Source organism: Thermobia domestica, chromosome 11 (genome assembly GCF_964235325.1).
Source record: "Thermobia domestica chromosome 11, izTheDome1.hap1.1, whole genome shotgun sequence".
Lineage (NCBI taxonomy): Eukaryota > Metazoa > Arthropoda > Insecta > Zygentoma > Lepismatidae > Thermobia > Thermobia domestica.
In genome coordinates, this window is record NC_137464.1 from 26,223,839 (window position 1) to 26,295,927 (window position 72,089).

Consider the following 72,089-nt stretch of genomic DNA (forward strand, 5'->3'; position numbering starts at 1 on the left):
AAAACGATCTATACGCATTTTAGGGGCGTAGTAAGACATTTTTACGGTGGGGTGACTGGTATATTTGTATTTTATACATGTAAATGACATTTAATAGATTTACGTCCCAAGAATACACATGTTGAGCTATTTTATCGTAGTTTTCTTTATGATGAGTGAAATGGTGGAATGAGAAACGGGAGGAGAACGATATCAAGACAAGTTTGTAACATATTTTGTATGAACTTTTGATATGAATCCGTTATTTGAGGGTATTTGATTACGTTTTTGGTTTATGACCATATATATTGTTTGTATATGTGTATATATGTATATATGTACGTGCCCACAACTGTTTATATGTATATATGTTTATATGTAGGAATCTATTTACAAGTATATCTGCCTGTTGCTTGTTTGTGCGTTGATAGACATCCGTCCTTTCTTTCTCTTTCTCTCACTCTCTCTTTCTTTCTCTGCATGTATGTATGTATGTATGTATCTGTGTGTGTGTGTGTGTGTGTGTGTGTATGTATGTATGTGTCTCATGCTGCATTATCATGCTTGTACAAATGCATGCCTTTGTAGGTCTTGGTAGGCTCCCGTTTTGTATTTGCTGTTGTAGTATTGTGGCTTTGCTTATGTATGAGGTATGTGTGGTGCGGCATTGCCGTGCATGTACATAGGTTACCTCTGTAGGTCTTGGTAGCCTTCCGTTTTGTGTTTCCTGATGTATTATTGAGACATTTTGTGTGTAGGTGATGTGTGTGGTGGAACATTGCAATGCATGTACATAGGTTTACCTCTGTAGGTCTTGGTAGGCTCCCGTTTTGTATTTGCTGTTGTAGTATTGTGGCTTTGCCTATGTATGAGGTATGTGTGGTGCGGCATTGCCGTGCACGTACATAGGTTGCCTCTGTTTGCCTTGCTAGGCTTTTGTTTTGTGTTTGATGTTGTATTATTGAGACAATCTGTGTGTAGGTGATGTGTGTGGTGGAGCTTTGCCATGCATGTACATAGGTTTACCTCTGTAGGTCTTGGTAGGCTTCCCTTTGTGTTTCCTGCTGTAGTATTGTGGCTTTGCCTATGTATGAGGTATGTGTGGTGCGGCATTGCCGTGCATGTACATAGGTTGCCTCTGTTTGCCTTGCTAGGCTTTTTTTTTGTGTTTGATGTTGTATTATTGAGACATTCCGTGTGTAGGTGATGTGTGTGGTGGAGCATTGTCATGCATGTACATAGGTTTACCTCTGTAGACCTTGGTAGCCTTCCGTTTTGTGTTTCCTGCTGTAGTATTGTGGTTTTCCCTATGTATGTGATGTGTGTGGAGGAGCATTGCCGTGCATGTACATAGGTTTAACTCTGTAGGCCTTGGTAGGATTCCCTTTTGTGTTTCCTGTTGTATTATTGAGACATTTTGTGTGTAGGTGATGTGTGTGGTGGAGCATTGCCGTGCATGTACATAGGTTTGCCTCTGTAGGCCTTGGTAGCCTTCTGTTTTGTGTTTCCAGTTGTATTATTGCTGCTTGCCTATGTATGTGATGTGTGTGTGGTGACATATTAACATGCACGTGTGTACATATGTGTGTTTGTATGTGTGTTTGTACATTATCCTTTTCGATAGTAGACAGCCTTTTACTTGTATGTGGTGAAGCATTAGGGTGTGTGTACATGTGTATGTCTGTATGTGTGGATGTGTATTGTAGCTTTTCGTATGTATGACTTTGTACGGTTGTGCTGTTGCACTGTTTTGTGTCATGCATTGGTACACATGATTTTATATGTGGTATTGTTTTGTATGTATTATACCTATACACAATTTCAATTTTAATATCATTTGAATATAAAAAACAATTTGTCACTTACCTAATGGCTTCTGCATAAACATATTTGCTTGCACAAGTAGGAAACTGTCTTAGATGTGAATACGTAATCATTAACATCCGGTTGCGGCAACGCGGGTGCCCGGTAGCGGAAAACGCGGCGCGGCGCGGGCTACGCGAATGGAAAACGCGTCCGAACCCCGACGCGAATGCGAAAACGAACATTATAATGTAACGTGCGCGGATAGGTACGTGTTACGCGAAGATCAGTAATGCTTAGACAACGTATGGTATCTATACACACCGCTCCCGTACGCAAGAGATCCATAGTAGTTTTTTATATAGGTACGATATGTAATATTTGTTGTTTTTGTACGCAACACATTCAGTAAATTATAATACAGGCTAGATTTGTGTAAGTCACTATTCAGGTGCACGTGTACATTTCCCGCCATGCACATATTTGTTCATTTTCTGCGCGAGGGGTACCAGTGCGTGATATGGTTGCGCAGTAGGTGCATTACATGATAGCTAGTAGCCAATGATAAGATGACCGTGTACATTTCCCGCCATGCACATATTTGTTCATTTTTGCGCGAGGGTACCAGTGCGTGATATGGTTGCGCAGCAGGTATATTATATGTTAGTAAACAACCAATATTAAGATGACCATGTACATTTCCCGCCATGCACAAAATCATTTATTTTTCTGCGCGACGGCTACCAGTGCATGATATGGATGCGCAGTAGATACATTACATGTTAGCTAGTAGCCAATGTTAAGATGGACATGTTCACTTTTCCCTTTTCTTCATTTTATGTTTCTCCAATCTCCTGACCTCCCTATGGTGATTTTCACTATAGTGATTAAATATTATTATTCTTGATGTCCAAACGGACATGTTCACTTTTCCCTTTTCTTCATTTTATGTTTTTCCAATCTCCTGACCTCCCTATGGTGATTTTTACTATAGTGATTAAATATTTTTATTCCTAATGTCCAAACGGACATGTTCACTTTTCCTTTTCTTCATTTTATGTTTTTCCAATGTCCTGGTGTCCCTATGTTGATTTTCACTATACTATTTAAATATTTTTATTTCTAATGTCCAAACGGACATGTTCACTTTTTCTTTTCATTACTTTTGTTTGTTTTTTCTAACTTTTGGAGTTCTTATATTAATTTCAGCATATTAATTTATTATTTTTACTAACATTCAAGAAAGATGTTTATGTAACGCAACCCTTATAATTTCACTGTAGGATACATGACTTTCATTTTCCCTCCCACAACTTATTTACTCTCTCGTTTCCTTTCGAAACTTGTTCTTATTTAAATTCTCCTAATAAATTAGTCGGAACACTTTGTGTAAACTGAAATAATTTGATTTCTTTTACCACTCAGTCGGCATTCCTTTGATTTTCCCTTTCACTCAGTCGGCACTCCTTTGATTTCCTCTCCCACTGTAGGCGGCATGGCTTTGATTTCCTCTCCCACTCAGTCGGCATTCCTTTGATTTCCTCTCCCACTCAGTCGGCATTCCTTTGATTTCCTTTCCCACTGTAGGCGGCATTGCTTTGATTTCCTCTCCCACCGTAGGCGGCATGGCTTTGATTTCCTCCCCTTTCATATCTTTTGCAGTATCGTTTGCACTGCAAACTCCAAGGAAAATTGCAAAACATGTTGAAACTTGTTATTTATATTTGTGTGACGTCATACTTTGTATTGTATATATACCGTATTGTTGTACAATTATAATCATTTGAATGCTGACGGCGATACCTGCATGACATAATTTTATTACATCTTCAAATTTAAATTTATTGTATATTATTAGTCAAGTTAAAAATTGGATATAAGAAGAAATTATTGTGTTAAGGAAAAACAAAACAAGACAAAACAAATAGATATATTGAAGTTCAAGTGACTGTATTAACAGACATACAGAAACATCAAATTATTATTATTATATTTATATTAAGAAGAAACTCAATTCCTGATTACAGATGGAGTTCTTCAACTTGGAGTTTAATGTCGTGGATGAAACCCTCTTCCAGGAAGAGTTGAAGGGGTTGCATAATGCTGAAAGAGTCCTGGCGGCTTGGCAGAAAATTGTACAATTACAGAAGGATGGCCATAGAGGGAGTGAAAGGTGTGAGTATTTGCTTTCATTATTACATCAGTATTTTGCTTCTGATGAACACGCAGTTTTGAATACATGTCTTTCCTCTGCAGATGTGTTAGATCTTTTTTCTGCAGGATTTTTCAGAGGGGAGAACATGTATCATTTAGCGCACGAGAGGTTTATTCATTATTTTAATAGGGGAGAAGGACAACTTGATAGAGTGAATGATAGAGAGGTATCCCAATTTTATCAGTATGGCTCGCGTTTTGTTTTGGCCCAACGTAATGTTCTAGCATCATCATGTAATAATTCCATAGTCAATACCCCTCAAGGAAATTCAAACTTGGGTAATATGATGGATAATAGAATGATTGTTGATGATGCTGAACAACAAGAATATAATCAAAATTCCGTAGATAATAATGATGATTATATGGAGATACTGGGTAAGTTTTTAGAAGAAGAGTTGGGTATCGATGCAGTTTCATCTGCTCAAATGACCCAAGGGACAAATCCTGTAAACAATGTTCATCCAGATGTGCAATGTTCACGGGATACTATTGGCTATGGATCAGTATCTCCACAAGCAGGACCATCTCATGGAAATGTGTCGCATAGGCGCGACCAAGTTGGTCACAAACAATTTAAAAAATCAGATGATGGTAACTTCGAAATCGTAAGAGACAGCACAAAAGATTTCACGAATTTTAATCTTCGTGGAAGAGAAATCGCTGTTCGTCCTTCTGGTGAAAACAATATTGAAAATCCGGAAGGATATATTAAGAAATTAGTTACCTTTGCGTTAGACGAGGTTCTCGCTGACGCCCGAGCAGAGGATTACGTTGGTCTCTGTATCGATAGCTCGAACAGTAGAAACAAAAAACCAGCGTATATTCCTTGGAGAAAAAAGAGCGATTTAAGTGCTGAGGTCATTTTAACTTCATTGGAAAATATACTAAATTCCAATGAAGAATTTTTGCTCGGAAATGAACTCCAATTTCGATTCCATATAGTTAAAAACGTAAGCGGGCAAGGTATTAGGAAAGATTGTAATGCCGCCCGTTATGAAGACATGGAAAAAGTGCTTAACCGTCACATTGTTTATATAAACGGATCTGATATGCTCTGTCTGCCAAAGAGTATTGTTTGGTATTTGGAGAAACTAAATGGAAACAAAGATAGTTTATATAATCTAAAAAGAGACAATGATAAAATTTGGAAAAGTAAAGCAGACCGACTTTGTAGAGATGCAAATGTTAATGTTAAAGCCAAGAATGGTTGCGATCTAAGCGATGTTGATACTTTTCAGAAATATTTTTCAGGAAAGTATCAAATTGTTGTTTATATAAGAGATGAATCCGTTAATGAACGTAAATATAAGGTACTTGTCCCTGGAACTCCTGCACCAAAGCAAATGTATATTTATTACGAAAGAGGTAATACAGTTGGCCATTTCGCACCAATTAAATGCATTACATCTTTTTTAGAAAATAGAAAGTATTGCACCAAATGTTTGGAAGCATACGATGAACGTCGGCATAAACACAAGTGTGAAATTAGATGTTTAGCTTGCAATAAGGAACATTACCAAAACCCAACATTAAGAAAAATCAAGTGTGATGCATGTAATAGAAAGTTTTCTGAGGGTGAATGTTTTAATAATCATTTGGCATGTAATAAAGCTGGGTTTAGTGAGTGTCATTATGTAAAGGTTTGTCCCGATTGTGATCGCATGACTGATAGTAGACTTCGAAAAGTTGCACATAAGTGTGGTGAACATTTTTGTGCCACGTGTAAGGTTCACGTAGAACCTAACCATCAATGCTTTGTGCAAAAATTGAAGCCTACACATATCAAAAGGTTTATGTACATTGCATATGATATAGAAACGATGTTAATGCCTGAAAATGAGAATGGTGAAAGGAAACATGAAGTCGCCCTGATTTGTAGCAGACATACATGTTCACACTGTATAAGCAAATCTCTGGATGATCCCTGCAACTTTTGCGGTGATAAAAATGGAAATCGATCGTTTTCTTTTAAAACAATGGATGACTTCATTAAACACGTGTTAATGGCTCGTCCAGTGTTTCAACGTATAGTAATTTTGGCTCATAATTCTGGACGTTTTGATGGTATCTTCTGCTTAAGAAATCTAATTGAGAAGCAACATATTATTCCTGATGTTCTGATACAGGGTCAAAAGATATTTTGTATGAATATTGCAAATAGATTCTTCTTCCGTGACACGTATTTGTTCCTTGGAATTAAATTATCCAAAATTCCGAAAACGTTAGGTCTATCTGGAAATTTGAAAAAGGGAGATTTCCCATACTTATTTAATACTTTGGAAAATCAAAATTATGTAGGTCCGGTTCCCGCTATTGAATATTTTGATCCTGATTCGCGATCCACGGAAGAAAGACAGCAACTAATCGCCTGGCACCAAGAACGTGCTGCAAGTGGCGAGGAGTATGATCTCCAAAAGGAAATGTTGGCTTACTGTGAAAATGATGTTAGAATTCTTACAGAAGCTATCATCAAATTTAGCAACATCATAGAAGAGAAGACGAATGGTCTCCAATGTTTTATTGCTTGTTCCACGGTTGCAGGGTTAAGTATGAAAACGTACCGTACTCTGTACTTACCGGAGAATACCATTGCTGTAATTCCACCAAAGGGATTTCAACATAATGAGCGACAAAGTGCAAAAGCACTCTTGTGGTTAAAATATGTTGAGCATCAACTTGGTAGGAATATCCAGTACTGTGGTACTGGTCCGGAGGTACGCTTCGGTAAATACAGGGTTGATGGATACGATCCAAGTACAAAAACAGTGTATGAATTTTATGGATGCAATTTCCACGGGTGTGTTTCATGTGTTCCTAATAACCGTGATGAAATCATTCATGGTTCTCAGGATCCTTGCGATACGTATGCAAGACGGTACGAACAAACCATGAGACGCCGAGAATACATTCAAAATCTTGGTGTAAAGTTACACGAGATCTGGGAATGTACTTGGGACAATAAGGTGAAGACAGATAAAGATTTACAAAAGTTCATTAAAGAACATTGTACTCATCTAGCGGATCCTATTGTTCCAAGAATGGCTTATCAAGGTGGACGTACTGAAGTCTTCAGATCATACGTTAATTGCAAGGATAATGAGACAATTCAATATTATGATATTACGTCTCTATATCCTTGGGTAATGGCACGTAGACCAATGCCGATTGGAATGCCTAAGATTCACAGGGGGCCGGATTTTCCAGAAGTGGAAAATACTCATGGGTTAGTGAAATGTACCATTATGCCTCCTAAAAACATGTATTTTCCTATTCTCCCATATGTGGCAGGTGGACGCTTACTTTTTGGCTTGTGCCGGACATGTATGGAAGAAGAGGGAAATGAAGTTGTAGGGGAATGTACACATGAGGGAATGGAGCGTGCAATAACAAGTACATTTTGTACTCCAGAGCTACACCTTGCTCTTAAAAAAGGTTATAAGATCATCGATATTCACGAAATTTGGGAGTTCGAACTCATGGACCCAGAAGAAGGGAATTCAGGTGGTCTGTTCGGGAATTACGTGAACTCCTTTCTTCAAATGAAACAGGAAGCCTCAGGTTTTCCTGCTTCTTGCAAAACCGAAGAAGACAAAAAGAAATACATCGATGAATATTATGCCCATGAAGGCATTAAATTAAATTATAATAATATAAGGAAGAACCCGGGATTGCGCGCAACAGCGAAATTATACCTTAATTCGCTGTATGGGAAATGGGGTCAACGCCCGGACACGATGAAGTGTGCAATCCTCAACAACTCAGAAGAGTTTCTTAGGTACCTTTCATTGGCAAGATATGAAGTTCATTCAGTGATTCCAGTCGGTGATAGGCATTTACTAATGAACTACAAGGACTTGGAAAATGATAACACCCCGTTAGGATTTTCCAATGTCGTCTTAGCAGCATTTATTACTTCGTGGGCCAGACTTAAACTTTATGACCTTTTGACTGCTGTAGGACCTGAACGAGCACTTTACTGTGATACGGACAGTATTATGTTTTTACAACGGAAAGATGAGGAACCCGTGTTACAGTTGGGTAATTATCTTGGGGATTTAACTGATGAAATAGATGAAGGGTGGGAATTTATCACTCTCATAGCTTTAGGGCCCAAAAACTATTGTATGCGGCTTAGAAATGCTGCAGGGGAATTTCGGCACATTTACAAAATTCGGGGGATAACACTGAACCATAGAACCTCTGAAAAAATTAATTTTGAGAGCTTCTATGCGTTAGTGCGAGAAGAAATTGATTCTGTAATAATAGAAAATCCTACAAGTATTATCCGCAAACGTGGGTTCCAAATCTTTTCAAGACGTGAGACCAAAACACACCGTATGGTTAACAAAAAACGTAAACGTATTGATGACGAAGACGATATTCTTTTACATGACGTACACAAGACTAGGACATTACCATACGGTTACCAAGAGACTTAACGTTTGATCCACGAACGCCAAATGTGTTTGAGTGTGTGCGTGCTATTTTGTTTGCTATGCAAACTCTTTGTCAAAATTCATATTGAAGCTCTATTTATTTATTTATTTATTTAGTTATTTATTTATTTATTGACTCTTATTGATTGTGATTATATTAAGAACATGCTTTAATATTCTAGTCATTTTAAATATTCTAGTCATTTTAATATTCTAGTCATTTTAAATATTCTAGTCATTTTAAATAGTTAGTCATTTTAATAGTCTAGTCATTTTTAATTTTGTTGAGTAAGAGTGTGTGTGCGAATGTATAAAAAGGTGAGCTTTCTATTCCATGCAATCATTTGATAACGAGATGTTAAAGTTTAATCATCCCTCTACGATTTTAATTGCTGGTCCATCAAGGGCTGGTAAAACTTGTTTTGTAAATCGTTTACTTAATGAACGTGAACATATGTTTACTACAACATTTCGTGAAATTGTATGGTGTTACGGTGCAGTAATACCACACTTGGATTCTCATGCAAATATTCGTTTCGTAGAGGGAATTCCAGATATGAATACTTTTCACATTGAAGAAAATTCATTATTAATATTAGATGATTTAATGTCTGAAACCAATGGTGATGTCGCAAATTTATTTACAAAATATGCACATCATAAAAAATTAACTGTAATATTTATAGTACAAAATTTGTTTCCAAAAGGAAAATATGCACGTGATATTAGTTTAAATGCACATTATATTATAGTATTTAAAAATCCACGTGATAAATTACAAATTCAATATTTAGCTAGACAAATTATGCCACGACAAAGTAAACATATCGTTGATGTATTTGATGAAGTAACACGTTCGCCTCATACTTATTTATTATTTGATTTAACACAAAAAACAAATGATGCATTACGAATTCGTACAAACATATTTCCCGATGAAACAATGTACGTGTACACAAGCGTAAAAGACGATGAAATGGTAGTTTATGTTTAGTTGTTATCAAGATGTTGAAGGTGAAACAACACTTTAGCACACTCCGTGCTCTGTGTAAATGTAAAGCAGCAAAACGTAAACATATTTTGAAAAATGCTTCAGGTGATTTAATACGAACCATTTCACAAGTTGCTAAAAATACAATAAAAGGGAACATTCCTTTAAATTCTCGTCAGAAGCAACGATTACGTAGACATAAAAAGATCTTGCGAGTTCTTTCTCAACAACGTACAGCATTAAACAAGAAAAGGAAGATATTACTTCAGAAAGGCGGTGCGTTCTTACCAATGTTACTAGGTCCAATTCTAGGAGCTGTAGCAAGTAGTATTTTTGGAAGATAAAAATCATGTCAGGCTTACGTAAAATGATTTTAGTTCCGGAGAATGCAATGCATCAATTTCAATCAAATGCTAAGACTATAGATACACATCAATCACGATTAGATGAAGAAATGAGTAATATTTTACAACGTCGTGATCTTAGTGTTGAAGAAAAATGGAAAATGTACCAGCAAGCATTACATCAATATTTACAGTATTCATCTACACAAAAACCTGTTACATTACCTATTGTTGAAAAAGAAATTCAAGGATCAACATCATCTGAAGAAAAGAATCATTCTATTTTACCCGTTGTATCGGACATTTTACAATCAGTACCAAAAACACATCGAAGGAAAACAGATCTATTAATTAAACAATTAATAAATTCGAATAAAATAGATTGGGATCAATCAGGAACAGTAAAGATACATGGAAAACAAATTCCAGGTTCAAATATTATAGATTTAGTGAATGATGTTGTTCGTATGCGAAAATATTCAAGACAACCAGTAGGAATTCAAGAGTTTAAAATTTTGTTAGAAGAACTTAATGTTCCTAAAGAATTTATTTCTACTCCTGTGAGTACACCGAAAGTTATTAGTAGTAAAATTCGTAAAACAGATTTTTTAAAAGGTTGGAAAGAATATAAAATGTAATAAAAATGACAAAGTTATCAAAAATATATTATGATTATTCAAATCCTGCTTCTTTATCTAGTATTAAAACATTGCAACGTAAAACTAAATTATCACAAAAGAAAATAAAAGAATGGTTAGCATCACAAGATGCGTATACATTGCATGCACCAGCACGAAAAGTCTTCGAGCGAAAGAAATATTATGTTAGTGCACCGAATGAAACATTACAAATGGATTTAGCAGATATGCAAAATATTGCAAAGTATAATAATAATTATAAATATATTTTATGTTGTATTGACATTTTCTCACGGTATGCGTATTGCGTTCCATTAAAAACAAAAAAGGGTCCTGAAATGGTTAAAGCAATCACAAAAATTTTTAAACAGTTAAAATTACCCGTGTTTCATGTACAAACAGATTTAGGTGGTGAATTTTATAATCAACATGTAAAACGTTTATTTCAAGAAAATGAAATCAATCATTATAGTGTGCATTCGGAAATTAAATGTGCAATAGCAGAGCGTTTTATACGAACATTAAAAGAAAGATTGTATCGATACTTTACAGCAAAGAATACCTATCGTTATATTGATGTTCTCGATAAAATTGTACATAACTATAATCATTCGTATCACAAAAGTATTAAAATGGCACCTGCAGAAGTAAATGATTCAAACATTAATCAAGTATGGAACACATTATATGGAACATCAACCGCGAAAAAGAAATTAACATGTAAATTTCATCCGGGTGATTATGTACGTGTCAGTAAATATAAACACAAGTTAGAGAAAGGATATTTACCAAAATGGTCGCAAGAAATATTTGTTGTAGATCGATGTATTAAATCAAATCCAGTAACTTATAAATTAAAAGATTGGAATGGTGATGAAATTAAAGGAATATTTTATGCACAAGAATTACAAAAAGTAATAATTAATTCAAATAAAAATTATTTAATTGAAAAAGTACTTAAACGAAAAAAGGGGTGGATTTATGTAAAGTGGTTAGGATATCCGTCAAGTATGAATTCATGGATTAAAGCGAAATCTGTTCAGTCTTCAACATGAATTCAACATTTAAACACGACTTTTACGTTACTCTTCCTTCAAATGCAAGTAGTAAACTTTTTGATAATACAACAGCATCGTATAGAATAAAACTTGCACAACCTATTGATTTAAGGGATGGTGAATGGGGTGTTGCATTAACACAAATTAATATTCCTTGGAGTTTTTATAATGTAGGTGAAAACGAAAAAATTACCATAAATACTGTAATTGATGGTAAACATGAACGTCACGAAATTAATATCATACCGGGATATTATTCTTCTATAAAAAGTATTTTAGATATGTTACCTGAAAATGTACGTATGATAAGATATCATAAAAATAAAAATCAAGTATTTATATCACATATTTTAAAATCATCCGATCAATGTATGATTGGTATAACAAAAGGATTACAACACATTTTAGGTTTTATTAATGAACATTCAACAGATTTTTCTCCTGTTGTATACTTAAAACCACCAAACACACAAGAAAGAATACTACCACGTGGAAAATTCCCGTGCAATTTAGATTATAATATTCCAACTGAAGTAAATGTTTGTGTTGATGTTGTAAAGCAACAACAAGATGTTGGACCTTTACTTCGAAAACTGAATGTTTATGATGAAGAGCATGCACGCATCAAATGTTTTCTATTTCACACACCACACTATGTTAAAGTAGAGAAAAAGTATTTTGACACGATAGAAGTAAACTTAAAAGATGAACACGGGCAAAAACTACCATTTCAATTTGGAACTTCAAACTTAACACTACACTTTAAGCAAAAATGATTTCTGATAGTATTGATGATAGTTTTTACATTACACTCGTTTCAAATGCTAGTACTGATGTATATCCTAAAAATAGTCCGTCACATTTTATTAATCAATTAAATAATACTATTCGATTATCTGAATCCGATTGGTGTGTTGGTTTAAGTGAAATACACATTCCGCTAACATGTCATAATGTTATCGATGGTGAAAATGTTGTTTGGTTTACATTAAAAGATGGGGAACCTCAGAAAAGTAAAATTACACCGGGATATTATTCAACCGTGTACCATTTAATCGAAGAATTAAATAAAGTTTCCAAATTCATAAGATTTAATGTGTCAAATACAGTATTCGTAGAATGTGATCAACGTGTTAAATCACTTACATTGTCACCAACATTGTCTTTACAATTAGGATTTCCCGAAAATAAAGATCTTGTTTTACATAAACGTGGATTTAAACAACCTTACGTTGATATTGGTTATCCACATCAAATTTTTGTGTATAGTGATATTGTACAATATCAATATTTAGGTGATACCAAGGCACCATTATTACGTATTGCAACAATTTGCAATGTAAAATACGGAAAAGTGCAAACAATTACATTTCAAGATATTCATTATTTACCAGTTTCAAAATTTTGTTTTAACAATATCGAAGTACTACTAAAGGACCATGCAGGGCGAAATTTGCCATTTCGTTCCGGGACATTGACGGTAACACTTCATTTTAAACGCGCTGCTCCTAAATAAAAGAAATGAAATCTAGACGTATATGTTATCAACGTGGTCGTGGAATACCTTATTTTTCAGGACCAGTTTATCAACGTGGACACGGTATCGGTAGTTTCTTTAAAGGTTTAGCACGTATTGCATTACCATTCCTTAAACAAGGTGCCAAAGCATTAGGTCGCCAAGCATTACAAACAGGTATACAAGTTGCAGGCGATGTATTAGAAAATCGTCCAATAAAAGAATCCGTTCGCGCACGTGTAAAAGAGGCTGGTGAAACATTAAAGACAAAAGCTGTTAATAAAGTTGGTCAGTTACTATCTGGTAGCGGTAAGAGACGGCCACGAAAACGTAAAGCTCCTGTAATACGAATTGGACCACCAATCAAACGTAAACGTTCTCGTACTGTTAAACGTAAGACAAAAAGAAGGAAGACTAAAGATATATTTTCATAATGGCTTTACTTAATTCAAATAGCCATGAGTGTTGTACTTCAGAATTTGACTTATTTTCTGTTCCAATGACACAAACTGCTATAGAAGCAACTTCTCATGTGGAATATCGTCCTATTTCTACACTAACTTCAGAAGGACCTATTGAATTTGTTATTCCTGGTGAAACAGGTGAATTTATTCATCCTGCTTATCTTTATCTTTATGTACGTTGTAAAATTACAAAATCAAACGGTAATAATTTAGATGCAAACGATGTAGTTGCACCAGTAAATAACTTTTTACATTCATTATTTAGTCAAGTTGATATTTCATTAAATGATAAATTAATTAGTTCATCATCTGGATCTTATCCTTATCGTGCATATATTGAAACCTTGTTAAATTATTCAAATGATGCTTCGCAAACTCATCTTACATCTTCTTTATGGTACAAAGATACCGCAAAACAATTTAATTCATTAGATGAAACAAATACAGGGTTTAATAAACGTGCTGCTTTTGTTAAGAATAGTACACCATTTGAAATGTACGGACGTATTCATGTTGATATTGCAAGTTTAGGTCGTGTGCTTCCAAACAAAGTTGGTCTTCGTATTAAATTACACCGAACAAAAGATATGTTTTGTTTAATGCACGCTCCAAATACGTCTTATAAAGTAGTGCTTCAAGAAGTTACGATGTATGCACGACGTGTTGACACATCTGCACATGTTGGTATGGAAATAAATTCAGGTATGGTGCATGAAACGGCCAAATTACCTCTTACAAGAGTTGAAACTCGATCATATACAATACCTCAACAAGTAAATTCCTACAATCTTGATAATCTGTTCCTTGGAAATGTACCTAAAGCAATCGTTATCGGATTTGTCTCTAACGCAGCCTTTAATGGGAAATCAGAAATTAATCCTTTTGAATTCCAAAACTTTAACGTTAACAAGTTGCAACTACAAGTTGGTTCAAAATCATTTCCTCCCAATCCCCTCACCCCTGATTTTTCAAATAATTTATACGTTCTAAGTTACCAGACTCTGTTCTCCGGTACAGGAATATTTTATAAAGATGATGGCCATACTGTTACCTATGATGAATATCCACATGGATACACTCTTTATGCATTTATTCTATCCCCTACTGCTACATTGGATGATACTACTTGGGATGTTGTACGCGATGCTCCCGTTAATTTAAAAGTATCATTCAAAGAGTCATTAACACAACCCATCACTTGTATTGTGTACGCACAATTTGACTCACTCATACAAATAGATAAAGATAGGAATGTATATAGTGATAATTCATTTTAAATTTAAATCAGTTGAGTAGCATGAGGGTTGTTGTTCACTTCTCCGCTTATCGTGGGGAGGACGACGATGAACTTATTGTTAAAGAGTTAGCAATAGCTAATCCAGATATACCATTCATACAAAGCTGGATATTTAAACCTCCGTGCGTTAATACAGAACTGTGTGAAACAATAATAGAAGCAAACAAATACTTGTGTGATAATTTTTATGGAATCCAATGGCATGAAGGAGATGTCGAATACTCACACCTTAAAGAAATTCTTCGCAAATATTGTACAAATATTTCATCTGTTTACACTTTCGGCAAAGCTCGTCAGGACTTTCTGCAGGAAATTCTTCAACGTGATATTATCAATCTCGAGGATTTGGACTGTCCACGGTACACATCTCTAGGATTTCATGTGTCAAAGTGTGCACATTATAATCATCGCTTTGGACATTACAAGTGCAGTGTGCATGAAGCTTTATTATACAGTGAATATGTAAAAGTGTATGACTATGTTTTGTTTGTGAACAATACCAGTGATAAATATGTTCCTACTCCGTTAAAGAAATAAACAAAAATCATGTATACAGACGAAATTTTAAAAGTGCTTCTCAGTGATAAACAAACTGGATCGTATGTGAACGGAATTTATTCCATTGATACAATTCCACAAACAGTGCAAACTCCTGTTGGACTAATCATTAATCTTGATACATCAGATTCCACAGGAAGTCATTGGGTTGGACTATACATAAACAAAAATCATGAAGGATTTTATTTCGATAGTTTACGAATGCCTGTGCCAAAAGAAATTCATTCATTCTTATGTAAAAATAGTAAAGTTTATTATGTAAATAGTCAACCATACCAACACGAAGAATCTGTGCTGTGTGGATATTTCGTATTATTTTTCATGTATCATATAGTACGCAATAATTCATTTGAAAAAACTTTAAGTTTATTTCATAAGACAAAATTAAAAAAGAATGATAAAATTGTATATAACCACGTAAATAAATTTTTAAAAAGAAAACAAAATATTTATCTGAAATAATAATTTTATTGTTTGTATATATTATGTACATAAATATATAAATCAAAAAAAAAAGATTTTTTCTAAAAATAAAAGTTTCAAATTTTACTTCTTGTGTTTCATTTCACAAACATAAAATATTAAAAAGTAAAGTTACATCATTGAAAACATGTTAGTTAATGCTGTTGATCGTTGAAACTTCCACCAAAAATTAAGTTGTTGGGCATTTCGATATGCACAACCTGATTTTTTCTCAAGTTGTATATTTTGTTCATGAAAAGAACAATATTCATTCATAACATTTGCACATAATTCATTTAATGGTGGGCATTGTTTTGATTCAAGATCAATAACATTATCTAACAAAAATAATTTCTTAATCCAAATGGATTTCTCTGCACCTTTACAATAAAAGGTAGCATCTTGCACACATAATTGATATACAAGGTTACGTATATGTGATACAGTATATCCGTTTTTATTATTCCAAGATAGTCCATGTAAGTTTGATGTTAACCAATCAACTTGTTTCTGACATCCTAAAGATAATTGATTGTATTCAATCGGAGATTTTACTAAACAATGGAAATTTACTGTATCATCACATGCAATTAAACAAAATTCACGAATAATAAATTCATTATTTGAAATCTTAAAACCTTGTATGTCGATAATGTATTCATTAACACATGGTGAAATTTCATGTTTACGATTCAACAAAAACGGAATTATTTGTCCTACAAATTCCATGTTGTTTAAACATTCTCGCGTTTTTCGTATAAAGTTTATACTTGAGATTTCACTATGATGTTCTTCAAACACTTCAAACAAATCAATAAGAGTTATTTCATTGGATAAATGCTGTACAGCAAAAGTTCCAGTATCATGAAGAAGCAAACACCGGTGTTGAAGATTCAACGTGCATTGTTCACAGGAAATGATATTTAAACGTAAGTATACATTTATAGTTTTTAAAATACACAGTTCACTAATATTATTGTCACTACAAGATACACAAATATAATCACCACCACCACTGATATGAGAATACATGTTTTTAAACACTGTCACTTCAGTTTGCATACACACACGCACAATCACTTTGCAAAGCCTTTCTTTTTGTCTTTGCTTTCAAAAATTTTAACTAATTCACTCAAAAAATTAGGGTCCTTTTCTTCAATTAAGTCAAAAAAGGCTTCATAAAAGAGTTCTTGTGTAAATATACCAATAATATGCGTTCTCGCATATATATAAAATAAGTCCTCTACTTCAACATCCAGCAAAGATTTCAAGGCACGATCTTCTAGTTCCTCTGGACTCAAAAACAAACAGTCATGCCCCATTTGATTAGCCAATGCTTCTGCGCATCCACCACAAATTAATATTCTATCAGTGTCCCAATTAAGAATTGCATCTATTACACAATCACGATCCACTTTCTGACTGGAACATAAACAGTTTAAACTCCAAAATCTGGAACTGGATCGGCTTAACAGCGATGGTGATGCAGGTGGCGTTGGCGACACCGTTGGAGATGGTGTCTCTGGTTCCTCCAATTCGCCTTCTTCATCCGAAGATGATGAATAAATTTCATCATCCGAAGATGATATATAGACTACTTCAATAGAGTCCGGAGAATCCGGCCTGTTGTCGGTCTTTAACTTCTTAGTTCCCGCAGGAGGCGATGATAATGTCTCCTCGTCGTCGAGTTCGCTAAAAACTAACTTGCAAACGGGAGCCATAGCGTAATACATAAAACACTCTCCTGAAACTCTGTATTTAAGCGTTTACGTCACAACAAAATGGCGTCCTAACAACAACAAGTTCATACAAGTCTCCCTATCACGTGATCATTAAACATCTTGGAATTTTTTTTCCCATGCGTACGTGACTAATCAAGGTCGAACTACTTCTCTGTCACAATAAAAACTTTTAACGCACACCTGTGTTCTACCTCTCCCCCAAAACAAACATAAGCTTTTCTTAGAAATTCCAAAACAAACTTGTGCCTACGTGACTATTCAAGGTTAAGCGACATTCCTGTCAACAATAAAAACTTTTAACGCACACCTGTGTTCTACCTCTCCCCAAAACAAACAAAAGCTTTTCTTAGAAATTCCAAAACAAACATCTGCGTACGTGATCAATCAAGGTTAAGCGAGATTCCTGTCAACAATAAAAACTTTTAACGCACACCTGTGTTCTACCTCTCCCCCAAAACAAACATAAGCTTTTCTTAGAAATTCCAAAACAAACCTCTGCGTACGTGATCAATCAAGGTTAAGCGACATTCCTGTCAACAATAAAAACTTTTAACGCACACCTGTGTTCTACCTCTCCCCAAAACAAACAAAAGCTTTTCTTAGAAATTCCAAAACAAACTTGTGCCTACGTGACTATTCAAGGACAAGCGAGATTCCTGTCAACAATAGAAAACCTTTAACGCGCACCTGTGTTCTACCTCTCCCCAAAACAAACAATAGCTTTTCTTAGAAATTACAAAAACATCTAATTTATACAAATATTGTCAAGGATAAACAACATTCCTATCAAACAATAAACCTATTGTAAACAGTAACATTGTCTCACCCCACCCCGTCATAAAACTGGAAAGACTACTACGATGGTTACGTCTATCCCCTACTTTACATTTCATTTGTACTCTTTCTCCTATCAAAACGATCTAGTTCTATCATTTTTTTTTCTGAAAATATAGGTGGAAGTATTTTACAATTACTTATCGTCCTTCCGGGTGCAGAATAATACCCGTTTAATACTACATTAGACGTAGTGGCTTGGGTATTGGATCTTCTCCCCCCCCCCTCCAAAGCATGGAACCCCTTAATAAAAAATTCTGGGTGGGCACCTGATAAGAATCCTTGTCTTACTGACTATGCAAATGAAAATATGCTACTTTAAGACACTTCCATTTTCTGAGCATTATTTTCATAAGATCTACTGTACGATGCTACACAAGTTAATTATGTTGAAGATAAGTAGAAAATAGCATATATGTCGTCAGGAAGTCCGGGTTCGATAAGACTTTAATTCCCATATTAAATCGTATAGTGTACAGTGGAAATTATCACTGTGTTCCCCTTGAATAGCACTGGGGGGAGATTAGACCCGGAAGTGATAAAAATTATCAAGAATGATTAATTTTGTGAGTCGATAATTTTTAATTGGAGCGGAAGAAAGTTTGATACTTTGAAAAAAATCTTTTATGATAATTTTAATTAGAGCGGAAGAGGCTGTGATATGGTTTTTTTTCCCCCTTTTGTAGCGGAAACTGAATATAAGATATGAATAAAGTCACGTATAATTTGATAATTAGGGAAAAAGCAATATATGCTTTGAGTCACGTAACTTGTGTGTTCGATTAGAATATCAAAGGAAGTAATGATATGTGTATCATCTTGTTTTAATTGGAGCAGACTTCCCTCCTTTTGCGTGGGCAAAAGGGAAGTTTTGGATAATAAGCATAGAGATATTGATTTCGTTTGTATGAACGTGGGATGAAATATGTGGGCGAAGATAAATCCCTCCTCCTTTTGTGGATAAGAAGTAAAAACTGATTTATAAATAAAGTATATTGCCTTACATGATTTTAATGTTGTGTTTTTAAGTGCTAAGTTGTTTGTAGACGGTGTAATTTGATTGGAACGGTTGGATTTATTATTGAAGGTAAGGAATTTTATTTATTTATATGAATTGAATATTAAAAATATAAGATGAGATAAATGCCCTGTTATTAGAAATATAATGGTAGTACGTTGATTGTTGAGTTGCTTTTGAATTAACTGAATTATTGGCAATTATTAATTATTGGCAGCGAGGCTATATTGTTGTATATGCTTACAAGACTTTGCTTATAATGATTATATTAACAATTGGAAAGACATAAGATGGCGCCGGGAATGGAACCCGGCTTTGCTGCGGGGAATGGAACCCGGCTTTTGTACGGCAAAGACACGCACGTTAGCTAATGCCGGGAATGGAATTTGGCTTTTGAAGGTAAAGATGCGTACGCTAGCTATAATGGATGTTTATTTTGGTGCTGGGGTTTGAAGCCAAGCGCGGAAGTTAAAAGAGCTTTATTTGAAAAAAGAAACTATTTACATGTAATTTTAAACAGAATTATAAAAATAATGAACAGACTTTGCCTGATTTTTAAAATGGCTGAAGTCTTGTTAAGTATTACTAGCGTTGAATGACAGTAGGCAGGGCTAAAGATATTACTATCTGGCAGGGGGTTTGAAAATTGACCTGAAGGAGTTTTAAGCTGTTGAAAATTAACAGGAAGGCGGGGCTGAAGACATTGACAGAAGGGTTGACTTTAATGGGTGGAGTGCCGGTTAAGATAGATTGGTTATTGGTGGTTTTCCATCATTATGTTTTTCTTTTAGCAGAGTAAGAAGTAATGGCGAACATAAAGATTTTGAATGAATGAATAAATGGTGTACAAGTTTTAAATGACATTGCGTTATTTAAATATGTAGGAAAAAAAGAGACTGTTTTGGCATACAAAGTATGGTACATTTGCGAAATGAGATGTGTGAGTTTAACGGGAGATGTATGATTAAAGTAACTGAATGATGATGGGCGGAAAAGGGGAAATATTGAGAGAACTATGTAACGATTTTATTGTGTTACGTCCGACGAATATGCTGGTGAGGTAAAAGGCACTATTGGTTTTATGAAACTTGTAACGAAAAAGTATATAGAAAGTGGAAGGAACCACGAGAAAATTGCACGCATACGGTGTTTATTCACCACAAAGTTTACTTGGCGGGAACTAGGATTAAACCCGGGACCCCGAAGCACCAAAGATGAATGCTTTAACATTTTAGCTTGCAGACAATAATGAAATTTAAGTTAGTATATTGTCGTGTTGGTCCGAACTTATGAATAGTGGAATAAATCAAGAAATAGTTTACTTACCTAATGTTTATATGGGAGAACACACTTTACGTTGGGGTAACTGATACTAATGTATAGTAGAAACTGTATATGATTTGAATGAAAGAACATAGGAATTTACTTGATTTTATATGTATGCGGAATATACTTTTGTGAATGATTTTGTGTACGGAACTTGATTTGTTTTGCGTTATTGCCATTTTTGTGACTGCTATTTTTGTAAAGTATTTTGCGATGCGGTGCGATGAAAAAATGCGGGCATTGCGTATATAGTTTTGACGGTAGCGTATTATGGTGAAGCGTGCGACCAGACCTGGTGTGGAAATGGTCGCTTATAGTATGCAAAGTCGCAGATTTAAAAGAAAGATGGCCGACATTGTAAAGTTTTATGTACAGTAAATATTAATGGTAATAAATGTCATATTGTAAAAAGTATACTATATTGCGTATAGGTACACCGTGAGTAGTAATGGCAATGAGTAATAGCGACATGAAGTAATGATGTATATAGCGTATGGAAAATATATGTATAATGCGTGTTGGGTGACAATAGTATTAATTGATGACGTATATAGCGTACGGAAAATAGTTGGATGCAATGGGTGACAACAGCATGAACGGATGGCGTATATAGCGTATGAAAATGCAAATTTAGCATTTAGTAAATATGATGGTTGAGAATGATATTAAGGGATGACGTATATAATTATACTTATGGATATGTAACTTAGTTGTATAGCGGGTGAGAGTAACATGGTATGAAAGATACAGCATTAGCACAGCGGCGGTATGATAGCGACTGCTATCGTGTACATAGTATACATTAGATTTTAGGGATGCGGAAAATAGACGCAAAGCGCGTACTAAATGGAATAGCTTTTACATTATTGATGTTAGCGACTGCTATCGTGTATATAGTATACATTAGATTTTATGGATGCGGAAAATAGACGCAAAGCGCGTACTAAATGGAATAGCTTTTACATTATTGATGTTAGCAACTGCTATCGTGTATATAGTATACATTAGATGTTATGAATGCAGAAAATAGATGCAGAGCGCGTAGTATATGCAGTAGGTGACACATTAGATGTTATGAATGCAGAAAATAGGTGCAGAGTGCGTTTTGTGGGCATGCTATTTGTGAATGTGTTGAAGAAAGAATTTTATTTAGCTTTTTTTTTTTTGAGCGAGCAAGCGGGAATTAAACTGAGGGACCAAGTATGAAATGATGGACAGCAGAAATTTTATTTTATGATAGTTGGGGATTGAACCAGGGATTGTATGCAGTTGAAATAATCACTGAGCTATTATAGAATGTTAGGGGTTGTTTTGATATTTGCTAATAGTAGTAGTAAAAAATGATTTTTGTTGTAGTAGTATTTATTAATTTTATGTTATTTTTTCTTTTTAGGAAGAGTATTTTTTGCTTAGTGGAACAGAACTGGAAATTTGTAAAAACGTAAGTACATATATATTGTTAACTTAGGGGTAAAGTTTTGTATTGTGAATGGGAAGAAAAAAAGCAGAGGGGAGTGACAAATGGTTTGGCTTTTGACCTGCATTGTACAAGTATTAATTTATAATAGAAAGGAGGGAGCTGGTAGCAAACTTGTTTGCTATTGTGTTAATTAATTTAGAAACTTAAAGGTATGGAAAACAGCATTGAAACCCGCCCATTGGGAGAACTTATATTTGCATAGAATTAAGAAAGGGATGCTAATTGTTATTTTTCGTAACTTAGATAAAGTAAATATTTTTGTGAAATATGAACAATGTAATAGTACATTAATTAAATATTATAGGAATAGAATAATAAGCGCTATTATTTTATTGGAGAAACGTATTGATTGGAAAAGAAACACAAAACTCTATTGTGTAAAATTAGATTGAATAGAATTGCATTTAATATAGCGCTGTTACTTTGAGTATCCTATTAAAATTGTTTGGAACTTACTTATGTTAATGTAATGTAGCGAGTTGATTTATGAGGGGGAACATATAAATTATATTTATTATTGAGTATATGATATATTGACTTGTATGGGGAGTAACACTAGTGTAATATTCTAATAGTAATTGTATATTTTAAACTCATTATGGATTTAGTAGTTAATAAAAATATTATCTGTTCATTTAAAACCTAGGCAATATGTAGGAGGAAGGTAATATTGAATTAATAATTATTATTATTTTTGCTAACCTTTTGTATATACATTAGCAGTTTAATGCTTTTCTTTTAAAAAGGACCTTTGGAAATAACAGAAAAGGGAAATATACCTTACCTAATTTGTTTTGACTAATTATAAGTAAGCCTTACACTAAGTTTGATATTGTGTGGACATGAGAATAGCGCTGCGTTGTGGGAGGGAAGGGGAATGGATTGTTTTTTTACAAATTAATTTTGAGGGTAGGCTAAAGCAAATAGTTTTTAAATTGGCCTTTGAATAAAGTGGAAGGAAACCCACGCACACACTGTTTGTTTACCTATTAAGAATTGAACTAGGGACTTATGCATTAGAGCAAAAGAAATAGTAATTTTACGTAGAAATAATGTATTATTGTGAATTATTATTATTACTGTATAGTACTTAATTAGTATAGAACTTATGATTTATATTTGATCGCGCTTTAGATAGGACTACCTTGGCATTTACGTAATGTGAAGGAAGAAAAGTTTACGTAGGGAAATGAACTTAAAATTCCTAGCATCAATTTTTAGGAAAATCCCTTGTATGAGAAATAGATGCACTAACTTTGAAGTGTTGTCTTTTGAATGAAGATGTTTAAATAAATAAATATGTGGTAGTTGAGAGAGAGACTGGATGCCATTTTTATAATAATAAAAGTGGAGAAACGTAAGAGAAAACTGCTAAATTGGAAAATATAATTTAGTTTAGTAATGCAAGACGGTAAATGGAATGATAGTAGGCAAAGGGAAAAGTCATATAAATTAGTATGTAGAGTTTTTCAATTATAGATACTAAGTTAGGTTAAAATGAACGAAGAGCGGGACTTGGAATATTTTGGCTTTTACTTAGTGTTGATGATGAAAACCTCATTTAGGGCGGGTGGTTTGGAAAAAAGCTTTTAAATGTTTTAAGCGCACTGGGAGTTGAATGAAAGACCGCATACACTACTAAAGGGAATAGCGCTACACGAAGTTGAACATAAAGGAAGGAAGGTGTTGCCGGGTAAAATACTTTAATTGTAATAATAATAATAATAATAATAATAATAATAATAATAATAATAATAATAATAATAATAATAATAATAATAATATTTTTGAAATTGCCCTAATTTTTATAAAGAAGAAAATCCATAAGTTTGCTTACGGCATAAAAATTGTCAGTATTAGGGTGGGTTGCCAATTATGTGTTACGTTCATTTATCATTTGGAAATATGACTAAATTTACAGAGAAGGTAGCAACATATAAAAATAAACGAAGAATGCTAGAAAACAGTAATATTTTTACGTAATGCGCTTATGGCGCTTTTGAGTGACCTCGATGAGTTGCGTATGGTTAATAAAAAGCAGTTAGTGAACAAAAGCTTTATTGCGTGGACCTAAAGGAAAACAATAAGATTATATATGTAAGGGACAAGTTGATAGAAAGGTATAGACGGTAGATGGTTGCAGTAATCAGTATTGTATGCAACATAGCATGGACCGTGAAACGAAGTATGAAGGGGTGGATGTAAAATTGAAATGACCACCGGGAATTGAACCATGGTGTTAGAAAATATTACATACACTTGTAGTATTTAGTGGAACGGTATTTTGCTTAAAACTATTGCTTATTTATTAGAGGAATACCATTAGTAACAATAAGACAAAAAAAGGAGAAGATAACTTTGATTTTTTCATGCTAATATAGTTGTAGCATTTTGTTTAACACCAAAGCTATATGAGTCAAAATTAATGTAGTATTTCAAGAACTAAACTGGAGTTTTCAAATGTATAATTGGATCACATAGAGTTGCAATATTTACGGACATGGTACGGTATTTGCTTGAAAGACGATAAATTATCAGCTAATAAACCTTAAGATATTAGGTAAAATAATTACATATTTTGTAGTATGTATTAAACGATACTTTATTTTGACTTGAAAAAAACTTATATTGGATTTTTTTTTCTGTTTCAGAAGCATGGAAGAGGGCAAAACGATTCCAATTATTGATTTAGTATCAGATAGTGAAGATGAAAGTACAAAGGAAACGAAGAAGGAAAAGAAGCAGAAGAAACAACAAGATTATGTTAAATTAACGAAGAAAGACACTAAAGAAATGTTTCGCATTTTTGAAAAGTATGTGAATAAAGAAAAAAATACAATAGAATTTGGCGCTGTATTAAAATATATAGCATTAGAACGACGGATGAAAAAACTGTAAAAAGAAAGATCGTTAAAAAAGGATATGTATATAGACAAATAATAATAATAAAAAGAAAAAAAGAAAGAAATTAGAATATGACTAGTTATAATTTAGTGTTTTATTTCATAATCATTCCTTATCCCTTCGATTAGTATTGGATATTTGTTGCTGACCGTAGATTTTTTGTTGTGTTTGACAATGGTTTTTAATTTTTTAACTTTAAAGGTGTTTGTGATTTTCAAAACACATTTGAAGGGTAACCTATAGAGATAATTTTCCCTCTTTGTGAATGCTTGCTCGTTGTTTTTTTTTTAAAAAGACAACTATAAGGCTGTGGTAATAGATTTTGTAGCACCTAGGGTATTGTATTCAAATGGTTTAGGAAAATGAAAAGTAAAATAATGAACTAAATTTGGGCGTTCTAGGAAACATCTGGTTTAACTTGAATATTTTTTTTTTAGGTGACTACATACTTTTACATGATTTACTCTAAGAATTGTGGGTTTGAAACGAATTTGACATTGGTTTTACATTAAAAGTATCCTAATCTTATTATTACTTTTTCAAATATAACTTATAAGAATTGTGTTGATAGGTTTTTACTAAAATAATATCTTGGCAAAATTTCTAACATAGTTTTACTGTAATTTTGACAGGATTTCAGTGTAATTTTTGACAGGATATCAGTGTAATGTTTGACAGGATATCAGTGTAATTTTTGACAGGATTTCAGTTTAATTTTTGACAGGATATCAGTATAATTTTTGACAAGGTTTCAGTGTAACTTTTGACAGGGTTTCACTGTAATTTTAAAGATTCATGCAAATGAATGATAAAGAAGAAATTAAAGCAAATGAATGATGATCATGTGATTGAGGAATCAGTGAAACTTTGTTACTTTAAATTATTTTGTTCTTTATAAAAGAACTGTTGAATCATGAATAAATTTTGGTGTAAAGAAGAATGAGGATTTTCTGAAACAAACTAGAATTTTTTATTGACAAAATTTAAGAAATTTTGATCCGTGTAGAACAATAACTTGAGAAGCTTTCACAGGTTGCGCAAATGTATATTACAGATAAATATAGTTTGGATGAGATGAGTATTACTAGTTAGGATTTAGATTATGTCTATTTAAACTGTTACGTTTGAGGGATGACGTTGTTAATGAGTCCGGGGGAAATGGAAGGGACGTACACATTATGTATTGTCTCGACATTTGGCTGAGCACGGAAAACTGTATTTAAGTTAGATAGCGTGAAAAAGCTGTTTTAATTTTTTATAACCACCGGGAATGGAAACCGCTTGCAGCATAGCGACAGCGTTAGCGAGTACATTACGCGGGACTACTGTAGTACTAGTTAAACATATATATTTGGATCAAAATGGAAAATGGCGGAATTATGTAATTAATATTATTAGGGTCGTCTGGACATGTTATGTAGCGGTAGGATGGAAATAATTTTCAAATTTTTAACCAGTAAAAAGAGAAAACAGGCGGAAATGAGAGAACAATATTAAGATGGATGTCGTAGTACAAAGTACATGCAATTGGCTAAGGATAGATGTGAATAGAGAGCTTTTTGTCAATCTTAGGTTTTATAAACAAATAAGGTTACTTAGTTAGTTTAATTAGGTTAGGAATTCACTATTTAAGACAAATTATTGGTAATGAAAAATAAGTAAAGAGGAAAATCAACGGACATATTAATTATTGCTAAAATTATCTATAAAATTGAAATCACATTGAAGGGAACCACTAAGTAATTGCCACGGAAATTAAATGAGGGATCCCCAAATAGCAGAAATATCCACTTTATTAATTATTTAGTGCTCCCCTGCATTAATGAAATAATAATTTAAAGATATGTGATTGGCAGATTAAAGTCTTAATAGTATTTTAAATCGTTACACGGTTAACTAAGAAAGCAGAGAATTTTGGTTATTATCCCATAGAAAATATCTTGTTAAGAAATTTCAGGCTTAAAATTATGCGTGTTTTCCCTAAAATCTGTTCGCTTACTTTGAGGCAAAAAAAAAACAGGGAACTATATAACATATATGGTTGAGTAATCAATTTTAGGGTCTAGGAGGCTCACATGAGCAGGTTATGTAGGTAGAATGGAATGATTTTAAGTGAAAACAACCATTAGGAAGACCTAGGCGCAAACGGTTGAATTTCCCAGAGATTGGAATACAAGTGTTACCTAAAATCCAGAGCGAGTAAAAACATGTTCCATCCATTCATTCATATGGTATTTTACATCTAGAAAATTACTGTTGGAATAATATGTGATACATTCAGTCAGAGAATGTGATCATTTATTAACTTTAGTAAGCCATAAAGTATATTTCGAGGGACAATTTATTTTAGAATACCTATGTAGACATTGAATCTTTAAGTAAAAATCCTATTGTTTTTTTTTCCTTAGCTGAAAATGGAAACTAAAATCATATATGAAGGTATCATAATAAATTAAGGCACTAGCACCTGTTCCTAAAAAATGTCTAATTGAACGTTAGATTCTATTTTGCGCCAAATGTGGGAAGATCAATCACTTTTATGATGCTATAAAAAATCCAACTTTTAAGAGATTCCATTATGTTAGCCCCATATGAGGAAGCAATATTAAGAATACGAAATGACATAGGAGATTCTTATATTTAGTTAGTGATTAATGAAACCGCTGACGATTTATTTATAACTGTAAAGAAAAATAACCTTGATATCTCTTCTTAGGAAACCAGTTTCTTTTCCTAATAATATCTAAAAGTGTTCTTTTCTCGCCCACCACTTTTCCGCTTAACCCAACTAATTCTTTCCATTCTTTTCTACACTCACATTTGAAAGGATTCCAGGCGATTTTTATCACCTTTACGTAATGTCTACGTTTTTGACCCATACAGTTTGACGAAACTTTATCAACTTATTTAAGGTTTCAGAAAACAGTCTTTTTCTTACTCCTAAAGGCTTTTTTCAGCATTTCTATCCTTGCGTTTATTTTATTACTAAGAATACTACCCTGATATCGAAAACTATTTATTTGTTCTCCTTTCCTAATTTTACATTTGACACAGTCCTCTTCGCTGCAATCACCATTGTTTTTGTCTTTCTAACATTTATTTTCATCCCATATTCTTCACAGCCCTTTTTTTCCTTTTTAAAATATTTTATTGATTATTTTGCTATTGATTAAGATTTTACAAGAAGCCTCATATTGTCTGCAAATCTCCTATTGAAATGGCGTCATTATCATAAAGGCTCTTTTTCACTATTTCTTCTAGATAAATAACATCCTTATTGAACTCCCCTTCGAATTGCAGTTTCTACTATCAGTTTTTCCCATATTCTAACACTTACTTGTTGGTTTATGTATAAGTTTCTTACGAGTTTTCCATTCCAAGCCTATCTTTGTTAGAACTCCCAACAACAATTTCCAATTTATACGGTTAAAAAACCTTTTCTAGATCAATAAATGTAACATACACCACTTTCCCTTTTTCTATAAATCTCTTTCATCAATTGCCCTTAATAATCTAATTGCATGTTTTGTGCCCTTGCCCCTCCTGAACTTCTTTATTTGTTGTTTCATATAACCTTCTGTTTAGTATTTGGAAAAGAATTTTAGCTGCATGAAAGATGAGACTAATAGTCCTCGCATGTATTTGCTTTTGATTTCTTATCCATCGGTTTCTTACCCAACTTCTGTTTCATATATTTTATTACATGGTGAGAACAATTCTTTGTTTCCTATATTTTTAATGAATTCGATTGCTATGTTCCGGTTGCCTTTTATTCTTAAGGTTAAGGTAAAACATTAGAATATTTTACAAGTGTTAAAATCCCGGAAAATAATACTGACCGCCGGGGTCCATTGAATTCGAGGACTATAACTGAATTTCAAACGTAGTTTTTGCATCTTTTGCAGTTTATCTGTTTTTTCTCTTTCACATATTTTCTTTGGACTTGTTTTGTGATCATTATCCTTGACTATATTCGTACGAGTAATTGGAATGTCACAAATGTCTTCATATTGAAAGCCATCTTTTCCAAGTGGGTCCTTAAAGGCAGCAAGTAAATAAAGTCCCTAATATATAAGCACTCAATGGTCTTACATCTAGAATATCGTAGAATGGGTCATTTGGTTCATGGAATCCACTTTTTTCTTTCCATTATAATCTTCTGAGATTTGAGATATGAGAAAAATTACTAAAAAGAGCTACAACTTTAGGTGACAAAAATATACTATCATAACATTGTTTTAAAATCCAAACATGGTTGTAAATTTCTTTCTCTCCTCGTGAAATCTAATGCCAATTCTCCATCATATCGTAACAACTGTCAGGCGCCTTGAAACCAAATCCTGTACAACTTTTGCACTTGTGACGCACGTGATATTACGGCCACTGTTTTTAATTTCTGAATTTTTCTGAAATTTTCTGACCTTTTTTATGTTTATTTGCATCTTCGAGGCATGCTTTATTGTACTATCATATATAGCCTAAATTTTAATTCTATTATTTTCCAGTTTTGCAATGTATTTTTTTTTCTTTTGCGTCTCTCGGCTGCATTACATCGAAATGTAAAATTTATTACTATCTTGGACGCTCATTTGAGCAATTCCAGTATTGACACCAATAATTAAGAACATAGCTACAACTTTCTTTAGTTCAGTTTTATCCTTTGTATTTGTTATATTAATTTCAGCAACGGAGGCCAAAACTGTAATATAAATGTAAATGATTTCGAGTCACATTCTCTAGCTGCGAAGAATAAAGTTTTTTTACTTGACATTCTGCTTAGAATCTCTGTATGTAGTTGAACATGTCTAATTTTATTACTCGCTGCAACATTCTTTATTACCTAATGTACTTCGTTGACAAATGTCTTCTGCTGCCATCTCAACCATTATCACTACAACTTTCTTATTTATTCATTTATTTAGAAAACAACACAACAGGATTAATGCCTAATTATAGTGTCGTATACCCGTACAATTAATCAATTCACTTCTATTGTCAGGTACTCGTTAATAATCCTGTTTCTAAATACATATTTTGACATAGTGAATATATCTAATACATCAGTTTTATGACTTAATTCATTGTAGGAGTCTCCACAGCAGAAATTTACTGAGAATATTTGTTCATGTCCTTTCACAGAAAAATATATAGCAGTATTTCCTGTTCTTGTTTTACCTGTTGGAACGCTCAAATATATTTTCGTGAGTAGCAGTGAATTTTATTCTTTAATACTTTATATAAAACATCTTTTGTCGATGTTAGGAAATTCAAACTCCTTACTAAGTGCACATAGGGAATCTGTTTGGGATAGAAAGCTGTTTTCTTTTACGTAAGCATTTTTTAGAAATTGTATGTTTTCTATTGCTTGTAAGTATTTATTTACATTTGGTGTCGCACGCATATTCTAATCGGGACCTTACGAACAAATTATAAAGTTTAATGAATGTTGACTCGTTTCTAAACTCTTAACCCATTCTATAGATAAAACCAAAGTTTCTGAATGCAGCGTTAAAGATTGCATCAATGTGATGGGAAAAAAGTCAATTACTCCTAAATCTTTAACTGAATTTGGTTTACACAAAGATATACCATTAATTATATACAGATGATTTTCTTTCCTTGAGAACAATAAAGACTTGCATTTAGACATATTCAATGAAAGTTTGTTTTTAGCACACCCTGTAAATCCTCCTCGAGTTGTGTGCAGTCATCTATTGTGCTTATTTTTGAATATAATTTGAAATTATTGGCAAACAGCAAAAAGTAAATGTTTTCTAACATAGGTTGAAAAATTTTTATTAATTACAAGTAGAAATAATAGCGGACTTAAATGGAATCCTTAAAAAATACCTGATAATGTGATAATATATACCTTGTAAAAAACAGCTTGCTCTCAATTGCACACGTAGGAAGCAAAGTGCTCTATTGCTCGTTTAGAAAAAAATATCAAAAGCCTCTATGGAAAGCCTTACTAAAATCCGTATAAATAATGTCCACTTGACCGTCTTTATCTAACTTTCTTACTATGTTATTATTAGTATAATGGTTGTGAATTTATTCCTTAAAAATCATTGTTGATGTTTAGATATAACAGGCTTTACATGGTTTAAAATTCTGTTCTATAATATGTTTTCAAGAACTTTTGCAAAGGAAGATAGGATGCCTACGGGTTTGAAATTATCTATTTGATTCCTGTTTTCAGATTTAGGAATAGGGCAAATGAAACCCTCTTTTCATTTATTCGAAAATATATTGGTTTTAATGCACATATTAAAGATAATGTAAAGTGAATGTTTCAATATATGTAAACAGCCCTTCCCCACATACGGTGGAATGTCATTTATAGTACAAGTTGTTTTGGAAAATACAAAAGGTTGTATTTCCTTTATATGAAAGGTGTTTAACATTCCGAATTATTTGTTATTAAATAATTCGTGTCGTACTTAGCGGGTACACTACTATATACTAACTTAAAAAAAAATAATGCGCAAATACCTGAAAAAAATTTCTTTCTTACGTTTTAACTCGTTACCATTATATGTTAGAAAATCTAACGAAAGACGCTTGGTTTTACTTTTAATAAAATACCATAACTATCGTGGGTCTCATTACATTCAAAATGTGAAATAAATGCTCTCGAAATTTCTAATTTAATTTCTTTTCGTAGTTCCAAAGCTCTTCACAATGGTATGCCCCTCTTTACACTTTTTACAATGGTAAGATTTCCGTTTAATTTTTTAATTATATGATAGGTAAACCAGCACGGATAACTCGCATTAACGTGATTTTTAGCAGGGACGCCTCGCTTAAATACGTAAAATTTTCAAACAGTACAATTAACATCATCATTTTGTAAATGGCAATCCCAAAATAATTTTGAAAATTCTATATATATAATTTTATAAAATACCCCCTTTTAAAGTTGAAAACCAGATACTTTAGGAACTTGCTTTAATTTAGTAATATGATTAAACGTCTTCCAAGAAAAATATTCTGATTTATTTTTATCATCTAAGGAAAGTACTCACTGTCTTTTCAAAATTCATAAGAGCAACTTGTCAATACAGAAAACTAATGAAACCACTAAAAAATTACGAAATCTCACTTTCGTCTTTGTTTTGTTCAAAGATTATTTCCATTTAAATAAAAAAAAACAGTAAAAGTAACCGTTTATTTCGACTGTGTGCTGTAAAAACATAGCTTTGGGGTCCACTGGAAGTTCTAGGGTTACCTCTTAACTATTTTACTTATATAAAGAATGTAAGTCAAACTATAATATAAAGACCATATTTCTATAGTAAATAATGAAACATACAGTCATTATAAGATCTACGTATATGAAACGGGCAAAAGCAAAATGAATAAAAATTTCAAAATAAAAATATTTCTTTTCAGTATAAAACCAAGAGAAGTGAAATACTTCACACAATACTTATTTTATAATAATGTAACTAATAAATATAAACATATTTAAATATCGCCAAAAATAAAACATGTCATCAAAATTATAAATAACGCGTATAAGTAACATTAAAAAGGTCATATCAATGGTATAGGTCAATTATATAAACGTTTTCACTTATATGATATTTCGCACATTACATACATACATATACTAATGCGGAAAATATTTCAATGTCAGTATACTGTTGGCATATGTAAAATATATACTTTTTGTATATACAAAAAAAAATATTCCCCCTTTTGCGTGCAATTTTCTCTCGTAAAGCCGTTTATAATTCCAGCGCGTAAAAAAGCGCAAAATAACGGTAGGCGCAAAGCGGGCCCCGGTCGCGAAAGGCATCCGGCCGCGCGGAAATTTTACATGGCGTGCCACGGCACAGTAGTGCTGACGCGTAGGTATTTTTCCTTTTCTGCAATATTAACAGTAATTTGCAACATCTTGCTTACAATATGCAATACTGGGTATTAAACATAATTTTATTCGATCACAATCTACGATTGTTCAGAGCTTCTATAAGAAGCGATTTATTTACAAGTTCGAAACATAGTTTCTCTTTATGAGTTTCTATAAGAATTTTAATATTCTCGCATTTTAGTATTTTCGAAACATATAATTTTATTCGATCACAATCAAAGATTGTTCAGAGCTTCTTCAGAAGCGATCCTATAAATAATCACAATCTGCGATGGTTCTGAGCTTGCTCTGCAAGCGAAACGTAAAAAATTAATGCAAGCGCTATTCTTAGAAGTTTACGTAGTAAAACGATCCAACTAAAATTCACACTGTATGTGTTCTCATGAGTTTGTATAACAATATCAAAGATTGTTCACAGCTTCTATAAGAATTTTAATATTCTCGCAACTATGTTGCTCTCAGTTTGCATAGCAAGCGACACAACTATTTATAAGTGTACACTGTAAGTGTTCTTACGACTTTTCAAAGAAAAGGATAATATAAAATATATGAAACGATCCGTAAAAATAGAAAAGGACTTATTTATAATTTCGGAACATAGTTCCTCGGAGTGTTCTTTAAAACGTGTTCAGAGGTTGCTATGCAAGCGATCCAACTATTTGTAAGTTCACACTGTAAATGTTCTTAAAAGTTTGTATAACAAACGATCCGTGAAAAATAGAAAAGAAAAATATAAAATATAAAAAGCGATTTATTTACAAGTTCGAAACGTAGTTTCTCTTTATGAGCTTCTTCAGAAGCGATCCTATAAATAATCACACTGTAAGTGTTCTTACGACTTTTCAAAGAAAAGGAAAATATAAAATATAAAAAGCAATTCAATAAATAATCACAATCAAAGATTGTTCAAAGCTTCTATAAGAATTTTAATATTTTCGCATTTTAACAACGAGTTTCCAAAGGAAACGATCCAATAAATAATCACAATCTACGATTGTTCACAGCTTCTATAAGAATTTTAATATTCTCGCATTTTAGTATTTTCGAAACATAGTTTCTCTCTATGAACTTTACAAGTGATTTATTTGTAAGTTCACACTGTAAGTGTTCTTACGACTTTTCAAAGAAAAGGAGAATATAAAATATAAGAAACGATCCTATAAATAATCACATTCTACGAGTTACTTTAAAATATTTTCAAAACATCTAGGTTACAAACTATATGCATCAGCGTACAAAATTAAAGGTAAATAATAACAAAAAATACTTTTAACCAAATAATATTTTATTAACAAAACCATTTTTTTTTCAAATAATATACAAAAATGATTATATATCATAAATAAGATTATAATAATAAAGTATATGATATGAAAAAATATAAAATGTTATATTCTACTATAACTTTACATATTTAAATTCATACAAAGGTAAATAAGTTTATTATAAAAATGACCAATAAATATTATACAATATAAATGTATTTACAATTTATAACTTTCACTTCGTTTACTTATTTCACTAACACATGAAACAAATTACAAATTATAAAAATTATAAGTAAAATCTTTTTCTAAGAAAAGCTCTGTGATTAAATCAACATAATTTTTGTTTAATAAAATATTATATAATACATAAACAAAAGTCCAATCATCTATTTCAATATGGTGATATGATGAAAAAATTTCATACAGTTCATCAAAAGTATCCCCTTGTACCATAACACGCCATGCATTAAAGCACATCATTTCATAGTCCCCAGTAATACAATCATGGTGGTCTATAATACGGGAGTTTTCAAAACAACCTTCGCATACAAGTTTATAATTTGGCTTCCATCTTGAAATACATTCCAACACGCACTGTTCATTCACAAAAAAAGAACTACAATTATACACACACGGTCTGTTTCCTGTAGCCATTTTTAGTTTTTGTTTAAAAACAGTTCCACTAATTGGCAAATATAAGTATCAGAAAACGTAAGTGATTCGTATGATAACTTAAATCTATTTAAAAGAGTTCTGTTCTTTTCATAACTTTCATTCAATAAATGTTTCGCTAAATAAAGTTCAAACACTATGTCACGAGTTGTCTTCTTAATTAAAAATTCCCAAACAGTTCGTTTCAATCTATTCTCATATGTTAATCTGCATAAATCAACTTCATCTAAAATCCTTAATGAACAGGTAATACAAAGTATTAGTTCTTTTACTTTATAATTCTCAAACAGTTCCTTTATGCACAGTTCACTTACTTTAAAACGATTGCATTTACAGTTCACTTTGTCTAATTCAGAAATTTCAATATGTAAATTAGGATACACTTTTTCAAAAGAAATTTCATCATCATATCTATAACATCTTCTAAACGGTTGAATTACTTCATCATTAGAATGTAATATTTTCAGTTTCTTTAAATCAGATGATTCTATTAAAATACGTTTCTTTTCATGTTCTCTCGAGAAAATACACTCACAAGCAAATACTCGTCTACTACACATTTTCAAAATACTGTTCTACTTAAGTAATGTTCCTACAATATAAAACCAACTGCGCATGCGTACAATTTTAATATATGCGCATGCGTTCAACAACACGCATATACTGTTCTACAAAAAATTAATTATTTGTAATCGTATACGCTCCGTGTAAAAAATCTTTATGTAATAATATTTCTCTTGCAAAATCACAATCGTACATTAACATATAAGATATAATGCTGTCATAAAGTATATAAAAATTATACTGCAAAAGAATATAATCCTTTTTACTATAAATATTATGTGATTCCTTATATATTTTCATGATTTCCTTGCACGTATCATCTTTTGATAAAATACTAAAAGCTTCCAAGTCCAACACATGCTTACTTTTCAAAATACACGTATGAATAGTGTCATTTCTTAAATTATCAAAGCATTGTTTGCATAGCAATACTTTGTTTGGTATCCAGCTAATTAAAGCTTTTTTAATACAATTAATGTCAATACTTAATTTCTCACACGCACAATTCATACTTTCACTAATGCTCATCTTCAAACAACAAAATATTCTCAACACGCAATATCTTTCTTTTCCTTACAACTGCTGCCCTCTACTACACAAACATGTATTTTACGTTCTCACTCTAGCGGATATTTCAAATTCAAATACTATGTACAGTCTGTGTTTCTTCTTTTTAAAAATATTTTGCACGTGTCTTTTTTTTCTCGTTTTCTTAAAATGTAAAATGATGCATATACAATACTACACAACAAGTAATATATGTAAATGCATAAAAAAGTGATTATATATCATGTATTACTTATCATCATTTTACCTATTATTATGTTTCTATATATATAATTGATAAAAAAAATAACAACATAATTTTCTAAAATATAAGGTTTATTTCTTTATATACATCATCATTTAAAAACAAAAGTATTTTACAAACATTAATCTGCAAAGTATTACAAAGTTATAAAAGCAATGTTAATGCTGTTCACCAAAAAACATAAATTGTTGTGCATTACGAAATGCACATCCGGATTTTTTCTCAAGTTTAATATTTTGTTCATAAAACGATCATTAAATACGTTCGCATGCAATGTGTTTAATGATGGACATTGTTTACTTTCTAAATCAATAACATTATCTAATGCAAAAATCTTTTTTAATCCAAACTGATTTTTCAGCACCTTTGGAATAAAAGGTTGCATCTTGTTTACAAAGTTGATATACAAGGTTACGTATGTGTGATACAATATAACCACATTTATCATTCCAACTTAGTCCATGTAAGTGTAATGTTAACCAATCAATTTGTTTTTGACAACCTAACGGCAGTAAATTATATTCTACTGGTAATTTTATTAATCAATGCAGTTAAACAAAATTCACAAATAATAAATTCATGATTTGAAATCTTGAAACCTTGTATGTCAATAATGTATTCATTAGCACATGTTTACGTTGCAATAAAAATGGAATAATTTGTCCAACAAATTCAGTGATACTTAAAATTTCACTATGTCTTTCTTCAAACAAATCAATAAAAGTTATTTCATTGGATAAATACTGCACTGCAAAATCACCAACGTTTTCAGAATTCATTACAATTGGATTAAAGAGTAAAACAACAATAACTGGAATATTATATCACAAATATCCACTAATATAACAAATCATTTTGTAAGTATTTACACAGTCACTTCACATATGGTTTTATCATGTCTTTTCAAAATTGTTATCCACTCACTAAAGTGTACATGCACATTTACACAATCACTTTGCATATGCTTTCTTTTTGTCTTTATTTTCAAAAATGTCAATCAATTCACTCATAAATTTTTCGTCTCTTTCTTCAATTAAGTCAAAATAAGTCTCATAAAAAATTTCTTGTGTACAAATGCCAATTACATGTGATTTCGCATACGTATAAAAAATTTCATCAATATCAACATCCATTAAAATCGTCACTACCCTTTCTTCTAATTCTTCTCTTGACATAAACAAACAGTCATGTGCCATTTGATTCTCAATCCCTTCAGTACAAGAACTGCAAATTAAAATTTTGTCTGTCTCCCACTCTTTAATCGATTTCACAATGCACTTCACATCCACTTTATAATTACTACAACAGCAATTTAATCGCCAAAATCGTGATGTCCTCGATAATAACGATGGAGATGAAGGTGATGTCCGTAAAAATAATTCTTCTTCTTCTTCATCCGAAGATGACAGGTATACAACATCTACACTCTTTTCTTTCTTCTCCATTAATTCTTCGCTCTCGTCATCAGAAGATGATAAATATACAACTTCTACAGAGTCCAAACTGTTAGACTTCAACGGGGATTCAGTTTTCAATTTCTTCCGCAGCAATGGCGAAGAAAGCATAGTTTTTTCATCGTCATCAAACACTAGCTTTCGTACAGGAGCCATAGCGAAATACACACAACATGGTCCTAACACCAAGTATTTATGCGTTTACGTCAAACAAAATGGCGTCCATTGATTAAACAAGCTTCCTATCAAATTTTAATATTCTCCCAAGTATATTCTACACAATAATCAATCACTTCTTATCAACAATACAAATTCCTAGAATTGTAATCATATGTACACCTTGTCTCAAAAAGGTTGAGCGCATTCTTTATTGGTGTTTTGAGGCAAAAATTTTCTAAGTCCAGCTTCGGGTATCTTCGGGAAAAAGTAAGCCAGGTTCGAACCTCCAAGCCAGCCTTTCAATCGGGAAAAAGTTTGCAGATGTGTTTTTCTTCTTTTAAATATAATAAGACTTGTTACCAAGTGTTTAAAAAAGCAACATTGATTGAAATACTTAATGATACAATATTTCGAAACCTTTTATTAATGTGACCACATGCTTGTTTGTCATTTAGCTCTCTATACGTAATGGAGCATTTAAATACGTTAAAGAATCTTTCCATATGTAAAAGAATGCTCAAAGTTAAGAAATAGAACATAATTATCGCCTGAGTACTAAAATAAAAGTCAAAGTAGAACAGAAACAGCGTTTGTAATGGATATGAATGTCATAATTATCTTGAGATCCGTTATACATCGCTAGAAGCTTAGTTCTCGAAGTCCTTGTGTTAGCTCATTGGTAAGCTGTCGGATTTCAAATCATAAGGTTGTGAGTTCGAATCCCATCTGGGTCAATACTTTTTTTAAAATTATATTTTCCGCAATGCATGAAAAATTATATAAAATAATTACATTAAAATACATAAGTTGTTTATATATAACATAATAATTGCAAAACATAGTAATTATTATGTTTAAAATATAACATCTGAGATAATTTTCACAGTAGGTCGTTATTATATATGAGAATGTTAAATACAAGTTAGGAAAATCGTTTAATAGCAATAAATAAGTTATGTAGTGTATTTATTTGCAGCTATTTGTCATACAGATTTAACTTCTCAATATTCTCATTACAGTATGTTATTTATATTCGTGAAATACAGTATATTCCTACGGATATAGAAAGTGTATAAACAGAGTATCCAAAGTCGTATCCTGCTTCAAAACATAACTTTTCCCGATCCCCTTAACGTCACGGGAAGAAACACAAATTCTCTTTAGAACGGAATGTCGTTACTTAGAGTCTCATTCGAATACGTTGAATATGCTTTTGTGTATTCATCTCTCTCTCTCTCTCTCTTTCGCTTTGTTTATGTGTGTGTGTGTGTGTTGCGGAATATCCCAAGTTGAATACAACATTTGCAAAGTATATCATTGTATCGAATACCAGAAATTGAAAGTCGTGTTTCTTCAGGTTAGGTTTGCGTGTTCATGTTAGCTCATTGGTAGAGTACGGACTTGCCACTGAAGAGGTCTTGAGTTCAAAGCCTACAGCTAATTATCATTCTTTTGTTAGTAAGATTGCACAGAAATCGGATACAAGGAGTGGTTTACTTCTAGAAATATTTTCAGAAGCGTTTAGGTAGCCCTGAAAAGGGCTGTTTTCGGGAGTTAAGGCGGGGACATTAATATTGTGTCCAAGACCCTTCTGAATTTATTACACGCTCCATTCTTCTGGGCATGGAATCTGTTACATGGGTGACAAATCTATCTCCTTCCCCTACCTCCAGCCATGCTTCGGAAACAAGATGCCACAGGTCATCCTGAGTTCTTGGTGGATCTGCCTCAGGCCAACTTTCCCTTAGAGTACGCTTCACTTCTGCTCACATATTTTCCATGAGATTGAGGTCTGCTCCACGAGGCGGCCAGTCGAATAAATCAATCTCAGGGTGCCCTGCGAACCATTCCTGAACCACACGGGAATTATGTATTGGCGACTGGTATTGCTGGAACTGAATTACACCATCAGGCTGAAATACTCGTACAGATGGCACCATGATATTACTGATAATGTCTAAGTACTGAGCATTGTCCAGATGTCCTTCAATTCTATGAAGCTGTCCTGCTCCGCGACTGGAAATCCAACCCCAACATAAAATTGATACATGGCCTCTGCAATTGCAAGCAGCCACATATCCATGGTCATATCGGGTGCCTCTCGGACGATACACAAAACGGCGTCCCTCCTTTGATGTTGTGAATATGGATTCATCTGAGAAAACTACGTTTTCCCAATTGAGACCCACATTCGCCTGTGCAAACGCGAGACGGTAAATTTTGTGGTCGTCTGAGAGTTTTTCCTTCACGGCAGCAACACGGCCACGTAACCCAGCATGACGAAGCCTTCGCAGAGCTGTATGCTTACTACCAGGAAAGAGAGAAGCTTCCCTTATCTGTCTAGACGTCCTTAGTGGGTCTAACCGGGGTTCGTTTACTAATCTCGCATCTTGGGCTTCGGTTGACACATGCCGACTACCAGGAGATCGTAAATTACCAGTCTGACCTGTAGCACCATATTTCCGAATCCATTGCCTTCCTGTAGAGGCCGGGACACCTACTCGCCTGCTAGCTGCAGTTGCAGAATAACCTTCCAACTCCCATAAAGTAATTACTGCTGTACGTCTATCCATAGTTACCAATGTTCTGAGCTGTGAGAAGAAAGCAATAGATAAAAGCTAGTACCTGACGTGTGATTGGTTACTTGCACGACACGCCTATTGTGGGGAACAGCGTTGCCAGATCTAGCACAATGATGCTAGATCTAGCATAATTTGCATGTCTCTATCACCTAGCATCTTGCTTTTAGCATCCTGCCCAAATCTAGCACAATTTCAGCAAGTTATCAAAAAGCCGTAAAACCTGGAGAAGTTAATCGTGGGAAGAAAAAGAACAGCAGAAATGTATCCTCTTCCATTGATTCATACACTCGGTAAACCATACAGGCAGTCTTATTTTCCTAAGTAAGTTCGGAACGGCTTTGGGCTTTTTTTTTTTTTTTTTTGTGGCTCCACCCAGGGTTTTCTAATCCTTTAACTCCGAGGCATGGGCGGAGCTATGGGGGCCATTCTCCCCCCAACTTTTTGACTTCACCATCTTTACTTCTGATTTCATGATCATATTTATTCCTGAAATGACAGCTCCGAGACCGACCAAAAATCTGCCGCCTCCCCCAGCAGACGATTCCCAACTCCGCTTATGCTGCGAAGTAATTTTCTTTCAAAATATGTAAACAAAAACTTTGCATTCATTTATACGATATATACGCCATTGAGTTTGGCAACGACTGCAGTAATTTAGTTGAGTTAAAATTTTGGTGCGTGAAGTATTGAGTTCTATCCATGCATTCTTGCTCTCTGTGTATTTTAAGTTACGTTATCGTATCTCAACTTTGTTTTTTTTTTTAACTCCTGAATTAGTAATTATGAGGATCTAGCATAATTTGACCGAATCTAGCATAAGTTCGATCAGGTTTTGGAATAATTCCGAGCTGTGAGTCTGGCAACGCTGGTGGCGAACGACTTGGTCAACGACTCGCGAAAGAAATCTGAAAATGGTGCGCCGTAATAATAATAATAAAAACAGTTTTTATAAAGGAATATTAATACATACGAAAAGCTGTTTAATGAATGAATTGTTATACTGACTTTACACGTATAAAAACATATACCATATACCAAACAGATTGAGCGATATGATTATAGCTGTTTTGAGACGAACACTTTCGAAGTCCAACTTCGGGTGTCTTCGGAAAACAGTAAACTAAAGCTGCTGGTTCGGACCTCCAAAGCCAACCTTAGTAATCGGGAAAAGATGTACAGATATGTTTTTCCTTCTGTTAAATATAATAAGACATGTTGAAATGGTATTAAGTGTAGAAAAAAGTAACATTGATTGAAATACTTAATGATACAATATTTCGAGACTATGTATTCACACTCTCGTTTCGTCATTGTGATCTCCATACGGAAAAGAGCATTTACGTATGAGCTCAGTTATATTTCAGAAGCAGCTTCCGAAAAGCGGTCATGTTAGCTCAGTGGTACACCACCGAGCGTTTAAATCGTGAGTTCGATACCCGTTCAGGTGAGATTCCTTTATGATATTCTACTTTCCTCAATGCATGAAAATTATGTAAAATAGTTACATTACAATTCATCAGTTGTATATATATTTTCATATCATCAGTTGTATATATCAGTTGAATATATATATTCATATCATTTCACGACATAAGTAATTCTTATCTTTAAAATATAACATCTGAGGTATTCACAGAACTTCGGTGTGTTATGTGTGAATATTGAATACAAATTTAAAAAATCGTGTAATAGCAATTAATAAGTTATGTAATACAGTGGACTCTTTTTAATTCGAAGTCCAAGGGGACACGAAAACAACTTCGAATTATCCAAAATTCGAATTACCCAACAACATTTCTTTTCACATATATAACAACAAACAAACCGTGCATCAAAAACATATTCACATGGTGTAGACTATACCTATAAAGCAGCTTATTATTTGCGTGATCGAATACCGCAAACTAGCCACAAAATAACTGATACAAACGACATTGACTCCACATAATTCAAACTACGTGTATAATGGAAAATATATTTACGTATAACACTACAACATACATTGAATAGCCCAAACAATTAAACACTAGTAACAATTTGAATATTCTGTTCTCACTTTTAAGAAGTCGTAAACCTCATTTGCTTAAATTTCATTGTTTTTGTACGGTCAATAAATCTTGAATTTCATGTATTGCGTGGAATACGATATTAATAACATTTGGTTGACTTTATCAATAATTCGTCTTAAAATGTCAACCAATTCTGAAACAAGATGAGATTGGCACACGTTCTCTATCTTTACTTCTTTTCCAACTCACCTTCATCTTTATCATTACATAAATTTTCTATTTATTTTTTGTATTACTCTTGGGTGCATCTGGATAACTGAAAACACGTTAAAACTGTATTTCTTTGTTTACATCTGTCCAACATTAAAAATTTTCAACTGTATTTACTTCGAATTATCCAAAACATAGGTTCAAAAGTTCGATTTATCCACGATTTTTTATTATTGTTTTCAATACAGTTTTAAAGGGGAATGGACTTTTGTTCGAATTACCCAATATTTCGAATTACCCAAGTTCGAATTAACGAGACTCCACTGTATATTTATTTGCAGCTACTTTCATCGCAGATAACTTCTCAATATTCGCATTACAGCATTTAGGTAGAGCATATCGAAAATCGGATCGTGGTTCAAGACAAAAAACTAGCTAGCCCCAAACTGTCACGTAAGAAATTCACGAATCGCAAAAGTAAAGTGAAGAGATTGAGAGCGGTAATTCCTTAATCGCTCTCTCTCAACTCTCTCTTATCTGCATTTATACATATAAAAGTGTATGTATGTATGTTCCATCATAACTCATGTATGCCTAGAGCAGGGTTTCTCAACCTGGGAGTCGCGGCCCCTAGGGGATCGCGAAGATAGGCGGAAGAGATAAATATAGTTAGAATCTAATACCAGAAATTATTTTTAAATATTATTTTTAATTTTGTTCTGATAGGCATACTTTTATTTTTTATACACACTGTAAAGAACAATAAAAAATAAGTCTACTGAACATTTTCAAAGGGTGTAGAATTCGTGTTACTATTTGGTTCAAAGTCTCTTGTCGTCGCGAATTCTGTCGAGAAATTTGAAGCTTAAAATATACAAAACGATAATCATGCCTGTTGTTCTGTATGGTTGCGAAACATGGTCGCTTACTCTGAGGGAAGAACATAGACTGAAAGTATTTGAGAACAAGATCCTTAGACGAATATTCGGACCCAAGAGGAACGGGAATGGGGAATGGCGGAAACTTCATAACGAGGAACTACATAATTTATACGGTTACCCAACATTGTTAGGGTCGTCAAGTCTAGGAGGCTTAGGTGGGCAGGTCAGGTAGCTAGAATGGAAGAAAGTAGAAACGCTTTGAAAGTCTTGACCGGAAGACCAAACGGAAAACGACCATTAGGAAGACCTAGGGGCAGATGGGAGGACAATATTAAGATGGATCTCGCTGAGATAAGAATACAAAGTAGAAACTGGATCCAATTGGCTAAGGATAGAAGTCAGTGTAGAGCTTTTGTGAACGCGGCATTGAACCTCCGGGTTCCATAGGCCATAGAGTTAGTTAGTTAGTAGAGTTGTTTAAAAATGAATTTAAATCAAAGAGGTATGATATAAAACTAATGAGAACTGTATATACAATTAAATAAATACAATTAAAATTAAAATTAAATACAATTAAAATTAAAACCTAATGAGATACCTAAGCATGGTGTAATTTCACTAGTGCAGCAACGCCCGGTTCAATCTTCATGACGAATATTATCAAGCCATTTTCAACTGATAAGCGATTTCTTATCTTTGTTTTAATGTTTACCATAAAAAAAAACACTTTCGCACAAGTACGATATAGCAAATGGAATTATTACTTTTAAAGCAGCAATCACCAGACCAGGATATTTTTCTCTCCTCATCAAGCAGAACTTGTCCAAGTCTTCGTTACAGAAAACCAGTTGCAAAGACTTGTCGCATGATCATTCTATTATTTGGTCAAGAAGTTGTGGGCTTAGATCGGATACGTTAATGGCCTCTTCAATGAAGGAGTTTAACATCCATCTTGAACCAGCACCTTCGTCGTTGGGAATATAGATATTACAGTTACTGTATCCACTGTCAGTGCCGGGCGCCGAAAAGAGGGGCCACACATTTCGGAGGAAGTGTGTTACTCAAGTTAGGAAAGTGCATGTGCACATGTGTAAAATAGAAGGAAAAACGTAATAAAATGTGCTCAAAATTAAGGAAAGGTATTGTTTATTTTGAAAATGTTATTGAGCTTCGTGCCAACCATGGTGGCGCTTCGTAGCTAGTCTGTCGACGTCACTCATATATACGGTGACATCGTACTATACTCTCGCCCCGGGCAATGATTTTCCATGGCACTGTTCACTATAAACAAAAAAATGGATTCTACTATTATAGAAATAGGTATGTTAAAAATCCCACACAAGCTTATTATAAAACAAATTATAAAAGGGTCGCTGGCAAGAGCGTATGATAAAAGGGGATCGTGATAGGAATTAGATTGAGAACCACTGGCCTAGAGTAATTTTAACCACATTTCTTATAGTTTCAAAAAGAGTGCTGTCGGGTTACCTATGGTGAATGGGAGGGGGATACATATAAAAGATTGCTAGAAAATGATCGATATTAGATTCATAGTTTTCGGGGTCGCTTAGATAAATAGTGAGACTTTCAATTACGCTTAACTCCGATTAAGCTCTCATTAGCAGGGATGGGCACGAACGACTTTTCTTTGAAACTCGACTCGACTCGAAACAGACATCTTTGAGGTCTACTCTTGGACTCGGCGCGAAAAATATCTTCCAACTCGACTCGGATTAGAGTCAAGTCCAACCAAAACGAGCCAAATCCTGTGTGTAGTCCTACCTAGACAATAATTATTCTATCATCAATTATACTACTGTTACTACAAATAATAATAATAATAATAATAATAATAATAATAATAATAATAATAATAATAATAATAATAATAATAATAATAATAATAATATTATGACAACACCGTGTACAAACATGAACGATAGATGGTTAGTAAAGGAATACTAAAAGCTAGTTGACTGCCGACGTCGGTAGTCATGAAGTTTACAAGGCAAGGACATCGTTCATTACCCTAAGCTGTAAGCGTCGGTGGACTACAGATGGTCAACTATTAACCTCTCGCCAGAAATTGGTGGCCCCGCAGCGACGATCCGTGATGGCTCAAGTTCCATTTTGAAAACTTTACTACCAGCGGCTGAGACGCGATGAAACGCCAACGAACCACAAAATTACTCTCCAAAATATGTTAAAATGCCTATATGTGTGATTTGTTTATATTTAGGCGAAACAAAAAAACACAAAACAAATACCCCGGGGTGGACGCGAACCATCAATATTACGATTACTAGGCACGTGTTCTTCTGACTTCCCCACGGAAACGATCATGAAAAGCTTGGTTGTTGAAGGATAAATCATTGACGTCTTAATTTAGCCAATCAGACAAACCCCTACATCTCGAGTTCTAGAAGGTGATACCGTGAACCGTTTCAGATTTATTGCTTTCTGGTGGAGTACTATCCATGCGCAAAATTTGAGCATAATAGCCGACATGCATCTTCGGTGCCTCTTATCTTTAGTACAATTTTAACCAGAGATGGTGTGGGTCAATGAAAATTTGATCCACGACCCACCATGACCCACTATGACCCACCAACCAAATGACCCATTGGCCCACTCTGACCCATCAACCATCGTGATCCACTCTGACCCACCACCAACTATGAACCACTCTGAACCATTGCGACCAACTCCGACCCACCAAAACCCATCGACATCAACTCTGACCGATGACCCACGTCCTCCTCTCCATTGACTAAAGAGATTACACTTGTAATAAAACAAGACTGTGAAATTATCACTTATCGGAGTTTGAATTTCTACCGTCATTGGCTCAAGCACCTCTTTGTTACAATACTGGTGGGTCTGACCTTTACGATATATAATGGCAAAGTGTTTCTCATCTTCCGAATTAAAATGAATTTAAATTTATCATATGTAATTATTTCTTTGTTGCCTTACAGACACATTTCAGTAGAAAATAGGGTGAAATTTAAAAGTTTCGAATCAAGGAAAAGTAGACCAACGTAAAAAAAAAAAAAAAAAGAGAGAGAGAGAGAGAGAGAGAAACTAATTTTCTATATAATTAAGCATGCCGTACTAATTGAAAATGCCCATGTAATTAAGTTTAGAATACAAATTTTATGGCCATTTTTCTCTAACTTTATGGCTTGATTGCCTTATGCTCGGAACGCTCCATTAAACACCAGCTTCAGCAATTATAAATAGAAAGCAGTGGGTATAAAATTCAATAAGAACTTTAGTTTGCATTACTCAATTTTATTCTCAACTAATATCAATTGTTTTCGATTATTTTTACAAATCAACCCACTACCGATTTCCAATATATAGAAAATGCACCCCCGTCCCCCCGCTCATAAAAGACAATTTTAAAAAATGCTAGGGCATATTCTCTTTATTTTTAATAAAGAGTTATATGCTGAATTTCAGCTCTCAGTTGAACGGCTTGTGAGATACTAAATTTTTCGCAAAAAGTCGGACTTCTACTCCCCCTAAGGATATGTATTATAATGAAAGTGACACGCGTATGACAACTTCCCAGTTGGGATTGGAGCCTGATTATATACCAAACGTCAATTCATTTGACTTTGCAATTTGACCGTGATGATTACGCAGACATAGTTACTTTCAATTTTTTATGATGCATATCCTTATTTCATATGTTACAGATGATTCAAAAATATTTTTTCAAGCAGTTAGCTCCTCTAGAATCTCACAGGCTGCATCCCAAAATCCAACTCCTACTATCCTATGACAATCCAAAAGTGACTGAACTTTTTTATTAGGAACAAATGACAAAAGAAAAATGGAGATCTTGAAAGTAAAATGTAGAAAAGCTCGGTGCCCCCAATAACTCCATATTTCTCCGCCCCTTCATTCCGAACTTAAAAATAAAACTTAATTCGAATATGGTTAATTAGTGAATTTATTACAGTTAAATTCCACTCACTACATGCTACAGCTACAACTATGTAAGAAAAAATAACAACTGTGAAACATGTTCTGAATTACTATTACATTTCTTACGCTATTATTAAACATATTAGAATAGTAAAAGAGGATTGTTCGTGAAATAGTATATTTGCTCATGATTTTTAACTTTTTCATACGGAAAAAATTAAAATATTATTCAAGTTTTAAAATTTGCACTCTGCAAATATGTTGCCCTCTAGGCAATGGGACTAATGTGGACTAATGGGAAATGCTGCACTGTTAGCGGCGCTGAAAACTTACGATTCGATTCTAATATCGGTTGATTTCGATATCTTTATGTCGCTACCACCCTGGGTGCTAATGGGAGCTTAATTGGACTTGAATTGAAAGTAGAGCTATTCACCTAAGCGACCACGAAACTATGGATTCAATAATAATATCGACCCGTTTCTAGCATTTTTGATATGTATCCCGACAGTACTCTTTTTCCAGACTGTAAGAAATATAGTAAAAATTGCTCTAGATATATCAGAATTATGTTGAAACACACACATAAATCCACTTTTATATTCTGTATAAATAGAGAGAGAGTGAGCGAGCGAGCGAGCGAGAGAGGGCGACTCAAGGCATCACAACTCCACATTGCAAAAGCATATATCAGGAATTGAATTGAAAATATATGTAAAGACTTTCTGCTGTGACATGCTTCATAAGGACAATTCCAGTCTGCTCACGTGACCTTTGGGGTTCATGAATTTTTTTGCGAGCGTTCCGACTTTGGATTCTCTGTTTATACCCTCTGTTTATGCATCGAATAACTTTTCAAGAACATAAATGACATTCTATATTATGAATGTTGAGAATTACTCTCTATATGACAAATAGCTGCAAATAAATACACTACATGATTTATTTATTGCTATTGAACGAGTTTCTTATGTTGTATTTACATACTCATATATAATACCGACCTACTGTGAAAATTATATCAGATGTTATATTTTAAACATAATAATTACTATGTTCTGCAATTATTATGTTATATATAAACAACTTATGTATTTTAATGTAATTATTTTATATAATTTTTCATGCATTGCGGAAAATATAATTTAAAAAAAAGTATTGACCCAGATTGGATTCGAACTCACAACCTTATGATTTGAAATCCGACAGCTTACCAATGAGCTAACACAAGAACTTCGAGAACTAAGCTTCTAGCGATGTATAACGGATCTCAAGATAATTATGACATTCATATCCATTACAAACGCTGTTTCTGTTCTACTTTGACTTTTATTTTAGTACTCAGGCGATAATTATGTTCTATTTCTTAACTTTGAGCATTCTTTTACATATGGAAAGATTCTTTAACGTATTTAAATGCTCCATTACGTATAGAGAGCTAAATGACAAACAAGCATGTGGTCACATTAATAAAAGGTTTCGAAATATTGTATCATTAAGTATTTCAATCAATGTTGCTTTTTTAAACACTTGGTAACAAGTCTTATTATATTTAAAAGAAGAAAAACACATCTGCAAACTTTTTCCCGATTGCAAAGGCTGGCTTGGAGGTTCGAACCTGGCTTACTTTTTCCCGAAGATACCCGAAGCTGGACTTAGAAAATTTTTGCCTCAAAACACCAATAAAGAATGCGCTCAACCTTTTTGAGACAAGGTGTACGTGCCATCAAACATTCGCGTAAACGTTCACGTACGCCCACGCGTTGCTTTCCGTTTTCCGGAACTTATCTTTATTATTATCATTTATATGATACTCACCCCTCTTCTACTTCATCCTGTTCCTATTTATCATTTTCTACTTATCAACAACATACCACTCACCCCCTTCCACTACATCCAATTAACGTTTATCATTATCAACATCCGCAAAACATTGATATCAAAAACATAGGGTCTCTCTATAACATAGTGTATACCAATACCGGAAATACATTGATAAATCAGTCTTATCAGACCGGATATCCTGAATACATTTATGCTATTTTCTACTAAGATAATATACGTATAATTAGTCAATGAGGAATGCATTTTTTTCTTACAAAACTAATATCGAGCATTTTTAATTCTATAGTCTTCATTTATAGCCTACTATAAGTTGGGACACTATCGTTTCCTAGAAAAAATATATCTAGCGTAACGTCTCCCTTGAGACAGTACCATTATTAGGAAACATATAGGCTACTTAGTGTAACATAAGCATTGATGTGTGAGGTGTTGTGAGTAAAACATATATTAGCGTACTGAATCTGTTTATATAAGTTTACCAGCAAATATACACTATGCGATCAAAAGTATCCGGATACCTGGCTGAAAATGACTTACAAGCTCATGGTGCCCTCCATCGGTATTGCTGGAATTCAATATGGTGTTGGCATACCCTTAGCCTTAATGACAGCTTCCACTCTCGCAGGCATACTTTCAATCAGGTGCTGGAAGGTTTCTTGGGTAATGGCAGCCCATTCTTCACGAAGTGCTGAACTGAGGAGAAGTATCGATGTAGGTCGGTGAGCCCTGGCACGAAGTTGGAGTTCCAAAACATCCTAAAGGTGTTCTATAGGATTCAAGTCAGAACTCTGTACAGGCCAGTCCATTACAGAAATGTTATGTTCGTGTAACCACTCCGTCACAGGCCGTGCAGTATGAACAGGTGCTCGATCGTGTTGAAAGATGCAATCGCCATCCCCGAATTGCTCTTCAACAGTTGGAAGCAAGAAGGTGGTTAAAACATCAATGTAGGCCTGCGCTGTGAGAGTGCCACGCAAAACAACAAAAAGTGCAAACCCCCTCTAAGAAAAACACGACCACACCATAACCCACCACCTTCGAATTTTTGTGTTGGCACTACACACGCTGAAAGATGACGTTCACCGGGCATTCGACATACCCACACCCTACCATCGGATCGCCACATTGTGTACCGTGTTACGTCAGTCCACACAACGTTTTTTCATTGTTCAATCGTCCAAGTTTTACGCTCCTTACACCAAGCGAGGCATCGTTTGGCATTTACCTGCGTGATGTGCGGATTATGAGCAGCCGCTCGACCATGAAATCCAAGGTTTCTCACCTCACGCCTAACTATCATAGAACTTGGAGTGGGTCCTGATCCAGTTTGGAATTCCTGTGTGATGATCTGGATAGATGTCTGCCTATTACACTTTACGACCCTCTTCAATTGTCGGCGGTCTCTGTCAGTCAACAGACGAGGTCGGCCTGTACGATTTTGTACTGTACGTGTCCCTTCACGTTTCCACTTCACTATTACATCAGACACAGTGGACCTAGGGATGTTTAGGAGTGTGGAAATCTCGCTTACAAACTTCTGGCACAAGTGACACCCAATCACCTGATCACGTTCAAAGTCCGTGAATTCCACAGAGCACCCTATTCTGCTTTCCCACGATGTCTAATGACTACTGAGGTCGCTGATAATGAGTACCTTGCAGTAGGTGGCAGCACAATGCACCTAATATGAAAAACGTATGTTTTGGGGAGTGTCAGGATACTTTTGATCACATAGTGTATACTTAACAGGGATCGGGCAGAGTAATAGATGAGAATATGGTTAATTTTGGTAATTGCTATCTAAAGAACTCGTCATGAGCACTCGATTGAAAACCCCTCATCGACAATGGAGACTTCGTTCACGCTGGCAAAGTTTACCACAAATATTATGAAGAGCAAAGAAATAACACATTCATGAAGCAGACAACCAACATGTAATTTCATTGATTTATATCAACATGTAAGTACAGTATGTATATAGCAGTGGTCGCCAAACTTACGAAGCTTCTGAGCTACCAAACTGTTTCAAATCCTACTGTGAGCTACCAACTAACAAAAGAACTAACAACTTTAAAAAAAGTCTTACATTTATTTATTGTCTATAAACTTATTTTCTAGTAAATATAAATCAAACTCTCCAAGTTAGCAAACGTCTAATATACACACGAAAAACATAACGTTTAGCAAATGTCTAATATACACACGAAGAACATAACGTTTAGCAAATGTCTAATATACGCACGAAAAACATAACGTTTAGCAAACGTCTAATATACACACGAGAAACATAACTTGCACAACCTCACGCGTATAGCCTACAATCAACAGTGAGATGAGGCTGACAATGATAATTGCGCGGGAAAAACAAGCAGAGTTGTCAACGACAGCTCGCGATCGACGGTCTGGCGATCACTGGTGTATAGCCTCAAACAGTAGATCAAAGTCGTACACTGAATATATATATATATATAGCCTATATATAACTAAATTGCCAAACATCAATGTAAAATCATTTACCCTTCATTCTGTAAGTTGATGTGCATTTTCTTAGATTAAATTACAATATTTGCTGGTTTTTTTTTTTTTTTTTACAAATTTACAGTAAATTTATAAGAAAGTATGATATTTTTATTGATAGAAATGTAATGTTACACTATTTCAAAATTGTAATTTTACTTTATAGGTGTAAATTGATTTACATAGAGGAGTAGCAAACAGATTGCCAACGTTTATTGTAAACATATCTATGAAATTTTTTACAGTGTATTGTTTTCCTTTCACGTTTTCAAGTATATTTATGCTCTAGTTCAGAAAAAAACTGCCAACCCGTTTCTCTCTTAATAACCTTGTAATTTTCCCCGTAAATAAAATTAAACCGAAAAGATGTGACCCTTCTCTGGCTAATTAATATATTTATTTCACACCAAGTTTTAAAACCACCTAAGTAGAGGCAAGAATACTGTATGACCAATTAAAGAGATCTGTATTGAAAGTATTTTATTATTATTATTATTTAGTTTATGATAAGGGATCTGCCAATCTCGATTTTATTGTTATTATGTATGTTCAGTATATATTTACGTTATAATCTTTTATGCAAAGAACCATTTTTTAAAGTTGAGATATGACAAAAAAGTGACCAAGTGACCAAAAAGTGACTACCGGCTGTGCAATTTTAAACAAGATTGACTCATTCTTTCATATGTTAGTTAAGTGAAACTTTAATTTTCATAGTTCTGTTAATGGTATATTATGAAATTTACTGGTTTATAATTTTATTTTAATCTTGTTTTATAGGTGAACTTGAACCTTGTAGTTTGAGAAGACTATATTAACCTTCTGACAAGGGACTTAACCTGCTCTAATATTCATTATAGAATATATTACAATTCTCATGTAGTTCGGATTCTACGTTAATCAGTAGGTCCCGTCTCATATAGCCTCTCTGCTGATGGATACGTTAAACTCCAAACCAACTAAACTCTATACTATAAGTTTTCTGGTCTGTTTAAAATGATTATATAATAGTTTTAACGTAATATATTTTAGTCTATGAGCAGTGGCGGATCTAGCTCGGAGCCAGGGGGGCCTAGCTCCCCCAGTTTTTTGATTAACAAAAATCACTTAAGCTATTATTTAAATATTTTTGAAATTTTATAGTAAACTCATGACATAGGCTACCACTCATAGTCTAGGTTCTGGACGGTCCTCCCAGCTTTTACACATAACTTAAGATAAAATTATTATTATTATTATTATTATTACCTATTATTTTAACACTTTATGAATGTAGGTGTTCTAATATATGCTACTTTAAGAGTATGATATTGATTTTCTGGTGCGATTTGTAGAGAGGAAATCTGCTTTTGGTTTTGGCGATCCAGCAGAAGCTATTACAGGGACTATCTGCTCATCTATCAGAGGTCAGGAGGTGGTCGTTAGAATGCACACGAGGGAACCTAAGAACACATCAGCACCAATGGAGCTCCACCTCGGAAGTAGTAAATCTTCTGTACGCTTCTGCCCTCTGGTAATTATGTGGAGAAACATGTGGGATGTTTTCTACGATGATGAAGAAAGAAAGGAAAAAAAAAAACCGTTCAGCTTCAACCACCTAAAAATCTATGCTCCTTCCTAATGGTATAGCTTTTAATGTGTTGAAAACGTCGTATTTATGTACCTACAATTCCGTAGCTTATGGCTACGATAAATTTACAAACGAATATTTTGCAGGTGATTGTGTTTGCGTGATTTTACACTTTTTCTCCCCCCTCCTATTTTTTGCTGGAAGGAAATTTAAAAATACACGTTTTCTAAAAAAAAAAAAAAAAAAGTGCAAGATACCTAGCTTTATGTTATTTTCTTTTAAAACCTGATCATATTGTAGGCCTACTATTAAAATAGAGATCATTTCACAATTTCTGTTGGTGACTCTACTATTCATTTCATCTATGCTGATAGTCAATTAAAAGAAAACTGCTCTATTCTTCCCCTCTTAACTGAGACCCGGGTTCGATTCCCGGCGGGAGCTCATGTGGTTCGGATTCCACGTTAATCAGTAGGTCCACGTCTCATATAGCCTCGCTGCTGAACGGGACGCTAAATTAAAATCACATCACACATATAGCAGGATGTGGAAAGCAAGCCTCTGGCCTTTACAGGGAAAGAAACTTTTTTGATAAAATACGTGAGTCGTTCAATATATAAGTTTTCCTAAGCAGTAAAATGTTTATTTTTAAAATACATTTGTGTATATATATATATATATATATATATATATATATATATATATATATATATATATATATATATATATATATATATATATATATATATATATATATATATATGGGTATGTGGGTCCTTTTGCACCTCTCCACATAATTCCCATTGAGATTCAGGCATTTGTCTCACCGTTGCACCAATTACACTGAGAAAAATCCGTTTTCCGGACAGCGGTAGATTGTACAAATATACGGAATCCTCTTGCTTACTACAGAAATCAGTACGGAGCATACGTTATCCGTATACTACATACTCACTGCTCTTATATGTTACATCATGCCGTTGCAGGATATCTGGCATCTAACAGTTTTCCGTATATCATATGCATATATTTATGTTACATTCCTCAGCTATATGTTATATACGTCCATTTGTATGTGAGATCCTGACCGCCTATATTGTTTCATACGGAAAGTACGTATAGATGGAACACTTATACAGAAAGTATTATAAAACATGCGTTTTCAGTTATACGTCTGTTCTATGTTGTACAAAAACTACAAGAATTACGCATGTAACCTATCTTTCTAAGTACGCCACCTACAATATTCTTTCTCAGTGTAGTCCAAATCCTTCGCAAAAAATTAGAGCTCTGGCTATTTAGCACTATTCTCACATTCTGCTTTACTTCATCTGTTTCGAAACCTTCACCTTGGAATACACCGAACTTTAACACCGGAAAAGGATGGAAGTAACTCGGTGCTAAATTGAGGCTATATGGAGAGTGGGGAAGCTGTCCCCACCCTGATTCTTCAATTTTGTGTCTTGTTTGCGTGGTGAGTGGTGGTGGGCGTTATCTCCAAGAAGAGACCACGTCACTTATGTCGAATTGCTTTTTTCCTGAAGAAGAGGTTCAGGTTCGACATAAGCGACCTGGTCTCCTGTCAACTGGTGATGAAGAAGTGAAGTGGAATGTAAGGAAAGTGCTAGTCAATTGGTGATGAAGAAGTGAAACGGAATGCAAGGAAAGTGCTAATCAACTGGTGATGAAGAAGTGAAGCGGAATGTAAGGAAAGTGCAAGTCAATTTGTGATGAAGAAGTGAAGCGGAATGTAAGGAAAGTGCTAGTCAACTGGTTATGAAGAAGTGAAGCGGAATGTAAGGAAAGTGCTAGTCAATTGGTGATGAAGAAGTGAAGAGGAATGTAAGGAAAGAGCTAGTCAATTGGTGATGAAGAAGTGAAGCGGAATGTAAGGAAAGGGCTAGTCAATTGGTGATGAAGAAGTGAAGCGGAATGTAAGGAAAGTGCTAGTCAACTGGTGATGAAGAAGTGAAGCGGAATGTAAGGAAAGTGCTAGTCAACTGGTGATGAAGAAGTGAAGCGGAATGTAAGGAAAGTGCTAGTCAACTGGTGATGAAGAAGTGAAGCGGAATGTAAGGAAAGTGCTAGTCAATTGGTGATGAAGAAGTGAAGCGGAATGTAAGGAAAGTGCTAGTCAACTGGTGATGAAGAAGTGAAGCAGAATGTAAGGAAAGTGCTAGTCAACTGGTGATGAAGAAGTGAAGCAGAATGTAAGGAAAGTGCTAGTCAACTGGTGATGAAGCAGTGAAGCAGAATATAAGGAAAGTGCTAGTCAACTGGTGATGAAGAAGTGAAGCAGAATGTAAGGAAAGTGCTAGTCAACTGGTGATGAGTAGTTGCAGACAAACTATTCTACGGGTACCGTTATGTACTATAATTAATATAGAAAGTCATGGGCTGTGTTGGCAGCCTGTTGGGTTAGGTCATTAGGGTTTGATGACATGGTTACGTGTGTTTGGAAAGTTGTTCTATTTCTTTTTTTAGTTGTGCTGACATGGAAAGGTGATGTGGTCTTTTTCGAGTTTGTATGCGTGTCTGTAGAGACTTTATACTGGCTATTTTTAAAAATAATAATGGAAATTTGAATTGGTTTGATTTGAATTAAATCTGTTGATACGTCATTTTGTATCACGTACTTCCGTAGTAGTGATTAAATTAATATTGAATATATTACACGAACAATATGTGAGAGAATAAAAAAGATATTCTCCTAATATATTTAACGGTTCGGTTTTTATTAATTTAACCTCTCGTAATAAATTTACTCGAGCAATATGTGGAGAGAGAATAAAAGATGTGTAAAAGTTTATGCGATACGCACTGGGATCGAACCCGGGACCCTTAGCACCAGAGATGAATGATGCATTGTACGGGGATTGAATATGGGACTTTTAGCACAAGAGGTGAATGCTGTATTGTACGGGGATTGAATATGGAACCCTTAGTACCAGAGATGAATGATGTATTGTACTGAAAATGAGCCTGGTACGGGGATTGAATATGGGACCCTTAGCACCAGAGATGAATGCTGTATTGTACGGGGATTGAATATGGGACCCTTAGCGCCGGTGGTGTATACTGTATTGTACTGTGAATAAACCCGGGACCCTTAGCACCAGAGATGAATGATGCATTGTACGGGGATTGAATATGGGACTTTTAGCACAAGAGGTGAATGCTGTATTGTACGGGGATTGAATATGGGACCCTTAGTACCAGAGATGAATGATGTATTGTACTGAAAATGAGCCTGGTACGGGGATTGAATATGGGACTTTTAGCACAAGAGATGAATGCTGTATTGTACGGAGACTGAACTTGGGACCCCCAAGCACTAGAGGTGAACGTTGTATTGTACGGAGACTGAACTTGGGACCCCCAAGCACTAGAGGTGAACGCTGTATTGTACTGAGAATTATTGCAATCCTTACATGTAAATTGGCGAGAAAAAAAACATATGGGAAATACGAAATGTGTGTGGTGTGTGTGTGTGTGTGTGTGTGTGTATGATTTGAATGGATTATTTATTCATCGTTTTATTGATTTGTTTATTCATTATAGTTAACTTCGTGTTTACAGCCAAGTTTGAAATACGGAGCGGCTGATTGTTGTTTCGTCTCTGAGAGAAGACTAGCTTAGAATGAACAGAGTTTTATTTTTGTAAATGCCATTACTTCCGGGTTGTTGCCTTACACGCTTTCCCCTTGCTTACGTTAGAACTATGAGTTGTGACACGCATGTATAGAGTGTCAATGTACTTTCTACTTTTATTTCCGCTTGTACTGGAATAACCTTAGACACTTTCTCCCTTGGCCATGAGAAAACTGTCTGGCAACATACTGAAATATTTTTTCCATTAACTATGATTGTCACTGCGATACTTATCGGCAGTGATGAAGAAGACAGATAGAAATTTTATGTTTCTTCCCCCTTTAGAAGATCTATTTTTGTGGCAATATCTCATTTTGGCAGAATATCTAATATCTGATGAAAGTTTAACATGTAAGCATTTTCCTTAATTAGATGAGAACCGTACATAGCTGCAAGCCACAAATTTTGATACCCTGTCTGAATGAGATTTCTCCAGCGGTTGACGAACTTGTAAATAAGAAATTTTTAGATGTCTTGCCGTAACACTGAATAAACGATGTTAGCGGACATGATGACTTTATTTATTTATAATTAATGAAATCGGGTTGAAAACCCGGTGAAAACATGATGCTTGGGGAAGGGCCATAATGAAATCCTTATATATATATAGTATTGAAATAAAGTTTGTTATTATTGTTTTTACACAGTTCCATAGTGTGTGTGTGTTGATCTTTTGTGTGTTGAACTTTTTTTTCGTCAGTGATTTTAACAGAGCGAACTCTGATTTTTTAAGGTGAGAACTTTTTAAATGCCATGTATTATTCACTTAATTATAATGAAAGTTTTTTTGAATAATTATTGGAAAACTACACGATTTGCTTCTGAGAAACATTATCGGGGGGAATAAACCTACGACCATTTGTAATCATGCAAGAGGGACATTATTATTATTATTATTATTATTATTATTATTATTATTATTATTATTATTATTATTATTAGAAGCTCATTCTTATTTGCATTTTTCATGCTTGGTACACAAGCTAATAGCAGCTACGCTGCGAACTATTAAAATATTTTATTCGTTTGTGTTATTTTATTTTATTGTTTCGATTTCTATTTTTATTGCTTTGTTAAGCAAACTCAGAACACTTGTAGTGTGAACCTACAAATAATTTCGAAAATACTAACTAAGCTCGTTTTTAAAATAAGAAGCTCAGAACACTTGCAGTGTGAACCTACAAATAAAAGGCCTAAAGACGGACCATTTACTTGTAGAGTTTTATTTGCTTAATTATAGGATGCTTAATTACAATATGCTTGATTCATTTGTTACGATTTTTTAACTGTTATACCGATCACTTTAAAATCAGTTATACCTAATATATATATATATATATATATATATATATATATATATATATATATATATATATATATATATATATATATATATGTGTGTGTGTGTGTGTGTACGTTGTACAGATGGGACTTGAACTGTTTAAGTAAGCTCATTTGCCAATAGATGGCATAAAAGTACGCTTTGGCAACACAACTGATAATCTTTTAGGAAGGCAAATGTTTGAACTAAGACTAGTATTTGCAGAAAGAAATGTTTTAATCTTGGAGGAGCGCTTTTTTCCCAACATTATCGTGTTTTAATAGTAAATATTACTGAATGTTAGTTATTTGCGTTGGTGGTAGTCACATAACACATACATTAGCTTTAATGTTAAGAAAGAAAATTTTACGGAACCCCTAAATACATTAGTTATTGAACACTGTCTTTTGATTTGAAAACTTGTTGTGTATCCTCGAAGCAAAATGAAATTATATAGTCCTATTCGTAATATATTCCTCCAACTAACTGGCTTTTGCATCTTAGACAGATTGCCTAGATTTTAGCAATATTATAGCAAAAGAGAATTACGTACGACTATTATAGCAAAAAGAGAATTACGTACGACTATTGTAACACATAGCTATAACTGGCGGGGGCCATTTTCCTTAGTTATAGGTGACCCTAGATTTAAACAGTATTGTATTACAAGGAAGCAAAAAAAATGAAATGAAATTTTTGAGTTTTACGTCCCACGGTTATGCCAGTTAGGCTAAAGGAGACGGTGAAGATGTGAGATGAATAAAATGGTGGAATGAAGAAAGTGGGAGAAAACGGAAGAACCTCGAGAAAACCCACGCACACGGTGTTTGTTCATCACAATTTATAAAAAAATAAATCCAAACAATGTTTGTCATGAAAATGTTGAAATATTTGGTGCGAGCTGGTATTGAACCCGAAACCCCTAGCACCAGAGGTGAACGCTCTACCACCGAGCCACCGCAGCCCCCAGGCTTACTTAGATTTTAACAGTATTATATTACAGCAAAAGGAAAATCACGTACGACTATTGTAGCACCTAGGTATAACTGGCGGGGCCCATTAGTTACAGGTGACCCGAGATTTTAGCAGTATTATATTATAGCAAAAAGAGAATTATGTGGGGCTGTTTTTTACCGGTTGAGGGCATGTTCCCCATTAGTTAATTCCTACAATTGCGGGTTTTTCTGAATAGGTAATAACATGATGATAATTATGTTCAACTGAAGGTCCTTATGTGTTGGTGGGTCCCCCTTAGGGATTTGTAATATAATGAACGTTTGGTGGTTTACTGATAGAAGAATTAACTATGCCCTCACAAATTATGTTTTATTAACAGAACACAACTGCGAGAAGGGTTTTTTGGTACTTATTTAATGCTATCAGTAGTATTTAATGGATAAAAAGAAATATATAATACTTTACCTTTAAAATATAAATATATATTCAGGACTAATAATAAATACGTCAACACAGCACACGGTAGTAAACTAAACTAAAGTTAATTTAAAAGTTCTCTGACAGATGTCACTGTTAGTGGTGGGAGGGGGAGAACACTTGATAGAACATGATATAACATGTATTTGATGTGTACGCTTATCATTTTTTCTTACGTCGGCGTGCGTTAAAGATCACAGAGAAAGCTTTCCTGATTATTAAACCTATTTTAATAGTATTAAATAAAGTATACAGGATTATCACTATATTTATTGAGACCTGTTTTATTACAGACATTGAAGCTGTACTAAGCGTTGTGGTGCTAGCAATTATATATATTAAAAGTACCGACTATCCCAGTTGAGATTTCTTCTTTTTCTTTTTGTGGATTGTGAACGGAGAACTAAGCCTTGAAAGGTATGTATTTCTTATGGTTATTATGATTTTTTTTAAAAAAAGAAAGAAATTATATAGTTTTTAATTGTACTTGACTTGTATTTAACCAATATTAATGAACAAAGAGACACTCTCTCTCTTTCTCTCTCTCTCTCTCTCTCTCTCTCTCTCTCTCTCTCTCTGTGTGTGTGTGTGGATATTTTTAATAGAATAGTTTATAATTCAATATAAGTGAATATATTTACTGATTTTTCATAAAGTAACTTGATTGATTTCTATTTACATATCAATAATTAACTAAAGGTGATTATTTTTTCTTTTATATGATATTATTATGTGAGCGTTGCTTAAAAGAAGTATTTATTTGATCTTTTTTATTAAAGTGGTGTTGATTACTCAAAATAGTTTTTTTGTTTTATTTTTAGATGGATTTCTTCTGCCCGATTGAAGAAATAAACCTTATTGATGAAATCTACCTGCAAGAGGTCTTGCGCGGTCTCAACGAGTACCCTAGGGTTTTTAGTACGTGGAAAGCCATTATGGAATTAAGCAGACTTGGCCATAGGGGAACGGTGAGATGCGAAGCCATATTGCGGACCCTTCGTGTCTTTGAAGGTAATGATACACTACTTCTCCAGCACTGTGTAAGCAGTGCTGACGTACTGGATTTGTTTGTGTACGGTTTTTTCCGTAGTAAAGAATCATATGAATTGGCTTTAGATAAAGTTATGTATTTATTAGCTTGTGGGGAAGGTCAGGTAGATAGGATAAATGATACAGAGTTATCTGAGTTTTTTGATTTTGGCTCGCGATTTGTTTTGGAACCATGCTTAATCCCATCTGAAAATAATAATGCCATAGTCATGACCCCTCAAGAAACTCATAACTTGAGTCCTAATAATTTATATTTGTTATCAAATGAAGATTTAGCTTTCCTAAATGATAAGGCAGATGGGATTGGCAATCTAAATTCCCTTGAATTACCAATTGAAGAAGAAATGAGGAGATTGGTTGAAAATGCGGACAATGCTGTGGTTATACCCACGCAACAGGTCCAGGGAGAAAATCCTGTATACAACCCAGCTCAATATTGTGTACAGGATAATCATGACTATGGGAACCAATTGATTTTTTCTTCTCAGCCTGGACCGTCATCTGCTAGTGTCCCACCAATGGTAGGACATGGCAACATAAATAAGAATAGTACAAGTAGTACTACTGGTAGTCATAATAGTGGTAGTACAAGTGGTAGTAGTAGTGATAATAGTCATGGCGGGGATAATCAAAGAAATAGTAATTTCGAAGTTGTAAGACAAAGCAGACAAAGGTTTCGTAAGTTACATCTTACGGGCCATGAAATTGTCGTCAGACCTGTGGGTGATGAAAGGAATATTAATAACCCAGAGGCCTATATCGAAAGTTTAATCGATTTTGCGTTGGAACATGTGATTTCCAATGCACGCCCCATGGACTACATTGGTTTATACGTTGAAAGTAATAATAGTACTAATAACAAACCAGTGTATGTGCTGTTTAGAAGAAAGGACAATTTCACTGCTAGAACAGTCCTCACTTCAATCGAACGAGTACTAAATTCGAATGAAGTGTTCCTTTTAGGGGAAGAAGTATTGTTTCGATTCCATATAGCAGAGAATTTGCACGGACAAGGAAGACCTAATGCAATGAGTGCTGTCCAAAAATACTGCAAATACCAAGATTACTTGGAAAAGCGATTAATTCGCATTGAAAATAAGAATATGTACTGCCTCCCCATGGCCATAATATATGGAATAACAAAACATACCGCAAGTAGTAAAGTTTTGTATAATTTAAAAACAAGAGATTATAATAAGTGGCTTTTTAAAGCAGAAGTTCTCTGCAAAATGGCAGGAGTTAACGTTCAAAGTAAGCAAGGTTGTGACATCTCTGATTTGGACCTCTTTCAAGCATATTTGAAAGGGGAATATCAAATCGTTGTTTATCAGGAGGTTGAAAAGAATAATCGGGAATATATAGTACTTTACCCGGGAGAACACGCAGAAAATAAGATTTTTATCCTATATCAAAGAGGTAACACTATTGGTCATTTCGAACCCATTCGTAATATTACAAGTTTTCTCAAGGCACGGAAGTATTGTTATTATTGTTTGGAAGCTTATGATGCAAGATATCATGCACACAAGTGTAAAACTCGTTGTACTTTTTGCGAACATACTCACGAACGGGACTATACTGCAAACAGAATTAAATGTAATGCATGCAATAGAGAGTTTGCTGAGGGTATTTGTTTTGACAGCCATCTGAAACATAATAAAGCGGCTAAATCCGTATGTGATAATGTAAAGCTCTGCATCGATTGTGGTATCATCTTTGATAAGAGGGGGCGAAAATCTGAACACATGTGTGTTGAACATTTTTGTTCAACATGCCGCACGTATGTTGATACAAATCATACATGTTTTGTTCAGAGACAGCAACCTGTTCATACGAAAAGGTTTATGTACAACACCTATGATGTAGAGACGATGTTGAAGGCGCCGAATGAGCGCGGTGAAAGGGAACATGAAGTTGTACTGGTGTGTTGTCATCATGTATGTCACGTCTGTATAAGGAAAGGTATCGATGAGCCTTGTAAAACGTGCGGTGACAATATTGGAAATCGTTCGTTTTCTTTTAAGACAATGACGGATTTTATTAACCACGTGTTAGTAGAACGTCCTGTCTTTCAGAAGATCCTGGTGATCGCTCATAATGCATCCAGATACGATGGTCTCTTCTGTCTTAGAACTCTAATAGATGACCAGCATATTGTACGTAGTGTTCTTATTCAGGGTCAAAAGATTTTTAATATTAACATAGGTATCCGTATCTTTTTTGGCGACTTTTTCCTCTATATTGGTGCTAAAGTATCCAAATTACCGAAAACGTTAGGCCTTAATCAAAATTTAAAGAAGGGAGATTTCCCATATTTGTTTAATACTGAAGAGAATCAAAATTATGTCGGTCCCTACTTTCCGCTTAAGTACTATGACCCTGAGGGACGAAGCACAGAAGAAAGAAAACAACTGGAGGCCTGGCACCAAGAACGTGCGGAAAGTGGCGAGGAGTTTAACCTGCAGAAGGATATGTTGGCTTATTGTAAAAATGATGTTAGAATTCTAACAGAAGCGGTCATCAAATTTAGCGATATTATTGAAGAGAAAACGGAGGGTTTGCAATGTTTCATAACATCATCAACCATTGCAAGTCTTGCAATGCGTACATATCGTACCTTGCACTTACCGGAAAATACTATTCCTATCATTCCCGCGTTGGGATTTCATCATAAGACCAAGTATAGTACAAAAGCTATGCAATGGCTTATGTATATGGAAGACCAATTAGGGATAGAAATCCAGCATGCTAGGAGAGGTGGGGAAAAGTATATTGGTAGGTACAAGGTCGATGGATGGCACGAAGGACTCAACGCTGCCTTCGAGTATTACGGATGTTTTTTCCATGCCTGCCGCCATTGTTTTCCCTTTAATCGTGACGCGGTTTTGCACGATGCACAAGACTCGTACAATACGATGGAAAAACGATATGAGCAAACCATGCGCCGCCGTAAGTACCTGAAAAGTATAGGTGTAAACCTATATGAAATATGGGAATGTTCTTGGGATAATAAGGTAAAGACGGACAAGGAAGTGCAAAAGTTTGTTCAAGAACGTTGTACTAATCTACCTGATTTTCTTATTCCTAAGAACTGTTACAACGGTGGTCGTACGGAGGTCTTTCGTTCTTACGTCAATTGTACGAGTGATGAGCGTATTTATTATGCCGATGTAACTAGCCTTTACCCATGGGTAATGGCGCGTAAACCTATGCCGGTTAAATCACCTAAGATTTACACGGGACCGGACTTTCCAGATGTGGAAAGTATTCACGGTGTAGTCAAATGCACAATTGTCCCTGCAAAGGACCTCTATTTTCCGATATTACCATACGTTGCGGGAGGTCGATTACTTTTCGGCCTTTGCCGCACATGTATGGAAGAAGAAAACACTAATGAATGTACTCATAGTGATGCTGAGTGTGCTCTCACAGGAACATTTTGTACTCCAGAGTTACACCTTGCTCTTAAAAAAGGTTACAAAATAATCGATATACATGAGATATGGGAATTTGAACTCTTAGATCCTGAAGAGGGTTAATTCAGGTGGGCTGTTCGGGACCTATGTGAATTCCTTCCTTCAGATGAAGCAGGAAGCCTCTGGTTTTCCTGCTTACTGTACCACTGAAGAAGACAAACATAAATATATCGAAGAATATTATGCCCATGAAGGCATACGATTAAATTATGATAATATTAGGACGAACCCTGGATTGAGGCAATGTGCGAAACTATACCTCAATTCATTGTATGGAAAGTGGGGGCAACGCACAGATATGTCACAGAGTATAATCGTTAGTGATGAGGTCACATTTCTTAGGTATTTAACTACGGCAAGGTATGAAATTCAAAGTGTGATACCAATTGATGATGACCATCTCATTGTCACATACAGAGACATTGAAAACGAAAACGTTCCGTTAGCGTTTTCTAATGTGATACTAGCCGCATTTATTACTTCGTGGGCTAGACTTAGACTTTACGAACTACTGACGACTCTAGGACCTGACAGAGCAATTTACTGTGACACTGACAGTATCATGTATCTACAGAAAAAAGATGAGGAACCCTTGTTACCGCTCGGAAACTATTTGGGTGATCTTACAAATGAAATTCCTGAAGGTTGGGAGTTTACAACCTTTATTGGTCTTGGCTGTAAAAATTACGCAATGCGGCTAACAAATGCCCAAGGGGATGTTCGCGATATATTCAAAATTAGGGGGATAACACTAAACGATAGAACCTCTCAAAAAATTAACTTTGAGAGTTTCTATAAATTAGTGTCTGGACAATTAGAGTCCACAGTAATAGAAAACCCAAACAGTATCGTTCGTAGACCGGGGTTCTGTATCTTTAGCTGTAGAGAGACAAAGACACACCGTGAGGTCAACAAAAAACGAAAACGTATTGACGAACCTGACGTAACTGACGATGAACCAGTACAAAAACGTGCAAGTGTACCTTACGGTTATAGACCCACGAATGAATGAATGTGAGTTGTATGAATGTCTCTTTTTTTTAAAAAAACCAGCTCGTATGCACATCATAACCGTTCTTAAAATATTTATTTTTAATTTATTCCTAATTTATTTTAATTTATTCATAATTTATTTTTTTTTCATTTCAAGCTTTAATTTCATATACCAGTGATTTTTTTATGGGTTCGTATGCCAGAGCAGCTACGCTGTAAACTTGTAAATAATTCGTTTGCTGTGCAATTTTAGTTGGTACGCTTCTTGTAGAAGCTCATTTTATTTAAATTTTCGTTTCGAAATTCAAGCTTTAATTTTATCTTTTTTATTTCCTCACATGTTCGAAAATATGTGAATGTATGAGTGTGAGTGTGTATATAAAGCAGAGTCTCTATTGTATGCATCCATTTGATTACAAGATGTTAAAGTTTCAACATCCCTCTACTATTTTAATTGCTGGTCCTTCAAGGGCTGGTAAAACTTGTTTTGTAAATCGTTTACTTAATGAATGTGATCAAATGTTTAGTATAAAATTTAATGATATTGTTTGGTGTTATGGTGCAGTAATACCAAAATTAGATGCAAATGCAAAAATACGTTTTGTAGAGGGAATACCTGACATGAATAATTTTGAAATTAAAGAAAATTCATTATTAATACTTGATGATTTAATGTCGGAAACTAATGGCGATGTTGCTAATTTATTTACAAAGTATGCACATCATAAAAAGTTAACTGTAATATTTATTATTCAAAATTTATTTCCAAAAGGAAAACATGCACGTGATATTAGTTTAAATGCACATTATATTATAGTATTTAAAAATCCACGTGATAAATTACAAATACAATATTTAGCAAGGCAAATTATGCCTCGGTATAGTAAAGAAGTCGTGAGTGTGTTCGAAGAAGTAACACGGGAGCCTCACACTTATTTATTATTTGACTTGACACAAAAAACAAACGATGCATTGCGAATACGTACAAATATTTTTTCGAATGAAATCATGCATGTGTACGCTAACGTAAAAGACAAGCATACAGAAATTTTTGTTTAGTCAGCATCAAGATGTTGAAGGTGAAACAACACTACAGCACGCTCCGTGCTCTGTGCAAATGCAAAAATGCAAAACGAAAACAAATTTTACAAAATGCTTCAGGGGATTTAATAAGAACAATATCTCAAGTAGCTAAAAACACAATAAAAGGAAACATTCCTTTAAATTCTCGTCAGAAGCAACGTTTACGTAGACATAAAAAGATCTTACGTGCTCTATCTCAGCAGCGTACTGCATTGAATAAAAAGAAGAAGTTGTTACTACAAAAAGGTGGTGCGCTTTTACCGTTAATCTTGGGACCACTTCTTGCAGCAGTAGGAAGTAGTATTTTCAGTCGTTAAATATGTCAGTTACGTAAAATGATTTTAGTTCCTGAAAATGCTGTACATGAAATTCAATCAAATCTTAAATCCATAGATTCACATCAGTCACGTTTAGATGAAGAAATGAATAATATCTTAAAACGCCGTGATCTTAGTGTACAACAAAAGTGGAAATTATATCAACAAGCTTTGCATCGTTATTTACAGTATACATCTTCTTCTTCACATAAGCCTATTACTTTACCTATCATTCAAGAAGAAGAAAAAGAAGAAAAATTATCATCAAGTTCCAAACAAGATAGCAATACTTCTATTTTACCATTTGTATCAGACATTTTACAATCAGTACCGAAAACACTTCGTAGGAAAACAGATCTATTATTAAAACAGTTGACAAGTTCTGATAAAATTCAGTGGGATAAGTCTGGCATTGTACGTATTCAAGGAAAAACAATACCAGGTTCAAATATTATAGATTTAGTAAATGATGTTGTTCGTACAAGAAAATATTCAAGAAATCCTTTAGGTATTCATGAATTTAAAAATTTATTAGAAGATCTTAATGTTCCTAAAGAATTTATTGGTACACCTATTAGCACACCAGCATCAAAAGTGAATAGTAGTAGTAGTAGTAGTAGTAGTAGTAGTAGTAGTAGTAGTAGTAGTAGACAACGTATTCGTAAAGTAAGAAAATCTACTAGTCCTGCAGTAGTTGCTAATTTATTTAAACAGTGGAAAGAATATAGTATGTAAAAATGACAAAATTATCAAAAATATATTATGATTATTCAAATCCTGATTCTTTATCAGGTATACAAACATTACAACGCAAAACAAAGTTATCTAAAAAGAAAATTAAAAATTGGTTAGCTTCTCAAGATGCTTATACATTACATGCACCAGCTCGTAAAGTTTTTGAACGTAAAAAGTATTATGTTAGTGCACCAAATGAAACATTACAAATGGATTTAGCAGATATGCAAAATATTGCAAAGTATAATAATAATTATAAATATATATTATGTTGTATTGATATTTTTTCACGTTACGCATATTGTGTTCCGTTAAAAACAAAGAAAGGTCCTGAAATGGTAAAAGCAATAACAAAAATTTTTAAAAATTTCAAGTTACCCGTGTTTAACGTACAAACAGATTTAGGCGGTGAATTTTATAATCGTCTTGTAAAACAATTGTTTAAGGAATATGAAATTAATCATTATAGTGTTCATTCTGAAATTAAATGCGCGTTAGCAGAACGTTTTATACGTACATTAAAAGAAAGATTGTATCGTTATTTTACTGCAAAGAATACTTATCGTTATATTAATGTATTAGATCAAATTGTAAAAAATTATAATCATTCATACCATTCAAGTATTAAAATGGCACCTGCACAAGTAAATGATTCCAATGTAAATCAAGTGTGGGAAACATTATACGGAAATAAAAATAATAAAAAGAATATAACATGTAAATTTAATGAGGGTGATTATGTACGTGTTAGTAAGTATAAACATGTATTAGAAAAAGGATATTTACCTAAATGGTCACAAGAAATATTTATTGTTGACAAATGTATTAAGTCAGATCCTGTCACTTACAAATTAAAAGATTGGAACGGTGAAGAAATTAAAGGAATATTTTATGCACAAGAATTACAAAAAGTAATTATAAATTCAAAGAAAACATATCTCATTGAAAAAGTATTAAAACGTAAAAAAGGGTGGATGTATGTAAAATGGTTAGGATATCCATCAAGTATGAATTCGTGGATTAGATCAGATTCTATTCAGTCTGCAAAATGAATTCGAACTTTACACACGACTTTTACGTTACTCTTCCTTCAAATGCAAGTAGCAATCTTTTTGATAATAATACCACATCATCATTTCGAGTTAAATTGGCACAACCTATTGATTTAAGTGATGGGGAATGGGGTGTTGCATTAACACAAATTAATATTCCGTGGAGTTTTTACAATGTTGGTGAAAATGAAGAAATTATAATTACTAGTGTTATCGATGATAAAGTTGAACGCTACCATGTTCGAATAACACCTGGATATTATTCATCAATTGAATCAATTCTACAATTAATTCCTGAAAATGTTCGTATGTTACACTATTTACAAAATAAAAATCAAGTTGTTATGAAACATTCTTTAAAATTAGAAGATCAATGTATGATTGGTGTTACACCAGGTTTACAACAGATTTTTGGATTTATTAATGAAAATACGCTTGATGTTAAAAATGTTATATACACAAAAGTTAAAAATGTTGATTTAATATTAGCACGTGGAAAATTTCCATGTGATTTAGATTATAATATTCCCAATACAATTAATGTTTGCATTGATATTGTAAAACAACAACAAAATATAGGTCCATTAGTTCGAAAACTTAGTGTATATAATGTACAACACGGTCATGTAAAATCTTTTGTATTTCACACACCACATTATGTTAAAGTTGGAAAGAAATATTTTGATACAATAGAAGTAAACTTAAAAGATGAACACGGGTTAAAATTACCATTTCGTTTTGGAACTTCAAACCTAACACTTCACTTTAAACGAAAATGATTTCTGAAAGTATTGATGATAGTTTTTACATTACATTAGTTTCAAATGCTAGTGCTGATGTATATCCTACAAATAGTCCAACACATTTTATTAATCAATTAAAAAATAATATTCGTTTATCAGAATCCGATTGGTATGTAGGATTAAGTGAAGTACATATTCCATTAACATGTTATAATGTTACCGCGGGTGAAAACGTTATATGGTACAAATTTAAAAATGCAGAACCTATGAAAAGTAAAATTCTTGTTGGATATTATCCATCCATTCATCATTTACTAGAAGAATTAAACGCAATATCGAGTTTTATAAGATTTAGTTTTTCAAATGTTGTACATGTTGAATGTGATGAACATGTAGAATCAGTTACATTGTCGCCTACATTAGCTTTACAATTAGGTTTTTCTGAAAAATCAGATCTTGTAAAAGAATCTCATGGATTCAAACAACCATACATAGATATCGGATATCCGCATCAAATTTTTATTTATACAGATATTATACAATATCAATTTTTAGGTGATACAAAAGCACCATTATTACGTATAGCAACAATCTCTGATATTAAATATGGAAAAGTTCAAACAATTACATTTGAAGATATTCATTATATGCCACTTGCAAAATTTTGTTTTAATACAATTGAAATACTATTAAAAGATCATGCAGGGCGAAATTTGCCATTTCGTTCTGGGACACTGACTGTAACACTACATTTTAAACGCTCTCCGGCATCTTCTAAATAATAATAATAATAATAATAAAAATGAGAGCAAGACGTGTTACTTATCATCGTGGGCGCGGAATTCCATATTTTTCAGGACCTGTATATCAAAGGGGACATGGTATAGGTAGTTTCTTTAAAGGATTATTTCGTTTTGCTTTACCATTTCTTAAACAAGGTGCAAAAACTGTAGGACGTCAAGCATTACAAACCGGTATGCAAGTTGCGGGTGATGTATTAGAAAATCGACCATTTAAAGAATCGGTTCGTGCACGTGTAAAAGAAGCTGGTAATAGTTTAAAGACAAAAGCAATTAATAAAGTTGGGCAGTTGCTAACTGGTAACGGCAAGAGACGGTCACGCAAGAGGAAAGCTCCTGCAATTGTAAAGTTTGGACCACCAACAAAACGTAAACATATACAGGACATCTTTTCATAATGGCGTTCCTAAATTCAAATAGTTTTGAATGTTGTACCAATGAATTTGATTTCTTTTCTATACCAATGACACAAACAGCTATTGAAGCAACTACAAATGCTGAATATCGTCCTATTTCCACATTAACCTCAGAAGGACCTATTGAATTTGTTATTCCAGGAGAAACAGGTGAATTTATTCATCCTGCATATCTATATCTTTATGTACGTTGTAAAATTACTAAAGCTGATGGTACAACTTTAGCTGACGATGATGTTGTGACACCCGTAAATAATTTCTTACATTCTTTATTTAGTCAAATTGATATTTCGTTAAATGATAAATTAATTAGTTCTTCATCAGGATCTTATCCTTATCGTGCATACATTGAAACATTATTAAATTATTCTCATGATGCTTCTCAAACACATTTAGCATGTGCCATGTGGCATAAAGATACTGCAAAAAATTTTAATAAATTAGATAATACAAATGCTGGTTTCCAAAAACGTGCTAATATGGTGAAAAATAGTAAATCTTTTGAAATGTATGGACGTCTTCATACGGATATTGTAAGTTTAGATCGTATGCTTCCTAACAAAGTAAGTTTGCGTGTAAAACTACATCGTAGTAAAGATAATTTTTGCTTAATGTCTGCTGAAAATACAAGTTATAAAGTTGCACTTGAGGAAATTATTCTTCATGTACGTCGTATTGATGTAGCTGCAGATTTAGCTATGCAATTAAATACACGAATGGGTTCGGAAACAGCCAAGTTACCTCTGACGAGAGTGGAAACAAGATCTTATACTATACCTGCACAAGTAAAGTCTTACAGCCTTGATAATCTTTTCCTGGGTAATGTTCCTAAAGGCCTGATTATTGGTTTCATCTCCAACACAGCCTTCAATGGGAAATCACATCTTAATCCCTTTGAATTTCGAAACTTTAACGTTAACAAACTGCAATTACAAGTCGGTTCAAAATCATTTCCTCCCAACCCCCTCACACCTGATTTTAATAATAATTTATACCTTCTAAGTTACTATACTTTGATTTCAGGTACTGGTATATATTATCAAAATTATTCACATATTGTTACTCTTGATGAGTATCCAAACGGATATGCTCTGTATGCATTTATTCTATCTCCAACAGGAACTTTATATGATAACACGTGGGATGTAGTACGCGATTCCCCTGTAAATTTAAAAGTATCATTTTCAGAAACTTTAACTGAACCTGTTACATGCATTGTGTACGCACAATTCGATTCTTTAGCACAAATAGACAAAGACAGAAATATTTATACTGATAACACCTTCTAATTTATTTAGTTGAGTACAATGCGGGTTGTTGTTCACTTCTCGGCGTATCATGATATCGAAGATGAGTTTATTATAAAAGAGCTAGCCATTGTAAATCCTGACGTTCCCTTTTTTCAAAATTGGGTTTTTAAAAAAACATTTCCTTTAAATAACTTATCTGAGCCAATCATAAGCACAAACAAATATCTAGGTGAGAATGTGTATGGCATTACCTGGCACGAAGGGGATGTAGAATATTCACATCTTAAGGAAATACTTCAAACATATTGTTCAAATACTACAACCATATACACATACGGAATAAA

The 72,089-nt window shown here is 33.9% G+C and overlaps 1 long non-coding RNA gene across 1 annotated transcript; it reads left to right on the plus strand.

Moving 5' to 3' along the window:
- The first annotated feature begins 19,313 nt into the window (after positions 1–19,313).
- Positions 19,314–25,093, plus strand: LOC145663537 (uncharacterized). The gene is made up of 3 exons (XR_014127174.1): positions 19,314–19,426; positions 22,077–22,124; positions 24,815–25,093. It is a non-coding gene; the product is annotated as an uncharacterized LOC145663537 (long non-coding RNA).
- The last annotated feature ends 46,996 nt before the right edge of the window (positions 25,094–72,089 follow it).